The 72,089-nt window shown below is 40.8% G+C and overlaps 2 pseudogenes; both read right to left on the bottom strand.

Moving 5' to 3' along the window:
- Positions 1 to 36,698: 36,698 nt before the first annotated feature.
- On the bottom strand, positions 36,699 to 44,755 carry LOC136393825 (large ribosomal subunit protein eL31-like; annotated as a pseudogene).
- A 22,510-nt stretch (positions 44,756 to 67,265) lies between these two features.
- On the bottom strand, positions 67,266 to 68,230 carry LOC136392442 (transmembrane protein 199 pseudogene; annotated as a pseudogene).
- Between the last annotated feature and the right edge of the window lie 3,859 nt (positions 68,231 to 72,089).

Genomic DNA, 72,089 nt, shown 5'->3' with positions numbered 1-72,089 from the left:
GCTGATGTGTTAAATGAGTCAAATAATGCTTATCTCCTAGGATTATTTTAGAGTTAATTCAAAGTGCATGTACTCTCTAAACCAATGGTTCTCAACCTTTCTAATGCCGTGACCCCGCAATACAGTTCCTCATGTTGCGGTGACCCCAAACCAAAAAATAATTTTGGTGGCTACTTCATAACTGTAATTTTGCTACAGTTATGATTCGGAATGTAAATACCTGATATGCATTATGTATTCTCATAGCTACAAATCAAACATAATTTAAACATATTGATTAATCACAAAAACAATATTTAATTATATATTGAGAAATATTTATTACTAATGGATCTCCTTATCTAGTGTATTGGGGCTACCATTCCGTAAATAGCTGCTTAACTAATGGATTTGTTTTTTCCAGATTAGTGGCAAATTTTCTATATAGAACAGTGTGAACTACATCATAGGATACACTGCAGTTTCTGCACAGCATGGTATCTTTCAGGGCTCTTTCACACTATAAAGCAGCGGTTTCAGCGGTGGAATCCACATCTCATTTACTTCAATGGGAGACCCGTGGATTCCGCAGAAGAGAGATCCCCTGTACGTCAGAAATGCAGTTCCCGACACATTTCTTCCTCTCCTATTCAAGTCAATGGGAGGCCGCAGCAGATTCCGCTCAAATATAGAGCATGTTGCTTAATTTTTTCCGCGCTAGAACTTTTCCTAGAACAGAAAAATTCCAAAGGTAGAATCCGCCACCCCCAATAGACTTCTATAGGAGGCAGATCTTTTACACTGCAGAATCCGCACAGCAGATTCCTCAGTGTGAGGCCTCTTTCAGTCTATTGGGGGTGGCCGATTCTACCTTTGGAATTTTTCTGCTCTAGGAAAAGTTCTAGCGCGGAAAAAATTAAGCAACATGCTCTATATTTGAGCGGAATCTGCTGCGGCCTCCCATTGACTTGAATAGGAGAGGAAGAAATGTGTCGGGAACTGTCATTTCTCCGCCTCTTATTGAAATCAAAAGGAGGCTGCGATGGATTGTGTGGTAACCCGAGATTCTTGGGAGCTCTCTTCCACAAAATCCGCAGCACTCCCAATGAAATCAATAGGAGGCAGATTCAATGCCGGAAACCGCTGATTTCAGCAGTTTCCTCATTCAGAATATGGGAAAATAGTGGGAGATATAGGAGATAATTATACATTGGGGAACAGTGTGAACTACATCTTATAGTGGTCTCTTATAGTACAAGACGTCTGTATTCACACTGTGTAAATGTATGGTGCTTTGTGTAAGTGTAAGCTGCTTTGTGTACTGTGTAATGATTACACACAAAGCACCTTACACTTACACAGTATTGTGTGTATGGTGTGTGTACTGCTTTTACATTATTAACCTTTTTTACACCAGCAGGCTGTCTCGCAGGCTCTCTTGGCTCTCTGCCTCTTGCCTCTCCGCCTCCTAGGCTTCTGTCCTCCAGTGCTTGCTGCACCCGCCCACTGATGACGTCAGCAAGCGCCGGACACACGGATGAGCAGCCGCGCTGCTATGGACTGTCCGTCCGTCCGTCCGTCCCCCCCCCCCCCCCCCGCTTCCCCCGCCCCTTAGGGCCTGGACGGATGATGCAATCAGGTCTGCGCATGACCGCAGGCATTCAGTTTGGAACGCATGTCCATAACGGCGTTCAGTCAAGCTGAATAGCGCTGCTGCAGACAGTAGCGCGGCTTCTCAGAGGCTAAAGCCATTGGAAATATGTATTTTCCGATGGCTTTAGGCGACCCCTGTGTTTTGGTCATTTGACCCCCACCGGGGTCGTGACCCACAGGTTGAGAACCGCTGCTCTAAACCTTAAATAAATGGAAATCATTATTATAATCATAGTCGTCATTACTCCATGAATACTCATCAGTATTAACCCAAAAATACTCAGAAGGGAATTGCTCCAGTAGAAGTTATGTGTTCATCTGTAAAGAGCATTATTCTCTTTAGACAAGAGAATTGAATGAACTGAAAGAAGAAGAAGAAGAAGAAGAAGAAGAAGAAGAAGAAGAAGAAGGGAGGAGGAGGAGGAGGAGGAGGAGGAGGAGGAGGAAGAAGGAAGAAGGAAGAAGAAGGAGAAGAATCACCACAAGAAGAAGCACAAGAAGAAAGAGAAGGAGAAGGAGGAGGAGAAGAAGAAAAAAAGCTCAGTACACTAAATAATGTAAAAGACAGATTCCCATCTTAAACAGAAATGATTTGGGTAAGAATGAAAGAGGAGAAAAATGGTAAAAACTGCCTTTGTAAAATGGCCTGGAAATTTCCAACACCTAGTTTTATAAAAGGGGGGGGGAAACTATCAATAACCATTATTTTATGGGCATTTTGTATATGTCCAGCACTTTGTAAGTATTTTCTTATTTAATCACAAAGCCCTGTGAGGGAGGCACCACCCTCAGAGAACTGCTCAGAGTCCGCCAGAATCACAGCTATTACCAACCACAGAGTTCACTCTGGCTTCACAGGAGCAAACTGAGCTGGGACCCAAATCCGATAAAGGAGTTCCTGACCCCATGGTTTCCCACCCCATTTCGGAGCAGAAAACCTCCGATGGCCCACTTCCCCATTCTACCTTCTGTTACATTCCAGGAGGAGGCTTAGCAAAGGGCTTAGTGACTCATCTTTGGGTCACATTTGGCTGGGGTAAATGGCAGCTCAGCAACTTTAGCAGTGTGACCTTGGACAGGCTCCTCCATCCCTCTAAGCCCCGGTTTCCTCACAGCTAAAAAAGGATACTAATACCTTCCACGTGAGGTTTATGTTTTTATATAATGACATCAGGTTATATGGTTGGCACATAATAAGCATTAACATGCATTTCGAAGAGGGTAATTAGTGTAATCAGCGTGTCTCTAGGACTGCTTGTTCCGCGTCAGGTCCCACAGTGAACTCTCAGATCCAGTGAAGCAGCATTGCAAAATATCTTCTTGACTGCATGACTGCCACCAAAGCGTGAGTCAGGACTCATTTCCAGGTGGCTCCAGCCTAACACTGATTTCAGTTGTCTTTAGAGTAGATAACTCCCAGGTTAAAAGCGTTGCCCAAGGTCTTATACACAGTCTAAGGCCAGGTATTGTTCTGAAAGCCAGGTGGTCGATTACACAATTATTGTAAATCTTGCTCACATTCTCCTCGCACATGGCCACATTGAAGCTGGAGGTGTCAGGTGGAAGAACAGAAGATTTTAACAAGGTGTAACCCTCATGGTGACACTTCCTATTTGTTCTAAATGAGAGATTATAGAGCCATACACATTAGAAGTGAAGAAACCCCCTCAGTGGCCTGCTATGCAGTTCACTTCTCCTTGCTCCTTCACTTACCATGTTATTCCGGGAGGGGTTTCTGTGTTTGTTTTCCCAGGTGCCATCTAGATACTTAGCAGATGCACGTGATCCTTAGAGGAAAGCCGGACAAACAAAAGAGAGAAGATCGGTTGAGAGAACCAAAAAAAACAAAACAAAACAAAACAAAAAACCCCAAACAGACATATGGAGCTCATCATGGAAGAAGCAAAACTCCCCAACCCATGTAAATGTGTGTGAGTGCTGAGGGCACATCTGAAGCAACTGTTTTTCTGTGTGCCTTGTGAATTATTTTGTGGTTTCTGCAGAGTTCCTTTTGGGTGATGGCTTTTAAGCACCACCTAAGCCCATCCTAGCTCAGCTGTTGGAAAGTGATGTGTAGAGACGCTTTTGCACACTGGAAGAACATCGCTTAAACAAGCACCATCCAAGAAATGAACACAGGGACACTTCTCATGCACGAACAAATCCCTGCACATTTGGACAGGGACAAAAGTTGAATAATTGACATTGTTTGAGAAAGAGTCACTGGAATTAATTTCTCTCTTTATAACATCATGTAAACACAGATTTAATCAAAGATTTTTATTGAGTTACTTCAAGTCACATAATGCTGTGTGCTTGGCCCTGAAGGCAGAGGGCTGTGAGGAAGGAGCCGCGAGTCAAGCGCACACCGGCCTCACAGAGAGCGAGCAGTCCTACTGTAATTACAAGAGTATTGGAAGTGACTTTGGAGAATGACTGGTGGGTACCTTCTGTCTCCTTCCGTATTTAATGATCAATCCAGAGTAACAAGAAAGGGTACCCAAGCCAGCAAATGCACCAACACCCAACGCTTTTCCTTTGAAGCCAGGACTCTTGACCTCAGGAGTCACTGATTTGCGGTCAGCCCCCAGAGGTGTCATGGAAGGGTCAGCAGAGATGGCTCCAGGGGGAATGCTTTCTTGGTAAATTTATCATGACTGGAAAACTGAAACAACCCGAGATGGTCTTGTGTATTCCCCTTTCACCTGGTTCCCCTTTGAAAGTAAATCTATAACAGACGTGAACTAGGTTGGTGGATTGGGGGAAGAAAAAGGTGGGTTGGCCTGTGTTTCATTCCTTGGAACATGTTTTTAAAACTTCTTAGCTAAATGGAAGGCTAAATCAGAGCTGTTTTCAAGTGTAACTGTAAGGGGAGAGAATGTTCTTTCAGGGCAGTGATTTTCAGCTAGTGTGCCACAAGAATTTTTTTTTTTAATTTCAGTGAGAGAAGGGAAGACAGACATACTCCTGCATGTGCCCTGACCAAGATCTACCTGGAAAGCCCACTAGGGGACGATGCTCTGCCCATCTGGGGCGTTGCTCCATTGCACAGTAACTAAGCTATTCTTAGTGCCTGAAGCAGAGGCCATGGAGCCATCTTCAGCACCCAGGGCCAACTCACTCTAATCGAACCATGGCTGCTGGAGGGGAGAAGAGAGAGAGAGAGAAAGAGAGAGAAGCGAGAAGGGAAGGGGTGGAAAAGCAGATGGACCCTCTTCTGTGTGCCCTGACCAGGAATTGAATCTGGGACATACATATGCCAGGCCGGTGCTCTACCACTGAACAAACCAGTCAGGGCCCACAAGATTTTTTAAAACATGCAATACCTGACTATTTAGTCAGGGGCACTGACCTCTTTTCCCTTAGATTGTCAAATAAAAAAAAAGGCAATGACCAACACAGCAATAGCCATATGATGTGATTGCCCTGTCTTGAACCTAAGTGAAGAGTTGCATCTTATTGGTCACATCACATAATAAGGTTGTGACTGATTGATTAATTCTTGGTACCAGAAATCCTTACATACAAGTAAAAGCACCTGGTTTTTTAAAAGGTCACTTTGGAGCAGAAAGGGTAATTATTATTATTATTATTAATAATATTTTAATCAAACAAATTATACTATCTTTTTGTCAGATGAGCAAAATAATATATATTTTTGGCATCACATAGAATTTTAGTAATTAGCTTATGTGCCATGATATGAAAAAAGTTGGAAATCACTGTTTTAGGGTTTCAAAGCTACTTTAGAGGTCCAGGCTGGGCCACGGGTGAATAGAACACAGGAACATCTTGCCAGGAGGAAAACATGAGCAGTGAAGTAGAAAGTGGTCATGTTATGGAATTTCAGTAGAATAGCGCGCTTTGTGAGAATACTGAGACATGTACCAGCATAAACAGGGTCCACAAGAAGAAGTGAGAAAGAATTGAATCGGAACTCTGTGGAGGGATTGGTGCTCTAACTAAGCAATTCCTAACCTCAGATGATGTAGAAAACCTGAATGACTCAGACTAAGAAGTGCTCTGTTCCCCGACCATATATAAAACTAAGCCTTGTGAATTGCATTCAGTAGATCTCAACTCAGGTGCCTAGTGTAGGCACAAGCCTGTGTTAGCACAAGGAATAACGGAAGACAAGGTCTCCGACTCTCAGATGTTTAAAATTATATATCCACCTGGACTTTCTAAGTGGCCATCCCAGCATAACTGATCTCAATGGAAAACTGTTGAACAAGATTAACCTTCTAGTGGCATATCATGATTAAGTTATTTTTGTGGCCCTAACGTTTTTACAATCAATGTAAAAAAGGTAATACTTTTAAAAAGTTAATTCTTTAAAAATATATGTATAATTATCTTGTAATTTTTTTCATTTAAAAATTTCTATTACAATTTATTTACATTCAATATTATTTTGTATTAGTTTTAGGTGTACAAAAATTAATTCTTAAGGGCAATAGTCCCCCCATCCCACCCCATTGTTCTTAAAAATGTAAATCAAATTTCTCGTGGGCAGGAGAGGGCTGCAAACCCTGCACTGAGCCTGCGCAGACCACTCATCCATTCAAACGGGCGTGGCTGTGATCCTGGCTGTACGTAACTGGCCGGCTGGGAGGGAAGACAATGCAAATTGCAGGCGTCATGTGATGTCTTCCAGTGAAGTAGCTTTCCCTGAAATATGCTTCACAGACACTTTGCAAAATTAGCATTCTATCACCAAATACATTTGTAAACACGGGGTTAAGTTGACTTAAAACATTGTCTTTTTTTTTTTAATTAATTCTTTTTTCCATTGATTCAGAGAGAGAGAGAGGAAAGGAAAGAGAGAGTGAAGCATCAACTTGTTATTCCACTTAGTTGTTCATCTGGTTATGTACTCATTGACTGCTTCTCTTATGTACCCTGACCTAGAATTGAACCTGCGACCTTGGCATGCTGGGACGACGTTTTATCCACTGTTCCATCCTGCCAGGGCCGGTTAAAAGTTTTTTTACGTGTATGTTTTGATTTGTTAATGCAGCGATTTTCAACTTTTTAATCTCATGGCATACATAAATTACTAAAATTCTGCAGCAAATCAAAAATATATTTTTTGCCAATCTGACAAACAAACATATAATTTTGATTAATTTACAAAATAAGTAATTAAGTAAATAATAGTAATTACCCTTTTTGCTCCAAAGTCACTTTAAAAAAATCAGGCTCATATACCTGTATACAAGGATTTCTGGTACCAAGAATTAACCAATCGGAAGCATCCTTATTATGTGACCTGTCCTAAAAAATGCAACTCTACTATATGACCTATATATATATTTATGGTTCAAGACAGGACATTCACACCGAACAGCTATTGTTGTGTTGGCTGTTGTCATTTTTTATTTGACAATCTAAGAAAAAAATTCTTGCAGCACACCGGATGAAAATTGCTGTGTTAATAATGTATATTGTGAAGCTCCAAACAGAGAATATAGCATTTTTTCAATCTTCTTTGACCATGAAACTCTTTCTTAATAAAAATGATTTCCACAACCAAGTGCTCCATGGAACACATTTTAAGGAACACTGTATTAGAAGCCCATACTCCAAAATACATTCTCTGTCAGACCTCGTGCAGCCACAAGGGAAGTGGGCTTCAAAGTGACCCCGGATGAGCCAGACCTCTGGCAATCCTGTGCTACTATGAGACGTTCTCCTCCTTATGAAAATGTTTATGACTAGCATTTATTATGTTTTCTCCAAATGCTTTTTCTTCTGGTCACAAGACTTACCTTCTACCCAGATCTCTTTTTTCTAATCTTTTTTTGTTGTTGTATTTATTTATTTATTTATTTATTTATTTATTTTTGCTTCTTTTATTTTCTAGCCAGAGTTTTTATTTGGGTGTGATGAGGAGGCAGAGATTGGTCTCTTGTGTTCTATTCCCCAGTTCCACATAGGCATGCTATTTTGTCACTTTAGCTGAGGAGCCCATTGGGAACAATTTATCCTTTTTCTCTGCAAGAGATAATGGGATCTGGAATGCAGATTCAATCCTTCAAAGGGCTACTTTGCAGAGAGAAAAACATAGTTTTAAGCCCCAGATTGCTGAGCCCCTAATTCTAAAGAAGAGCCTGTGTTCCAAGAAAGACTGAGATAGAGACCACTGATGACTCAGCACCTCCTGTCACCACCCCTGAAAAACAACTGCAACAAAGAGCAGACCATGGATCAGCATCTTTCGTGACCGAGACAGCACATGAGGCTTAGTCAGCCTCCATCCCAAGTTCTCTTGCTGAGGAGGCAATGGCGACGGGAGGGAGGGAGGCACGTTTCTGGCATGGAGCTGTGGCTCCTCCCCAGCTGGCAGCTTGGGCACTTCCATCTTCAGTGAGGACTTTGCCAATGTAAGAAATGCAGAATCAGATCCCAAAGAGTCAGATGGGTTGACTCCTGGTTTCTATCATGTTCTTGGAGATGTGATGCCTGAAAACCACAACCCATCTGTTTTTAAGTTTTCTTGTTTAAAACAATACGATTACCAAACACTAACTGAGAAGAAACGACGGCAGCATGACTATTCTGTAAGCCAGATATCTGAGTGGCCCGAACTTGAACAAAGATATCCACATGGAGGCCAGGAAGAGGGATCCACAGGTAGGATGGACCTGTCCCACAGGGTCCAAGGCAGCTGCACAAACAGCCTGAGCCTCCCTCGGGGCTCAGCGAGCCTGGTGAGAGAGAGTAAATGGATGAAGTCATGCTGGCAAGCCTTGTGTCACCCTCAAGTAATTAGGATCCTTGCCCAGCCACCTCCCAGGCCCAGCCTAGCACAGCCACAGGTGTGTTGTCCTTCGCCAGCTGGCATAACAAGGCCATGCCAGCACCGAGACTGAAACAGCCCAGGGCCATCCAAAAGTAACATGGCCAGGCCACAGAAGCCAAACGGAAAGAGGAGGGAAGGCTGTCCTCTGCAAAATGAAAATAAATTGCAAAATGGCATTGTGTGTGTGGTTGCCCTGGAGAAGAAGGATCTGGAGGGGAGTAAAAATAGAAAGTTGTCAGAGCTCTTTGAGAGGTTTATTTCCGCCAAGCCAGGTGGTCCCAAGGCACAAGACTGGTGTTAATTGCCACAGTGCTGGGATCAACAGAAGAAAGAACCAGTTGCAAAAGCTAGCCCAGGTCCCCAGCCCGCCCAAGAACTTAGAGGAGGCCAGCACTTTTATACAGCATTTCCATGTACATTATCGTGTTTGTGACACAGGAGCCATGTATTGATCCACTTTACAGATGAGGAAATGCAGGACTGAGAACGTGAGGGGGGGGGCCTCCCACTTGCTCCATCAGACACCTGGGGAGCCAGGATGTAAGCCCCTACTTCTCCCATGACACCAGTTGTTTTTGTCCCTTAAAAGCCTTCAGCTGAGCAGGCTGACCTTCCCTGCTTGTGGGGGCTGTTGGGAGATGGTGGGGGTATGACACCCCAAACCTAGAAGGTAGCACCATTTGACTCATTTTTTTAATTGAATTTATTGGGGTGATACTGACTAACATAATTATACAGGTTTCAGGTGCACAATTCTACAACACATCTCTGTACACTGTATTGTGTGTTCATCCCCGTCAAATCTTTATTCATCAGCATTCAACTCTGAACTCTCCCTCACCTCCTTTTCCCCTCTCCCTCAGCAATTGCCACACTGTAGTCAGTGTTCATGAGGTTATTTTTTTCTTCTTTGTTCAATCCTCCAGCCCTCCTTATTCAGCCCCTCCTGCCCCCCACAGCTATCAGCCTGCTCTCTATGTATAAGTCTTTGACTAATCTTCTTATCCCAATTCTTAATCAGTTTAGGCTCAAAGGATATCTGATGGTGCCAGCAGCATGAGGAAAAGGCTGGAAGGTGGGTGGGGCAGATGGATTACATCATCCCGACTTGTTCCTGCCCACCCTCCCCTTCCTGCCCTGTCCCAGGGACTCTACAAGCCATGCTCCTCTCAAATACCAAGGAAGGGCTTGTGGATGCCCCCATAAGGCCAGCTAGAACCCAAGTATCTTCACAGTCAGACTTTTGTGTTCAGATCACTCTGGATAGCCAATGGATTGGTGCTAATCATCCCATGCTTGGAATATTTTTGGTGACATTTCTTGCAAGGGAAAAACTACTTGTCTTTGTTTTCCATTGTATGTTCTTGGGTATCACAAAGCTTGCCAGCATTTGTGAGCATACACACAGACATGGCATTCATTGGGTATTCTCTGCATTTAAGAGTTGTTAGTGTACAGCACAGAGATGACTTTTTGTCCCCTGGGAACACAGCTTCATTTTGCGCTCTCTGTGGCTGACGTGCCTCATCTCATGAGTTGAGTCTGCTGCTCACTGCTTGAATGATCCTTTTTTAGCTACATCTTCATTTATCTGCACCACTTCTCCCCATTGCCCTCCTTCCTTTGAACTCTTTCCTTCTACTTTGCCCTTTCCACTCCTCTCCAAGTCCGTCACTCTATTCCCATTGAGATACAAATGCTGCATTACTAATACTGAGAACTAATCACCGTTGTTTCGGACTGCTCCGAAAACCAACCAATCACGGTGCATGAACAGAAGGTGTTGGGGTCCCCAGCCTCCAATAGCAAACAACTCTATTCAGAAAAAAGTATATTGAGCACCCCTAGTCACTGAGTGCCCATGAGGGAACCAAGACAGGACTCCCAGCCGCAAAGGACGTGGGCACCTAAATGATGGAGCAGAATCTGCAGTTCCCCATGTTGCTTCCTCATCCCAAGGAGGGTTTCCTCTTGGCATGGCATGTTGGCATGTACACCATAGGTGCTCAATACATGCTTGAATGAAATTGTTGATGTAAGAAATGCCAAAACCTGTAGAGAATTTGTATAAATGTCTTTGAACTAAACTGATGACAGTTGTCAAGAAGCAAAATCTCAATGGAGTGAGAAAATGCTCTGCAGAATGAGAGTTCTGGAGCTTATGTTATACACAAGAATCAAAGGAGGAGGTGTAAGGGGGGTTTCATAAAATTCATTGGTAGTAGATTAAGGAATGTGGGAGAAAAAGTGGGAGATCTCAAGGACTGAATAAAAAATCAGAGAGACCCATACATCTTTTGCATTGGTAGGCAGAGGATAGTCAGCATTTACAGCCCAGAGATGGTATTCGGGGAACAAGATAAAATGAGGGGTCTGTGGTCTCTGCTCTGGTGCAGGTAGGTGCCTTGAAGGGTCTGGAAAAGATGATTACTCTGACGTCTCAAATGTATGTTATTTCAGATCCAAAAAGAGAGTAGGCTCACTTAAGGTAAAGACGAACCTTTGGAAAGAAAGCCACAGGCCTAGGATGTGACTACCCACCCATCATCTGCTTTTAGTTAAGAACTTTTATGTTTAGACCATCTTATGTGGTTACTTTTGGTGTTTCAGTTTATAAGGTCCCCCATGCTGGCCTCCCTTGAGTGTGTCAGGTTTAGGATGTGGCCCCTTTTATGTCCACAAAATGAATACTCTTCCCCCCACTAATTCTGACATGTTTGTTGAACATAGACAATGAGACAAAAAAGTTTTCTACAAATGATAAAGTAGTTATAAACTTTGGAGAAAAAAATAATACACTGACCAGTCATCTTCAGTTTTCTTACTTCTTTGAATACCTCAGTCCATCTGAGACTAAGTGGGAAGAGATCTTGCCAATCCTAAACCCTAACCTGTTCCCTTGGACCATGGGTATCTGCCTTTCACCCAATATCTGGACAAGATAGACTTATGTGAGGTGGATTAGGGAGAGAAAAAGTCCATTCAGTTTCTTCAGCCAAACACTCCATCCCTGTTTTACACACCGGGTGCCAGGAAGGTAGGCACTGTAGCCCATGATTGCTGTTCATGACCCTGGTTCTGAGCCCAGGACTCACACCTGATTCTGCCTGGCCTCTGACTTCATATGACCTTGCTATTTCTTTGTCACCATCTTTGATACCTCATGCACTTGACACTTGAAGTCATTCTCTTCATCCAGTGGTAGGATTCAGCCAGTTTGCACTGGTTCGGCAGAATCGATACCTAATTTTTTGTTGAGTTTGGCAAACCAGTTGTTAAAATGGCACTTGTAATCAGGGTTCTCCCCAAGGTGGGCGCCTAGACAGCCGCCCAGTGTGAAAATCACAAATTTACATTTCTTACTCTTTTTTTTTTAACATTTATCTGTACAACAGCATTGTAGGGCCAGTAGTCATGGCCACTATCACAGCCGCCTGGCCTGTGCAGGGTTCCATTTAATTCAGGCAGATGGTAATGAAACTGTGGAGCCAAGAACTGGTGGGCCATTCTTTATTCCTGCTCGGAACCAGCGGGCGAGAAATACACACAGCGGGAAAACACTTCCCTTTCCATTCAGGGCTTCCAAAACCACTGACTTTCTCTGTTTTTTTCCTAGAAACAAAGGCCCAACAGTCTCACTCAATCCCCTCTGCACACCACTATTTTGTCAGCCTCCTCCCCTGCAACCACGTGGCCTCTCTCCTCTCTGCAACAACGTGGTCTCTTCCTCCTCTCAAAATGGCCTCCTAGCTCCTCCTTTTAAAACTTTCCTGCAGGACAGCCCCTCCTCCGGCATACATTAGCATAACAAAGCCCCTTCCCAAGCATGAAGGTAACCAGCTGCCCCAAGTGAGCAGCGCCATTTTTAATAAAACTGAGCAAAACCAAATAACACAAATGTTACAAACTTATTTGCCCAACAAACATATTCTAAGCACTCTAAGTAATGTTCAATCCATCCTAGGTGAAAAAAAAATTGATGACACTATGCTTATAATACATATCTTTGATGAAATACTGTTTTAATTCCTTCACGTTTGTTACTTCAGTAAACAAACATATAACATAAAAAGAAAAAGCGCCAAGCAACCAGGGGATGATAAGCTGTCATTTGTTTCAGCTTTATGTTATGCCCAAAATTTTCCTGAGAGATTTTGAGTGCGCTGGTGCTCCCCGATCAAGAAGCAATATGAAAATATCTTCAGTAACAGTTTTATTGTATTTTGTCAGGTATTATTTAACATTTTTTTCATTAATATTTTAAAACTCTTTCTTGTAACATAATCTAGTTTTGTGTACCTCTTTTATTGCTCTTATTTAAAAGTATTAAGTACATGAAATAATAAATTACCTTCCAGTATATTGTTTTTTTCATAATACTTAAAATGGTCATTATAGCAGAAACCAGTTGTTAAATTATTTGAATCCCACCACTGCCTTCACCCCACCCACACAGTGACCTTGCCTCATTCATATCAGAAACTGTGGTTTTTCACACCCTCTTGCATTGGTCTTCACAATTCAACTGTTTCCTAAAGCCCATCTATATACTATGGTGCCTCTCTGCAAGTGATAACTTTTCTCCTCCACTGGGTCTGTGGTGACACAGACAAAACCAACCTAGGAAATACAAGTTCACATGGGGAGGGTGTTGTGCTTGCAGACAGACCACCAGACTTCAGTCAAGGTTAAGCAGAGGCACTGGGATGAACTTCCCAGGCTCTTAAACTGGGTTTGATAAGTGAACAATCTGAGAGGAAACAGCTTCCCCTATGCCTACCTGCTCTGTCTTTCCTTTGACCCCATGCTATCTGGGATCTCACTCAGACTACCCTCCTTCTAGGATTCAGAATGCAGAGAAAGATACCCAAAAGTGAGAAAGAAGAAAAAATAACTGGAGATAAGCCATAGAAATGCAAAGTAGCCATGCCTTGGGTGTAGCCAAAGACAAAAAGCTGGGAGAATGGGAAAAAAAAGAATGACATGGGAGCAATTAAGGGAAAGGAAGAGATAGCCATGGGGATGTGATAGGTATCGCCCAGTGCCACTGCCTTCCCCTCGGTATTCGTTTCAGGAACAGGAACCCTTAGAAATGTGGGTATTTTAAAAAGAAATGTGAAAGGGGCCCAGGTGACTGGAGAGAAGAGCTATTCAGAGACCTTTGTTTCAGGTCACTCGGCACAGGAGAGAGAAGAAAGGAGCCCTTCTGGGTCTCAACAAGGAACCTGGCATTGGGTGCAGCTTCGCTGGAGAATTTAAAAGCCCAGATGAAACACAGATGGACAAAAAGAAAAATAGCAATATAGCCATGGTATTATTTTTCCCTTAACAATAGCCAAAGGTCTTGCTGGATCTTAGAAAGAATTTTATTTTTATGATAAATACAGGGGGTCCTTGGGTTATGACATGGTTCTGTTCCTATGACAGTGACCTAACCCAAATTTTGGTGTAAGTCGAAACACAACCTACCCTAAGTCACTTACCTATCCTAACATAGTTGTAAAATCATAATCTAGAACATAAAAACACAACTAAACCATAGAAAAAAGGAAAAGGACATAAATATACTGTAATGTACACACTACTGTAGTAACAGAAAAAATGACAAAAGAAATGAGTGTAAAAAAATTCCTTACCTTTATTCCTGTGGTTGGCTTGCACACTGGAAGGGGCATTGCAAGGTGGCAGAGAGTGACCTATTGGGAGGAGGAAGCTGGAGAGGCAGGAGAACCTGCAGCAGGTGCTGGAGATACTGGGTCAGGGGAATCAGGATTGCCTAAGGAACATGCAGGAGACGCTGGAGATGAGTCTACCTGTATTATAGGTGTTTCATCTCGAGAAGCAGCTGATGTAGAGGGTACAGGAGGCCTCTCTACCTTCTTAAAAAAATTGTTCCAGACTACTCTGAAAGGTTGATGACTGCTTTTCCAAAATCTACCTATAGCATTGCAAGACATCCATATAGCCAAAACACTCATGTCTCATTTTTTTAAAAGTTTTTATGGGCCCTGGCCAGTTGGCTCAGCGGTAGAGCATCGGCCTGGCATGCGGGGGACCCGGGTTCGATTCCTGGCCAGGGCACATAGGAGAGGCGCCCATTTGCTTCTCCACTCCCCCCCCCTCCTTCCTCTCTGTCTCTCTCTTCCCCTCCCACAGCTGAGGCCCCATTGGAGCAAAGATGGCCCGGGCACTAGGGATGGTTCCTTGGCCTCTGCCCCAGGCGCTAGAGTGGCTCTGGTCGCGGCAGAGGGACACCCCAGAGGGGCAGAGCATCACCCCCTGGTGGGCAGAGTGTGGCCCCTGGTGGGCGTGCCGGGTGGATCCCGGTCGGGCACATGCGGGAGTCTGTCTGACTGTCTCTCCCCGTTTCCAGCTTCAGAAAAAGAAAAAAAAAGAAAAAAGAAAAAATTTTTTATGGGACTGAGCATCATAAACTTGAAACGTCATATGTCAAGACTGTCATAACCCGAAGAGCCCCTGTATATGCATTCATCAAGGGAAAAGCCTAAAGTATGGAAATGAGGAACAACCTGAGCTATCTGAGACTTAGGCTTTCATCGTAGCTCTGAACTGTGTGCCATCTGGCAGGTCCCTCTTCACATTCTCCTAAGGCACCAGTTAGGGGCTGGCTAGGATGCTCAGTGCAGGAGATCCAAGGACCTCTAGGGCCTCGCCACTTCTTTGGGCCTTCGTTTTGTCTGCAAGATAAGATACCTGGAAAAAAAGACATTCAAAATCCTTCCAAATGCCTTTTTTTTTTCCTAGCCAAGGAAAAATAGCCTTGGGGAAAAAAAAATAAATGAGATGAATTTTGCTTAAATTTCTGTTTTTACTTATTTTTAAAAAAATCAAATTTATGGCCCATGTTTTCAGTCACTTGCTTCATAGTCCTTTGGAAGTTATCGCACATATAAGTTTATGAGATGACTTCCAGGCATCTCATAAATCTTAAAGAGGATTTTATTTAATTGTATTGTCCCAACTAACATTACAGGATGTTTCCTGATTCTACAAATTTTGCCTCCTGATCAATATTGCTTTTCAATACTGTTTACATTCAGTCTTCCTCCACAGGTCAGAATAAAAGCACTGTTTTCCAAACTAAACTGTGAACCTCTATTTCAGATAGTGCCTGACTGCTAGGAGTTCATATCAAAGTCAGGCATACTGATTTAGAGACCAAAAAAAGAGCACACAAAGATCTGAATAGAAGTAAAGCAAGAAATATACGACTTAGTATATGCTTTGGAGGGCACATAGACAATTCATCTTATAGTAACCCGAAGTTAAACTAAGCTATGCATGTCGAGGAATGGAGTTGGCAAGGCAAGAACTCACAGGGATTTGTAAACCTATAGATCATAGTTCTGCAATGATTAGAAATAGTGATTTCTCATTTCAGTCTTCATAACTTAAGAACATATAGCATTGAGGACTGAGAGTGAGAGGTTAAAACAGAAATTAGGAGCACTGGCTTTGCCTTCTAAGAGACCTGGGTTTGAATCCAGCTCTGCTACATGTTTGACCTGTTAGTGTAGGCAAGTTATACATTTTCTAAGCCTTTTTTTTTCTTAGTGATACCTTACAGTATTGTTGGGATCATTTAATGAGATTATGTAAATAAAATGCTTAGCCTACCGCCTGATAGGTAGCAGAACCACCATACATGGTGGTGATTATCTACAAGACTGTTTCTTGATAAGACATTTTACAATATATGATGTACATTTATATGCACACATATATATGAAATACATTTATGTGTATTTAAAGTCTTAAAAACTTTTGACAGAGGTACCAAAACTAAACAACAAAGTCTAAAATCTGTTCATACAATAAGACTTTTTCCAATTTATAAAATTATTTTTTCTAAACAGTGAATACAACTTTTAACGATTAAAGCTGTGGCTTTCTCTTTAAGCACTTTTTCTCTATATTTTTTCATTTTTATGTGATCTTTCCCTTTCATTCAGTTTAAATATTTTCTAATTTCCCTTGTGATTTCTTCTTTGATCTGGGTTATTTAAAACTGTGTTTAATTTCCAGATATTTTTGAATTTCTCAAATTTCCATTGTTGCTTTCTAATTAAATTTTATTGTGGTTTGGAGAGCATACTTTAAATGACTTCAATCCTTTTACAATTATAAAAAGTTGTTTTAAGTCCTATCATATGGTCTGTCCTGGAAAGTGTTACACATGCACTAGAAAGAATATATTTGCTGTTGTTTGGTAAAAATTCTATAAATATCATATGATGTTGGTTAACAGTGTTTTTCAAATCTTCTATATCTTTATTAATTTTCTATCCACTTGTTCTGTCAATATCAAGAGTCTTGAAATTTTCAACTGTAATTATTAAATACCTGTAGTCTATATCTCCTTTCAATTTTCTCAGTTTTAGTGTTTTGTTTTTTAGGGTCCTGTTATCAGGTGCTTACATATTTAAAATCATTACATTTTTCTGATGCGTTGACACTTTTTTCTTTATGAACTAAATAAGAGGTGATATTTGCAAACAGCTCTGATAATAGGTTAATATCCAAAGTATACAAAGAACTCAGAAAGCTCAGCAACAAACAAACAATCTAATTTAAAAAATGGGGAAAGAACCTGAACAGACACTTCTCCCAAGAGGACATACAAATGGCCAACAGCTATAAGAAAAGATGCTCATCTTCACTAGCTATTTGAGAATGCAAATCAAAATCATAGTAAGATAACACCTCACACCTGTTTGATTGGCTGTTATCAACAAGACAGGTAATATCAAGTGTTGGAGAGGCTGTGGAGAAAAAGAAACCCTTATTCAACTGCTGGTGGGAATGCAAATTAGTATAACCATTATGGAAGAAAGTATGGTGGTTCCTCAAAAAATTAAGACTAGAACTACCATATGACCCAGCAATCCCTCTACTGAGTATCTATCCCCAAAACTCAAAAACACTGGTACATGAAGACACATGCACCCCCATGTGCATCACAGGATTATTCATAGTGGCTAAGACGGAGAAACAACCAAAGTATCCCTCAATAGAGGATTGGATAAAGAAGATGTGGTATATATATACAATGGAATACTACTCAGTCATAAGAAATAATAACATAGTGACATTTACAACAACATGGATGGACATTGAGAACATTATATTGAGTGAAATAAGTAAATCAGAAAAAGCTAAGAACTGTATGATTTCACATATAAGTGGGATATAAAACTGAAACTCATGGACCATAGATAAAAGTAAAGTGGTTACCAGGGAAAAGGGTATGTAGGGAAGGGGTGGGGTAAAGGGTGTAAAGAGGGAAATGATTTGATTTGACTTTGTGTGACAGGTATACAACATAATCAACAGTTCAAATGCTATAGAAAGGTTTACCTAAAACCTATGTACTCTTACTGATGAATGTCACCCTGTTAAATTTAATTTTCTAAACAAAATTAAAAAAAAATGTCCCTGCTTATTTTTACTAATACATACTTTCTAAAAGTCGATTGTGTTTGCTCTTAATATAGCCACTTCATCTCTCTTTTGCTTACTGTTTATATCATAGGCATGTCTTTTCCATTCTTTTACTTTCAATCTAGTTGTAGATTTAAATTTAAAGTACATCAACACATAATCTTTCTTTTGTATCCAACATAATAAGCTGTTTTACTGAAGTGTTTAGTCTACTTAGCAGACTACTTAATGTGATTATTGATATGCTTTGATTTGTATCTGATATTTGCTATTTGTTTTCAATATGGCTTGGTTTTTTTCCCTTTACTGCTATCTTTTGGGTAAAACAAAGATAGTTTGGCATATCATTTATTTATTTATTTTTACATACCTTTTTGGTGTATCTCTATATCAGAACCAAATTATGTCCTATAAGGCTGGTCTGTTAACAATAAATTCTCAGTCTTTGTTTATCTAAGAATGTCTTTATTTCACTTTAATTTTCAAAGGATACTTTTGCTAGATATAAAGTATGGTTGACTATTTTTTTTTTATCATTTGTATTGTGTCATTCCACTGCTCTGGACTCCATTATTTCACATAATAATTGAGCTATTAATTGCATTATAATTAATGTAATTCATCCTAGTTGGGATGAATTGTTTTTCTCTTGCTGCTTTCAAGATTTTTTATTTATGTTTAGTTTTCAGTAATTTTACTATGATGTACATAAATAGAGATTTTTATGTTTATCTTCTTAGGATTTGTTAAGCTTTGTGTATGAGTATATTAATGTTTTACATTAAATTTGTGAAATTTTCAGTAATTATTTCTTTAAGTATTTTTCCTGTCATTTTTCTCTCTCTTTTTCTGAGGCTTTAATTACATTAGTGTGTTTAATATTGCTTCATAGGTCTCTGAGGCTCTGTTGAGTTTTTTTCTATCTATTTTGCTCTCCACTTTTCAGATTGGATAGTTTCTATTGATCTACCTTTGAGTTCATTGATTCTTCCTTCTGCCATTTTTTAAACATGTATTTCTTTTTTAATATTTCATTTATTAATTTTTTTAGAGAGGGGAGAGGGGTAAGGGGAAGAGCAGGAAGCATCAGCTCTCCCATATGTGCCTTGGCTGGGAAAGCCTGGAGTTTCAATTCAGTGACCTCAGAATTTCAGGTTGATGCTTTATCCACTGCACCACTACAGTTTAGGCTCTGCTACCATCTTAAATTTATCCATTTAATTAATTTTTATATGTTATTGTGTTTTTAAGTGTTAAAATTTCCATTGGCGCCTTTTTATTGAGAATTTTTTTTTTTTGGTTCATACATTTATTTTTATGTGTCTGTATATAAACAATCATATCACTGGGAATAAAGACAATTTGATTCTTTTAATTCTATTGTCATCAGGGAACATATTTTGGAAAATTTAAATATTTTTTTGAAATTTCATGAGACTTATTTTATGGCTTAACATATGACCATATTGGTGATTACCCTGATACACTTTTTTTTTCTTTTTTTTTATAAATAAATTTTTATTAATGTTAATGGAGTGACATCAATAAATCAGGGTACATATATTCAAAGGAAACATGTCCAGGTTATCTTGTCATTCAATTATGTTGCATACCCATCACCCAAAGTCAGATTGTCCTCCGTCACCCTCTATCTAATTTTCTTTGTGCCCCTCCTCCTCCCCCTTCCCCTCTCCCGCCTTCCCTCCCCCCCCACCAGAATCACCACACCCTTGTCCATGTCTTCTCTTAGTCTCGTTTTTATGTCCCACCAATGTATGGAATCATGTAGTTCTTGGTTTTTTTCTGATTTACTTATTTCACTCTGTATAATGTTATCAAAATCCCACCATTTTGTTGTAAATGATCTGATGTCGTCATTTCTTATGGCTGAGTAGTATACCATAGTGTATATGTGCCACATCTTCTTTATCCAGTCTTCTATTGAAGGGCTTTTTGGTTGTTTCCATGTCTTGGCCACTGTGAACAATGCTGCACTGAACATGGGGCTACATGTGTCTTTACATATCAATGTTTCTGAGTTTTGGGGGTATATACCCAGTAGAGGGATTGCTGGGTCATAAGGTAGTTCTAGTTTCAGTTTTTTGAGGAACCACCATACTTTCTTGCATAATGGTTGTACTATTTTACATTCCCACCAACAGTGAATGAGGGTTCCTTTTTCTCCACAGCCTATCCAACATTTGCTATTACCTATCTTGTTGATAATAGCTAATCTAACAGGTGTGAGGTGGTATCTCATTGTAGTTTTGATTTGCATTTCTCTAATAACTAATGAAGATGAGCATCTTTTCATATATCTGTTGGCCATTTGTATTTCTTCCTGGCAGAAGTGTCTGTTCATGTCCTCCTCCCATTTTTTTTATTGGATTGTTTGTTTGTTTGTTGTTGAGTTTTATGAGTTCTTTGTATATTTTGGATATTAGGCCCTTATCTGAGCTGTTGTTTGAAAATATCATTTCCCATTTAGTTGGCTGTCTGTTTATTTTGTTGTCAGTTTGTCTTGCTGAGCAAAAACTTCTTAGTCTGATGTAGTCTCATTCATTTACCTTTGCCTTCACTTCTCTTGCCTTTGGAGTCAAATTCATAAAATGCTCTTTAAAACCAAGGTCCATGAGTTTAGTACCTATGTCTTCTTCTATGTACATTATTGTTTCAGGTCTTATATTTAGGTCTTTGATCCATTTTGAATTAATTTTAGTACAAGGGGACAATCTGTAGTCAAGTTTCATTGTTTTGCATGTGGCTTTCCAGTTTTCCCAGCACCATTTGTTGAAGAGGCTTTCTTTTCTCCATTGTGTGTAGTTGGCCCCTTTATCGAAAATTATTTGACCATATTTATGTGGTTTTATTTCTGGACTTTCTATTCTATTCCATTGGTCTAAGTGTCTATTTTTCTGCCAATACCATGCTGTTTTGATTGTCATGGCCCTATAATATAGTTTGAAGTCAGGTATTGTAATACCCCCAGCTTCATTCTTTTTCCTTATGATTGCTTTGGCTATTCAGGGTTTTTTATAGTCCTGTATAAATCTGATGATTTTTTCTTCCATTTCTTTAAAAAATGTCATTGGAATTTTGATGGGAATTGCATTAAATTTATAAATTGCTTTGGGTAATATGGCCATTTTGATTATATTTATTCTTCCTATCCAAGAACAAGAAATATTTTTCCATCTCATTGTATCTTTTTTGATTTCCCTTAACAATGCTTTGTAGTTTTTGTTATATAGGACCTTTACATTCTTTGTTATGTTTATTCTTAGGTGTTTTATTTTTTTTGTTGCAATCATGAAGATTATTTTTTTGAGTTCATTTTCAATATTTCATTGTTGGCATATAGAAAGGCTATGGACTTTTGTATATTAATTTTGTACCCTGCGACCTTATTGTATTGGTTTATTGTTTCTAGTAATCTTTTTGTGGAGTTTTTGGGGTTTTTGATATATAGGATCATATTATGTGCAAAAAGTGATACCTTTATTTCTTCTTTTCTGATATGGATGCCTTTTATTTCTTTCTCTTCTCTGATTGCTCTGGCTAGAACTTCTAGCACTATGTTAAATAAGAGTGGAGAGAGTGGACAACCCTGTCTTGTTCCTGATTTAAGGAGGAAAGTCCTCAGTTTTATGCCATTTAATATGATGTTAGCTGATGGCTTATCATATATGGCCATTATCATGTTGAGATATTTTCCTCTATACCCATTTTGTTGAGTGTCTTAAACATAAAGTTGTGTTGTATTTTATCGAATGCCTTTTCTGCATTTATTGATAAGATCATGTAGCTTTTGTTCTTTGTTTTGTTGATATGGTGTATTACGTTAACCGTTTTACGTATGTTGAACCATCCTTGAGATTCTGGGATGAATCCCACTTGATCTTGATGTATTATTTTTTTAATATGTTGTTGTATTCAATTTGCTAGTATTTTGTTTAGTATTTTAGTATCTGTATTCATTAGAGATATTGGTTTGTAGTTTTCTTTTTTTTGTGTGCCATTCTTGCCAGGTTTCGGTATGAGGGTTATGTTGGTCTCATAAAATGTGTTTAGAAGTATTGCTTCTTCTTCAACTTTTTGGAACACTTTGAGTAGAATAAGAACCAAGTCTTCTTTTAATGTTTGATAGAATTCACTAGCATAACCTTGGAGCAAAATGACAGAGAATTTAAAATAGAAATCCTAAAAATACTCAGAGATATACAAGAAAACACAGAAAGGCAATTTAGGGAGCTCAGAAAACAACTCAATGAACACAAAGAATATATTACCAAGGAAATTGAAACTATAAAAACAAATCAAATAGAGATGAAAAACTCAATTCATGAACTGAAAAACGAGGTAACAAGCTTAGCTAATAAAACAGGCCAGATAGAAGGTAGGATTAGTGACATAGAAGATAAGCAACTTCAGGCACAACAGAGAGAAGAAGAGAGAGACTGAAATATTTTTTAAAAAAATGAGAAAGCCCTACAGGAATTGTCTGACTCCATCAAAAAGAATAACATAAGAATAATAGGTATATCAGAGGGAGAAGAGAGAGAAAATGGAATGGAGAACATATTCAAACAAATAATAAACGAGAACTTCCCAAGCCTGTGGAAAGAACTAAAGCCTCAAATTCAAGAAGCAAACAGAACACTGAGTTTTCTTAACCACAACAAACCTACTCCAAGGCACATCATAATGAAATTGGCACAAACCAACGATGAAGAAAAAATTCTCAAGGCAGCCAGGGAAAAGAAGAATACAACGTATAAAAGAAAGCCTATTAGATTATCATCAGATTTCTCAGCAGAAACTCTACAACCTAGAAGACAGTGGACCCCAATATTTAAAGCCCTGAAAGAGAGGAACTTTCAGCCAAGAATACTATACCCATCAAAGCTATCCTTCAAATATGAATGAGAAATAAAGACATTCACAAATACAATAAAGATGAGGGAATTTATCATCAGAAAACACCCACTCCAGAAATTACTAAAGGGGGTTTTCCAACCAGATACAAGAACAAAACAAAACAAAACCACAAGTAAAAGCTCCACCAAGAACACAATAAAACCAAAATTAAACTGTTACAACAAAAAGCAAAAAAAGGGGAGAGGACAGAGATTAACAGTAGCAAAGGACAATGGAGTGCAGAAACACTCATAAGATAGGGTACTATAATGAATATGGTAGGTACCCTTTTCATTACTTAATGGTAACCACCCTTGAAAAAACCACCACAGAAGCACATGACTTTAAAAAGGTAGCAACAGAAGAAAGAAGTATGGAATACAAACAAACAAAAACAAATGATAGAAAAACAAAAGAGAAGAATCAAACAAGATACAAAACTAACAGGAAGCAATTTATAAAATGGCAATAGGGAACCCACAAGTGTCAATAATTACACTAAATGTAAATAGATTAAACTCACCAATAAAAAGACACAGAGTAGCAGAATGGATTAAAAAAGAAAATCCAGGCCCTGGCCGGTTGGCTCAGTGGTAGAGCATCGGCCTGGCGTGCAGGAGTCCCAGGTTCGATTCCTGGCCAGGGCACACAGGAGAAGCACTCATCTGCTTCTCCATGCCTCCCCCTCTCCTTCCTCTCTGTCTTTCTCTTCCCCTCCCGCAGCCAAGGCTCCATTGCATCAAAGATGGCCTGGGCACTGAGGATGGCTCTGTGGCCTCTGCCTCAGGCGCTAGAATGGCTCTGGTTGCAACAGAGTAGTGCCCCAGATGGGCGGAACATTGCCCCCTGGTGAGCATGCAGGGTGGATCCCGGTCGGGCGCATGCAGGAGTCTCTCTGACTGCCTCCCCATTTCCAACTTCAGAAAAATACAAAAATAATAAATAAATAAAAAGAAAATCCTACTGTATGCTGCCTACAAGAAACACATCTAAGCAACAAGGATAAAAACAAATTCAAAGTGAAAGGCTGGAAAACAATACTCCAAGCAAATATCCAAAAAAAAGCAGGTGTAGCAATACTCATATCTAATAATGCCGAGTACAAGACAGCAAAAATACTCAGAGACAAAAATGGTCATTTCATAATGATTAAGGGGACACTGAATCAAGAAGACATAACAATCCTTAATATATATGCACCAAACTAAGGAGCACCAAAATATATAAGACAGCTACTTATTGAACTAAAAACAAAAACTGACAAAAATACAATCTTACTTGGAGACCTCAATACACCGCTGATGGCTCTAGATCATTCATCCAAACAGAAAATCAATAAAGATATATTAGCCTTAAACAAAACACTAGAGCATCTGGATATGATAGGCATCTGGACACTTCATCCCAAAATGACAGAGTATACATTTTTCTCTAGTGTACATGGAATATTCTCAAGAATTGACCATATGTTGGGCCACAAAAATAACATCAGCAAATTCAGAAAAATTGAAATTATACCAAGCATATTTTCTGATCATAAAGCCTTGAAACTAGAATTCAACTGAAAAAAAGAAAAAACAAACTCACAAAAATGTGGAAACTAAACAACATACTTTTAAAAAATGAATGGGTCAAAGAAGAAATAAGTGCAGAAATCAAAAGATATAAACAGACAAATGAAAATGCCAATACGACATATCAGAATCTCTGGGATGCAGCAAAAGCAGTAATAAGAAGGAAGTTCATATCACTTCAGGCCTATATGGACAAACAAGAGAGAGCCCCAGTGAACCACTTAACTTCACACCTTAAGGAACTAGAAGAAGAAGAAAAAAGACAACCCAAAACCAGCCAAAGAAAGGAAATAATAAAAACCAGAGCAGAAATAAATGAAATAGAGAACAGAAAAACTATAGAAAAAATTAATAAAACAAGGAGCTGGTTCTTTGAAAAGATCAACAAAATTGAGAAACCCTTGGCAAGACTCACCAAGGACAAAAGAGAAAGGACTCATATAAACAAAATCCAAAATGAAAGAGGAGAAATCATCACAGACATCATAGATATACAAAGAATTATTGTAGAATACTACGAAAAACTATATGCCACCAAATTCAACAATCTAGAAGAAATGGATAAATTCCTAGAACAATACAACCTTCCTAGACTGAGTCATGAAGAAGCAGAAAGCCTAAACAGACCAATTCGCAGGGAGGAAATAGAAAAAACTATTAAAAACCTCCTCCAAAATATTGAGAATTCTTATTTGAGAGTAATTGACACCATCCTTCATTTAATTTTTAAAATATACTATAAGAACTGCTTTGAAGTCCTTGTGAGTAAAATATAACATCTAGGCTCACTCAGAGTTATTTCTATGAACTTGTTTTCCGGAGTATTGGTCATATTTTTCTGTTTCTTTCAATATCTCATGATGTTTTCTTTAAAACTGACATTTTAGACCATACATTGTAGACCAAATGTTGTAACACCTCTAAATTATATTTTTTTTCATGGGTTAGTTATTGTTTTTAGTAACTTACTTGAACATGCTCTAAAAAATATCTTTATGAATGTGTAGCTACTGTCTCTGCTCAGTTTTTAAAAATTCTCATTTAATTTTTATGCCGAGCTTTCCAAGGGCCATCCTGAGTCTGCATGGCTTACTGTTAAGTCAGAGATTTATAAGTTGTGCTCAAAAACCTTGAGCCTGTAAGGCTTCTACCCTCTGCTGATAGATCTGGTGTATGTTAAGGAAAGTAGTCAAAGTTCAGGTACATTTCTAGTCTACTTAGGCTTCCATTTCCCCTGGACTTTTTTGGGTCTCCTGTAAACATGAGCATAGTTTTCCATTCAGCCAGAGAGGCAAAAAGAGCTTATTTAGCCTACCAATGATTTTTTCATTTTCAGGATCTCCTTGTTAACTTTTTGACTGGTCTGTCTTTTGCCAGAATTGGGATTGTAAACTCAGGTTAGCAAAGCTATAGGAATTTCCCATTCACTTCTTATTACATATGCTATTTTATTGATAATGCTGCCAGGAATGAGTTTTGGCCCTCCTGTCCAAATCAAGGCAGCCTCCTCTAACAGTAGAGCTGCTGGCTTTCATGGAAAGTCTTGTGTTGGTAAAACTACTTTACCAACCAAGTTTTTGGAGAGCGTACAAGGTAGGAATCATTCTAGGCAAAAAGGTCATGGACTCTTGGTAGAATCCCATTTTTCTCATACAAAGTCCCAGCAGGTTTTCATAATAAATGCTTCTCAATTTTTAGTTTGTCTCTGGTTGATCTACAGAGCTCTGGAACAGTTTTTTTTTTTTAAATCATTTTCCAGTTTTATACTTTTGTTTTTAAAAAGATTTGTTAAACTCCTACTATAACAGAGTTCTGTGTCTAAAAAAAAAAAACATTTAAATTAATTGCTTCAACACCTATCAACAGTGTTTTTTAATGTACATGTTTAATAGTCCTCAAAATTTTTACACATTTTCTGCCAAAAATCTATCTTTTTATGCTTATTTTGCAGTTTCATGGCTTCTTTAATGATGAAAAGAGCTTTTGAGGTTATTATGAAAGCATCTTAACATTTTCTTTGTCTCTTTCTGATACTTTTCCTTACATATCTACATCCATATAAAATATATGATGGTGCCATGTTGTCTGGAACTCATGGATGTTAACCATTTGTTGTTTACCTCTTTTGTCTCAAAAGAAATCATGATATAAATGATGATTGCATGCCAAGTTTCAGCTGCACACTTTGACATGTGATGTCTTCATTATTGTAAAATATTTCATTAAATAAGGAACTATGCATATTAAAATAAATTTCACATATTTTGAAAAGAAATTTAGGTTCTGGGGAAGAGGAAATAAAGGAATGGTGAAAGAGAAGTTTTAATTTTTGCTTTCTATATATTTGTGTTATTTAAAAATGTTTTTAAATGAACTTGTATAATATTTTTAAATAGCCTTATTACATATAATTGACTTAGAGTAGAATGCACATATCATAAGTGTATATTTTGGTGAATTTTGTGACAACTACACACCAATGTAACCAATGCCTCAATCTTATCACCACCCACCCAAAGGTAACCACTGTCTAATTGAATGACAGAACAAAGTCCAACATGATTAAATGAAATATAAGAAAACCCAGCACTCAATAACATTAAATTTTGCAATGTGTAGGAGAAATTAAAAAATTATCAGGCATGCAAAAATTAGAAATGCACAGTCTGTAGCCAGAAGAAAGTAAATAAATATGTGCTGAATCATAAATGACAGAAAAGGGAAAACATGGACATGATAAGGAGCAGAATGGAAGTCTTTTTTTAAAAAAGACTAAAATGAAACTTCTAGAGGTTAAAATTATATTATATATAATTATATATATATAATTTAATCTATCCAGTATATATATATATATATATATATATATATACTGGATAGATTAAAAGCTAAGTAGATGTTTTAGAAGAACAGATCAGTGACCTTGAGACATAGTTATAAAAAAATATCCAAAATTAAGTACAAAGATAAAAGACTGAAAAACTAAAATAATATATATGCTGCTCACAAAAATTAGGGGATATTTCAAAATGAATATGAAGCTCTAAAATATCTCTTAATTTTTGTGAGCAGTAGTACCTGTGGAACAATATCAAAGCAGTATAACATGCATAATTAAAATTCAAGAAAGGGAAAGGGGAGATATATGAAGAAATAATAGCTAATAGCTTATCCAAATTGACAGCCCAAAAAAATAAATCTCATTGGAACCCAAACAGAATAAATATAAAAAAAAATCATGTCAAAACATATGAAAATCAACTTCTAAAAATCCAAAGACAAAAATAACATCTTCAAATCATTTAGTGATAAAAAGTTATGTCACATATAGAACACTAAGACAAGGATTACAGCAGACTTTATATGGTAAAATATGAAACCAAAGGAAAATAGAGCAACACATTAAAATTCTGAAAGAAATGAGTATCATAAAACTGTGTTTTCAGGAAAATTTTATTTCAAAAATGAAGAAAAATAGAGAATAAATTAAAAATAAGGGAGATATTTTACACAAATAAAAACTGAAGAGAATGATCAGGAGCAGACTTGCATTACAAGAAATACTAAAGAAATTAGTCACACTAGCTAAAAATCAAAAGATTGTCAGATTGGATTTTAAAAATCACAGCATACTTATATTCTGCCTTGAAGAAACCCTCCTTATAAAATAGAAAAAGTTAAAACTAAGAGGATGGAACAAAAATACCATGCCAAAATTAATCAAAAGAAATCTAGAGTGGCTATCATTAATATAAGGCAAAGTTTACTTCAGAATAGGGACTATAATATATAATAAAGATGAACATAATGATTTCATAATGATAATGTGATTGATTCATCATGAAGGCATAACAATCAAATGTATATGTACCTAATAATACCTAACAACTTCAAAATGAATAAAACAAAAACTGATAGAACCAAAAGAAGAAACAGACCAAGACACAATGATAGCAATTTAAAATTTTTTTCTTAATAACTTAAACAAGTAGACAGAAAATAAGTAAAGATATAGAACACTTGATCAAAATTCTTGGCCAACTTTACCTAATTAATAGTTATGAAATACTTCATTTAGCAACAGCAGGATACAAATATTTTTCAAATGTATTTACAATATTCATAAAGAAAGGCCATATTCTATGTCATAAAACAAGTCTCAGTAAATTAAGGAAACTTAAATCATGCAAAGTATGTTCTCTGATTATAAAAGAATTAAAATAGAAATCAACACCATAAAAATTTCTATAATATCTCCAAACTTTTTATTTTTCTTAAATTTTTCAGGACAACATTTGTTAATAAAATTACTTAGATTTTAAGTGTGCAATTCTATAATACATCATCCATATATATTGCATTGTGTGTTTACCACTCACAGTCAAGTCTCTTTTTGTCACTATGTATTTGACCCCCTTTACCCTTTACTACTTTCTACATTTTTCTCTGGTAACCACAATACTGTTATCTGTGTCAATGAGTTTTTGTTAATTTTTGTTTGTTTGTTCACTTATTGCTTTCAGTTTTATATCCCACATATGAGTGAAATCATATGGTTCTTGACTATTTCCATCTGACTTATTTCACTTAGTATAATATTCTTATTATCCATCTATGTTGTTGCAAATGGCAGTATTTTACCTTTTTTATGGCTGAGTAGTATTCCACTATATATATGTGCAATTTTATCCAATCATCTATTGAAGGACACTTCAGTTGTTCCCATGTCTTGATGACTGTGAATAACCTTGCAATTAACATAAGAGTGCATATATCTTTACAATTATATGTTTTCAAATGGAGGGGTAGATACCCAAAAGAGGGGTGGTGAGTTATATGGTAACTCTTTTCTTAGTTTTTTATGAACCTCCATATTGTTTTTCATAGTGGCTGTACCAGTTTGCTTTTCTACCAGCAGTGAATGAGGTTTCTTTTTTCTCCACAACTTCTTCAATACCTATTACTTGTGTTGTTGATAACAGCCAATCTAACAGATGTGAAATGGCATCATATTGCAGTTTTGACTTGCACTTCCCTAATAGCTAGTGAAGTTGACTATTCTTTTATATATCTGTTGGCCATTTGTATGTTTTTTTGGAAGAAGCATCTGTTTGAGTCCTCTGCCCATTTTTTAATTAAATTGTTTGTTATTTTGTTGTTGAGTTGTATGAGTTCTTTATATATTTGGGGTATTAACCCCTTATCAAAGGTGTTGTTTGCAAACATCTTCTCCTGTACAGGATTTTTTGTTTTGTTGGTTGTTTCGTTTGCTGTGCAAAAGCTTTTTAATTTGATATAGTCCAATTCATTTGTATTTGCTTTGACCTCCCTTGCCTTTGAAGTCAAATTCATAAAATCTTCTATAAGACCAAGGTCCATAAGTTTAGTACCTATGTTTTCTTTTATATAATTTATTGTTTCAGGTATATACTTAGGTCTTTGATCCATTTTGAGTTAATTTTTGTATATGGTGACAAACAGCAGTCTAGTTTCACTATTTTGCATGTAGCCTTCCAATTTTCCCAGCACCACTTATCGAAGAGGCTTTCTTTTCTCTGTCATATGTTCTTGGCCCCTTTGTCAAAACTTATTTGGTCAGATACATGTGGGTTTATTTCTGGGCTCTCAAATCTATTCCATTGGTCTCTATCTATTTTTCTGCCAATACCATGCTTTTTCAATTATTGTTGCTTTGTAGTATAATTTAAAGTCAATGTGTATGATACCACAGACTTTGTTTTTTGTTCTTATCATTTTTGTTTTGTCTATTCAGAGTCTTCTATGGTTCCATAGAAATCTGGTGATTTTTTGTTCTATTTCTTTAAAAACTACCAGTGGGATTTTGATGGGGATGTGAAGGACCTATACAATAAAAACTACAAGAGATTGTTAAAGGAAATTGAAGAATACACAAGAAAATGAAAAAATATTCCACGTTCATACATTGGAAAAATCAACATAGTTAAAATATCCATATTACCCAAAGTCATGTATAGATTTAATGCAGTCCTCATTAAACATTTAGAAAATAAATAACATATGAATCAATATTTAATCATAGGAAAAATTAATTCCAATTTTTTATTTCTAATAGGAAAACAAAAATTAAAATATAGCATATCAAAATGTGTGGAATGCAGCCAGAGCAATATTTAGAGTGAAATTTGTAACTTTAAATGTTTATATTTGAAATGAAAGTTCTCAAATTAATAATCTAAGTTTCCAACCTTAAGAAACTAAAAAGGAAATGGCATATTAAACACAAAGTTTATCAGAAAATTGTATCTCAATAAGTCTGATAAAAGTTATTCTTTGTCTGTTTTGGCCTGATGGTTTATCTTAAATTATTCTTTGCTGATGCTTTTCTTCATAGCTATAAATTTTTATTATAAATAACAATCTATTGAGAAAAGTATCTATACAAGAGCATTTATAAAATATTTCTGAATTTTATGTTACAAATTGTGTTAATGAATAACAACATCTTAATCCATTACCATTTGCTCATCCTTAAATATACGTTGTTTTATTTAATACTAAGGCTACAGTGGATTCTTAGGGGATTTTGATGGCTTAATTTATGATCACCAGAAGCTCCCATTTAAACATCCTACTCCTGCAGAATTGTTGGATTTGGTTTATTTTCTCTGTAATGTGTGAATATTTGCTTTCATCACACAAGAAACCATCATGGAAAAGCCTGTCATAACTCTTGGGATATATGAGATCAACCGGTTTTAATGAATTACAAGATCAAGCAGAATTGGTTTGGAAAATAGCAAACATGTTTACAGCAGGGATGAAATTTATGTCGATCTATTACTTCCCATAAAATTCAAGCTCAGCCACTTCAGGCTATCACACAAGTGAAAAAAGATGAGAGGAAAAGTGTGAAAATTACTTTTCTTGCCACCACAACCCCATTGTTTTTCTTGCCACCCCCATCCCCACCTCCATTGTCAGGAGTCACTTCTTCTCTCCACCCCTAGGTATCTCCTCACCTTGTGCACATTTATGTTCATCTGTGGTGGCCTTTCTAACTATAGGGCTCCAGTATGCCTCTTTTCAGTTCTGTTTGGGGCACTGCTGCCTTGTTTCAGGAAAAACCTCCCAGAGAGCAGTCAGGATATTCACCTTAACATAATAAATGTCACATTAATACAGAGGAATTATTTGTTTACTGATGAACGGATTATAAGATATTACTATAGTCTGGCCTCTTTCTTGGAATTAAAGCTAGGTTTAAGAATTATTTTTTCAAAGGTCTCTTTTGAGTTATGAGGCTGTAATTCCATCGGAAGGCTATTTATAGGTCACGCTTCACTTCTTGTGGTTTATGACTTCAACCCCAGCCCTCAATGGAATTATAACCCGACAGTCACAGAGACTGCCATTTATCATCTGTTTATTTTACAACTGAGAGGCTAGTATATTTTGGTTTTATGCTTATGGAGAACACAAGAAGGGAGGAGGAGGTGGAAGAAGAAGAGAAAGAGATAAAATAGTTGAACCAAAGCTACAGCCAGGTCTACCCAGCTCCAAACACTTGAGATAAAAACTGAGTGTCAGACAAGAGTCCAGACTGTTATCTCCGTGTTAGCAAACACCTGGGAGTATCTTGTATTTGTTACTGTGAGGGAAAAAATGTCCAAATGATCATTCTGTGTTTTTTCTCAGCTGAGCACGACTGCAACAGAGCAGAGAGCTGGACTGAGGGGCGGCCCTCATTTTCTTCCTCCCCTCCTTTTGTCCACTCAGTGCCAAGAACAAGCTCTCTGGCAGGAGGCTGCGAACAGCTGGGTCAGAGATCAGGCAGGGTCATTGCGCACTCGGGCCTTGGGCTTCTCTGGCCGGTCCCTGCAGTGTGCTGGGCAGGACTCTCCTTGATCTCCCCGTGCTGTTCAGGCTCCGCAGCACAGCTGGCTCTGGGCCTTTGCAAACATTCTAATTTAATGCATAATTAATATAACAGTGGTTCAAGGCAGAGAGGCTTCTGGGACTAATTAGTGACTTGACTCTCCATGGTAGCTTGAATTCCATTCTTATCAGTGCCGGGAAGAACTGCACTCTTAGAAATAATCAGTCTCCCACTTATTACTCTGACACAGCCAAAAGTCAAAGATCACCTTTCCATTCAGTGTGCAAAAATTCCATCAGTGTGCAATCACTTCCCACAGGGACTGAACTTCCTTTGGAAGAGTCTCACTGAATTAGTCCCTCCTGAACTTTTAGGTTTCCATATGGGCCTGGCGTGATCTTACTGCAGGTGAAGAAATAGAGAGTCAGCAAGGGATCACTGACCATCCACAGAATGGACAGCATTGTTCTGGGCTTTAGAGCTGGTTTGAAGGAAAATAAAAACCTCAACTCTCTTCCCAAAGACCTCGCAATACAATAATAGAACATGTAATGATGAGAATAAATGACTTGCGTACTCTCATCCCCAACATGGTCCCCCTCTGTGTCTGTGGATGCGTGGCACTAAGTGTTCAAGTCACACACAGAGGACCTGTTCAACCTCAGAGTGAGTTTGCCCCAGGAAGAGAGGTGGCATGGTCGTGGTACTATTCTGCTTTGCCTCCTCTTCCAATGCTTTTTGCTCTTCAGCCTTGTCTAAAAACACTTTATTTCCAGTTTGCTCAGGCCCAGCAAAGCATGATCTAGACTAGAATCAGCAAGCTATAAATATGGACCATGAGCCAAATTCAGTCCAACCATTCATTTAATTCATGTATGCATGGTCTATGGCTGCCTTTGTGCTGCAATGGCAGATTTGAATAGTTGCAACAAAGGTCACATGAGCTACAAACCTAAAGATACTTACTATTCTGCCCTTTGCAGAATAGGTTTGCTGACCTCTAGTCTAGACTATCAAAAACCACCCAGCAGGTGTGTGGCCTCAGATTCTCTCAGTTTTGTAAAATTCCTTCTGGAAGTATGGGCTCTGACCCATTCTATAGTGATTCCTTAAACAAAATGCATGAGTTCCAGACCCTGCTCATGATCATGCAGTGACAAAGTGCCTGTTCATTATCTTCCAAAGGAGGCTCTTCATACTCCTCACACTTTTATTCAATAAATACTTAGGTGGTACTTTATGGTGGGCACTGCTCTAAGTACTATTATTAAATATATACTTAAGTATATAATTCATTTTGTCTTTGCAATCATCCAACAAGGTAGGTATTACCCCCAGTTCACAGATGAGCAAACTAGAGTACAGAGAGGTTAAGTTGCCCAGGGTTACATAACTAGTAACAGAGCCAGGACTTGAACCCAGGCATCCCTGCTCTTCAGTCTGTGCCCTGAGCTATGTCAGTCAATCTTTTCTACATGTTATCCCCAGGGAAATGGAGTTGGGGATCTGCTAGGGGCGTGGTCACTCTGATTAACTATCTGCAACTGGGAAATTTTCTTAGAGTTTTTAATTTAAAATACATATGAATATTGTACTAGTATATTTATCTTATATTTTTCAGGATCCACTAGCACAATACCTGTACCCCCTGGGATATGGGAACTCCTATTTGAGAGGCATAGGCCTAGGGTATAGTTTATATTAGACAAAATGTGACTATACCAAATTTTGCCACTGTAACACTCATTTATTTGATCAAGTCTAATGGTTTAAAAACTTTCTAATTTTTAATCAAAAGATACATTTTAAGAGAAAGCTGGATGTAGGATATGTAACAGAGGTAATGAGCCCAGGAACCCTCTGAGCTTCATCACTGGGATACTCAGAGTCCTGTAGTCATCCCCCCTTCTGGAACAGTCCCAGTGGTCGGCAAACTCATTAGTCAACAGAGCCAAATATCAACAGTACAACGATTGAAATTTCTTTTGAGAGCCAAATTTTTTAAACTTAAACTATATAGGGAGGTACATTCCTTATCGAGGTAGCGCCCGCACATGGTATTTTGTGGAAGAGCCACACTCAAGGGGCCAAAGAGCCGCATGTGGTTTGTGAGCCGCAGTTTGCCGACCGCTGCTCTAGACTAAGCCTATTCCCTTTTCCACCTGACAGTCCTTCAAATGTGTTAAAATAGTGATTGCATCTCCTCTCACATATCTTATCCAGAACAAAGAAAATTAGTTCCTATGATCATTCCTCAGGGGATGAGCTTTCACATTCTCTCTTGCTCCTGATTAAAATAGGTGCTCAGAACTGCACACATTTTAGAATTGGGACTGTCCATGGAGATTTAGTGGGAAACACTCATTTCTCAAGTCTGGATATCCTATAACAGGGCTTGTGGAGGACTGTATGAAGACAAAGATGAATGCATCAATAACTCTCATCCCATGTGTTCTTCTGGAACCTTGTCATCCTCCCATTAATGGTAGAGTCTAATTCTTTTTCCCTTGAATCTGGGTGGGCTTGTGCCTCATTTGTAACCAATAAAATGTCAAGGAAGTGGCATTGCATGACATCAGAGGCTAAGTCATAGACAAGGATGCAACTTTCACCTTGTGAGCAATAATGCTGCACTACAGCACTGAGCCTCATATGAGTAATCTGACTGCCTGGAGGCCAGCATGCTATGAGGAAGCTCACACTAGCCCATCGAGAAACCACACAGAGAAGTTCTGAGACTATCTTCAGGGAAAGGGATACCCAGCCAGCCTCCAGCTGCTCTAATCATTCCCTGTCCACTGCTCTAGCTTCAACTACCATCTGATTACAACCACAGGAAAGACCCAAAACCAGAATCACCCAGTCAAGCCCTTCCCTAATTCCTGACCCATAGAAACCATGACAGATTATTGTTGTTGTTTTCAGCCACTCTATTGTAAGATGATTGTCACACAGCAGTAAATAACCACAATAGGGTGTTGGCATTGATCCTTGGTCTGTGGGGACAAGGTCTGCTATAAAGTCCTCAGAGAACTCTGGCACTGTTTCTATCTTTGTTTGGAGCAGAAATATTCCATCTTACCCACAGACACTTCTCAAGGGGTCACAGAGTCTTGAGACCAAAGCTTGAGACAAAATCAATTCAATGGCTTGTAATTTTAAAAAATATATTTTAATATTGTTCAAATAGTATCCCAATAGTACATTTTTATTAAACATACCTATGGCTATAGATTAAACTGTGCCCCATCCCTCAAATTTATATGTTGAAGCCCTAACCCCCATATGACTATATCTGATAATAGGGTCTTTAGGAGGTAATTAAGATTAAATAAGATTATAATCCAATAAAACTGTGTGGCTTTATAAGAAAAGAAATCTCTCTCTCTCTCTCTCTCTCTCTCTCTCTGCCATGTGAGGACACAGTGAGAAGGCAGCCATCTGCAATCCAAGAAGAGAGCTCTCACCAGAATCCTACTATGTTACCACTCTGATCTCAGACTTTTATTCCCCAGAACTGTGAGAAATTCATGTCTGTTGTTTAAGCCACCCAGTCTATATATTTTGTTATGGTAGCCTGAGCTAATATATAGAGATAGATATAGACATACATTCAAATGTGTAACTAAACAATGAAGATGATTTGCATTGTAAGTGAATTAATTTGCAAGCATGACCACTGTGGCCTCCAAAAATCCTGAAAAACAGATTATACCATCTGTCATATGTTAGCTATGCCATTTAGACATTTCCTGTATATTTTTAGTAATGTTTTGAGAAAAAATGATTGCTTTAATTAAAAAACCAATCATGGTATCACTAACTATATCATAATTAAATCAATTGTAAATATAACCCTAGAAGCTTAGATGGTATCGTAAAGTTCATTCAGTTAAACCAACCAATCATAGCCTATTTTATAACATTTTCCAAAGCTAGTATGGTGATTTCCAGCTTGGATCTTTGTGGACTACACCAATGTTGAGTGGTTTAGTGTCACTCAGTGTTGGTAAGGATGCAGTGAAATGGGCACTCTGACATTTTTATAAGTTTGTAAATTGATACAACCTTTTTGGAACAGGATTCTACTATGTTGTTTAAGGGTATTAAAAAGGTATATGCCTAAAAAAAAAAGGTATATGCCTCTCAATCTATGCTTAGGTAATACCTCAACATATAGAGAGAGCTTCCTGTGCTTTTACTGCAACAATATCTGTCATATGAAAAAATTAGAAACACTATAAATGTGCAGCAGTAGGACAATGGTTAAGTAAATTATTATTCATAAAGCATAACTATTTTGATGTGTAAAAGGAGACTATAAAATACACAACTATATGTTTGTTGAATGAACTGAATAATAACAATCTCCTGACTATTATCTCTAAGTATTATCATTTTATTTGTTTGGTTTTTTTGCATTTTTATAACTTTATTTGACAATCAGTGGTTAATTCTCATCTACATTCACCCTTTGTAGATTTTTGAAAGTGGCAACAGGTATGTAGATAACGAACATGTAGAGCTTATTTGGTGACTCTTCAACCTCATGACATTTTCTGGACAACCTCACCCGGATACTGGGTGGGACAGTCTCAGGCCAATGTGCACATCTGGAGTTCCCATCTCCTTTATGGCAAATTTCCAGATCTCCTTGAGTGCCCAAGGGGCACACTGTTTGAAAGCCACTCTGTGGATGCACTTGTGAATGTGGATGGTGTATTCCCGAGTCACTACCTCATTGATGACAGAAGGACTCTTCTTCTTTGGGCCACCCTTCTTTGGGGAAGCCATTCTGAGGGCGGGCCCAGGTTGAAAAGAGAGCTATCAGGGTTTGACAAGGCAGAAATATGACTTCAATTTGTTTGGATAATATGGTCATTGGAGAGTCATGCAGTCATGAAGTCATGAAATTATGAAATCTGGAAGTATCTAGCAATAACCCATTTTATTGTTACACAGCTATAATGGTTTATAAAAATCTGCCTTCATGTAACTTCTAGCCATTTTTCTAGGTCTGGCAAATAAGGTGTCCAGAATAAAATCTTTAAAACCATGACACATGTGTAAGATGTTATGATCTTAAACAGTTTTCAAGTAATAAAAGACAGCCATCATGTCCTGACCAATGTCATGGTTAATATCACAGATATACAAAATTCTTTTTGACAATATTTTCTATTTTGGTACTTTAGGCAAGAGATTTCTATTTGCCTTTCTCCAAACCTGCTTTCTTCATCTGGAACATGAGTTTGTGGTTTAGAATTTGAAACACTGTCCAATATTTCTCACTGCTTGAGTCTAAAACATCCTTTCTCATAATTGAAGGCAAATGACAATTTTCTTTCTTTTTTGCTGAGTGTTTTTCTGGATTTTGTTTTGGTTCTTTTTTTTGCTGTTGACTGATATTTTTCCTTGAGTTATGACAGGTGAGAGCCAAATGCATATATTGCCAAGTGAAGTGTGGTCAGACTCAGACAGGGGTGGGAGGTGGGGAAAGCTTGTTCTTTGGAAGGACAACGATGTCATGGGACTATTATAAGAATGACTCACATGTAGTTAGTGTGGGTAATGGACCTGAAGGGAATCTAAAGGGACGAGATGTAAAGTTGTTTGCTTGTCCTGGGGACTTGAACTTGGTCAGTTTTGATAGCTGTGATGCCCTTTGACTTTGGAGACTGAAGTTCTCAGGCTTTATGGGGAATGTATTTTCAAAGTTATGAACAGCAAATTTTCTCTCATTCATCCTGGTGAGTGTAAAGTGGAACCAATATAAAGATGAATATTTAGGTGAAATGATCATTTGATTGAGTATTAGAAAGAGTCCTGGTTGAGTGGCAGTGAATGTCAAAAAAAGCTGAAAGTTTCAGTTGGCCAAGCATTGAGGGACATTTCTATGGTCCATGTACTATTCTGCATCTTGATAGGGGCTGTATTACACAGGTTTACAACAAAATCCAGCAAATATACAATTAAGACTGAGCATACACTTCACATAAAAATACTTTAAATAAATATTAAACTTCAGTTAATATGTATGCTGAAGTAGTTCAAAGGAATTATACTTGTATCTGAAATGTACAAAAAATAAGATATATTAATGGTGGAAAGAGGAGTGGACACACATGGTAAAGCAGGTATGTTGAAATGTTAGTGGCAGAATCTAGGTGATGCTCCTGTGCAGTGGTGTGTGTGCCTGAGCTGGCTTGCAGAAGTTGATTTTGCTCAAATCTTCCCCAAGACACATTTGTAGCTTAAAATTGGCGATGGTAGGGAATACCTACACCATAAAAGTCAGCAACAGACAAAGGAGTGCATTTTTATTTTTCCCTTGGAGAACAAGCTGACCAACACACCACAGGGTATGTGGATTGTTCATTGTAACTTTCTTTCAACTTTGTGGTATGTTTGAAAACTTTTAAAATAAAATGTTGGCAAAACAATATGACTCAGTGTGCCTTGCACTGATGAAAAATAGATGAGTAGCTTTTAGACTTGTGCCTCTGAGTAGGATTTAGTAGGCAGAGACAAGGCGTTCCTCCTGCTGCAACAGCTAGAGAAGTAAGGACATATCACAAAATCTTGTTTTTAAAAGCAGTGTGGAGAACCACAGGGGCAAAGAAGAGTAGAAGAATAAGAATTCCAGAATGGAAGAGCATGTGCAAAGTGAGGTGAGGTTACTGGAAGTTTCCTCCCTAGGGGCAGTGGTTGAGGCCTCGAGGGCTGAGCTGCCATAGGCAGAGGGCAGAGAAATCAGGGGAAGCTGTCACAGCCTTGCAGCCTTGTGTAAAAGTGGAATCTAGATGAGCCCCGGGAACGGGGCTGGCTTTCCCAAAGAGCAGTTATTGCACATGGTATGACCCAGGAGACTCAAGGAAGAGTGAACTCATGCAGAGCCTCAAAATCCCTAGGAGTCATACTAGTGGGAGGGGCTTGCACCCATAGCCGACAGGGTGCCTATCAGAGCTTTGACAGACTTTGAATCTGTGTGATGTGGAGGGGAAAGCTCTAAACTTTTGGGTTAGAGGTGACAGAAACACAAGATCTCGATTTGAACTCTGGAGAATTTTGCCCAGAATGGAGCTGGACCAGGAAGGCAGAGCCAAACCTCCCTCAATCTCACATTTCAGAAAAGACAAAATCCCACTAGTGGAAGAGGCTTGAAGCAAACAAGCATCAGCTCTTACCCCCGAGACATTTGAAAGCAGAGAGAACTGAGTCTGACTGCAGCCCAGCCACAACCCAGTTTACTTTCTCAGGGCATTGAGATGGTCGGCCCCTTACACTGTCTGTCCAGCTGAGGAAAGGATAAGCCCTTCCCAGGGGAAATTAACATTAATTTCAATCTCTATAGTTCTTTCATATATAACGTGGTAAACAACTATAAGTTGTTAGGCATAGGGAGGAAGGACAATGTGACCAATACTCAAGAAATAAAAAAGAGAATAAAAGAAAGCAGACCCACAAAATATCCAGCAGTTAGGGTTGGCAGATAAGGACGTTGAAAAGAATTTCAACAAATATTTAAAAGAAAATAAAGAAATAATGGACAAAAATATGAATGAAAAGATAAAGAATTTTAACAGAGAACTGAAATCTATTTAAAAAGAAGCAAATGAATATTCTAGAACTGCAGTATCTGAAAGAAAGAGCTCATTGGGTATGATTAATATCAGATAAAACATAGCAGAAGTCAAGAAGGTGAACCTGAAGATATGTGAATAGAAAAAAAAAGGGTAGATAGAAGAAAAAATAGACTGACAATACAGAATACAGACAAAGAGTCTAACATACGCACAACTGGTGTCTCAGAAAGCAAGGAATGAAGAATAAGATAAAATAAATATTTAAAGTCAAAGTTCTTACAAAGACCAATGGAAGATGTATTATTACACTTGGATTTTCATATCCTGGTGGTCATATTTACTGATTATGGGTGACATTGGGGACAATCCAATGATTTCTTTGATCTTTCTTTTTTCTCATTGTGAAATTGAACCAATAATATTAATTCCATAGAACTTTCATAATATCATCTATAAATGCTATATAAGGTAAGGTGAAAATTTTAAAAATTATCATCATTGTGTCATTGTCCTCATCATTATTGTTGTTTTGCTAAGTTACTCTTGTGACCCAGTATATAATTTCTATCCCTAGCACACACCAGGATGAAATTAGAAGTTGGCTAAAATGAAATTGGATTGCACCAGGTTGTACCTCCCTTCATTCTAAAATAATTCTATTTTTATTCATATATCCCCATATTTTTTCATTTGTGTAATGAGCAGTGTTAGTCCAGAGATTACAGAAATAGTCAAGTTATAGGCACTGCAAAAGGTTTTCAGTCTGAGATTATCTCCTGGACTCGAAGTCCTTGGGTAGAATGAGGATATAAGAGACATATATTCATGAAAAATATACCTCTAATTTGAGATATGGAGGCTCAGATTTACTTAAATCATGTAATTATTTAGTTTCCAGTCACATTAAAACTAAGTGAAAGCCCAGATTATATCAGGATATGTGGACCCATAAGACTCACCAAAATGACATGTAATTATGAATATGTGTGTGTGTGTGTGTAATATTCATATTTTTGGCTTGAGAATAGCCTTCTCCCTCTGTGTGTGTGCATTCTTGGCTTCTCTTTCTCTTCTAATAAGGACACTACTCTTATTGGATTAGGGCTCCTTCCTTAAGATGTCATTTTAGCTTAATTACCTCCTTAAAATCCTGATCTCCAAATGAAATCATGTAATGCCAGGAGCTGCCATCATGGCCATTCACATTGGATTCAGACAGTTGGTAAAGAAACAACAGAGCCAAAAACTGGTGGGCTATCATCTTTAATCCTAGCTTGCACCCAGCGGGCAAGTAAAAACACACCCTAGGCTCCAAAACCACTCACATTCAGTGCTCACAAAGCTACTGACTTACCTGAGTTTCCTAGAATCAAAGGTTTCTAGCTCACCAGACTTATTCACCTCTGTTCCCCATCTCCTTCCTTTTCCCTGCACAAACTCTGCACAAACTGGCTTCTCATTCAGCACTCCGCTATCTTGGCTGCTTCTCCTGGCCTCCTGCTAATGGCCTCTCTTTGCTCTCCTCTCTGCTCTCTCCTCTAATGCTAATCACAGGAACTGAGAGAGCAAGCTCCTGGTCTGCCTCCATTTTATAGTGTAGAAATCAAAACATTTAATCCAATATACAAAATAGGGAAGTCTCTAATACAAAGTCACTTATCTGGGGCATGATGGGATTGCACCACCCCACATCAAAAAGGGTGGGAAAGGTTTAGTCCTAAAACCAAGCCTCAGGCTACAAGGATCCTGCCTGCCCACAGCCCACCCCCAACACACATTAATATCACCTGGGCGACGGCTTCCACGTGGGCAGTGCCATCTTTAACAAAGTGAGCATAATATATTTTATCTGCCCAACAAATCACATTTTGAATTAGGACTTCAACATATGGCTTTTGAGGGATACAACTGAGTCCGTAACAAGCAGAGAAAAATAAAGGCAAAAAAGTGTCACATGTTGGTTAATGACCTTATAACTAAAAATGCTTGTCATATCCACCTCAGTACCACATAAGCCAACCCATCAGATCAGAAAGCTACAGACCTTCATATCTTTTCTTTATCGAGAGTGTCTTTGTTTTGTTTGTTTCATTTTTGTGGGGGAGTGGGGATCATCTTTGCTTGCTTTGTTAGTATGTGGGCTTGGAGTCCTGAGTCTTTCTTAGCATTGCTTTTCTAATGAGTTGCCCTCTGTTCTGTTCTCTTCAAATATTTCATCTTTTGAGAAATCAAGGGTGTAGCCATTTCAGGGATGTCTTCAAAATTAAGCTACCCAACTTTGGGTGAGCCAGTTGCGGAGAAGGAGACACAGGTCACCTCACTTGGGACATCCAGTTTCATGAAGGAGTGTATGATACATGTTCTCTGGCCTGATTCTTTATCCAAGACAAGCCTCACACTTTCCTGCCAAGGTATATTAAATAGCACATTGACCCAAGTGAATTCAGAAAATGCTTATTATATGGAAGGCTGTGAAGACAAACAATTAACAAGGCAAAAGCAGACACATCTCCATAGTTTAGGGGGGCAGCACCAGTGATTCACTCCAGCTGGGAGGACCGGGGGACACTCCATGAAAGAGGAATGCAGCACCTGTAATAAGGAACAAGAATTTGACAGGTGAGGAAAGCATGGAGTGTGAGATCTAGGGGGTGGTGTGCGAAGCAGGCAAATCATTCCACGCAGATCGAAAAGCACAAGCAAATTCATGGAGGCACAAAAGTAATTACAATCTTCAAAGATAAATGAGACCTCTCTAAAACAGTGCTTCTCAAACTTCAGCATGCATCAGGGAGACCCAGAGGGCTGGTTAAAACACAGCTTGCTACCTCCCCTACCCCATCAAGAGTTTCTGATTCATCAGTCTGGGGTGAGGCCCAGGAAGTTACATTTCTAATAAGCTCCCAGGTGATGCTGCTCTTCTTGACCCAGGGGCCACACTTTGGGGACAATAGGACTAAAAATAGTAAAGGATGTAGTGATAGATCTATAGTTCAATAGATCGGAGCCATTATCATTTAACTATTCTTTTGAAGGGTGAATTGTAAGGTCAAGGGAAAGCTTGGCCACTGCCTAGGGGTGGAAGCATTTCTGAGGTTGTTCTAATTGTCCAACTGAGAAACAATTAGAGCCTGCCCTGGAGTTCTGTCCTCAGAATGCATAGGGAATTAGAAAGGCAAGTGTCACTCCAGAAGCAGAACTAACTTCTCTTCCCTTGGTGAGAAGTTGAACACAGAAGAGAAGGATAAGGTGATAATCGCGTTATAGTTTCATTTTAGGAGACTGGACAAGTTTTGAAACATTTCAGAGACAAAGCGCAGGAAGAGGAGCAGAAGAGGAAAAAATGGCTCTGGTCCTTGAGACAGGTTCCCCGTGCCCAGGGAAATGAGAAATGTAGCAGTGAGTAATGGATCATGGGAAACTTTGGATAGGAGCTCTACAGAGGCAGGGCTGAAGAGAAAACTTAGCAGGGGAAAGAAATACAGTGACAGCCGGGAGCTAATGGATGCCTACTAAGAGGCAAGGAGAGGAAGGAGGGCCTGGTGGGTGGAGAGAGGAGATGCCTAGAGTAAAAGGTCCTGAGATGCCCAGGAGAGGTTTGAGAAGACAGTCAAGAAGAAGAGGCTGCAGATGTGGGTGGAGAGGCCATTTGGTAACCGGTGGCTTGGATGCTCCTGTTTACTTTTTCACAAATATTTCCTTTTTCTTTTTCCAAGTGATAGGGAGACAGACTCCCACATGCTTCTGACCAGGATCCAACTGGCAACACCTGTATGGGGCTGATGCTTTGTCCATCTGTGGCCATGCTCACAACCAAGCCATTTTTAGTGCCTGAGGGCAGAGGCTCCACAGAGCCATCCTCAGCAACTGGAGCCAATGCACTCAATCAATAGAGCCATGGCTGCAGGAAGGAAAGAGAAGAGGAAGACAGAGAGAAAGGGGGGAGGAGAGAGGAAGGGATGAAGAAGCCGATAGTCACTTCTCTTGTGTGCCCTGACCGACAATTGAACCTGAGACATCCACACCTGGGCTGATGCTCTACCACTGAGCCAACCAGCCAGGGTCCACCAATATTTCGTAAGTGCCAAAAATACGCCATACATTTTGCTGAATGCTGAGGACACAGTGGTGAGCAAAACAGGACAGTCTGGGTGGTGGTGGAGTCAAGGGACACTGCCAGTAAAAATTACCTGGAATCTATTGTTACAACTGGGAAGGAAAGATGAGGGAGCCATGGAGGGAGTTTCAGGTGAGAAGGTCACACTGTGAAAATGGCATTCAAACTTGGGCTTGACTGATGAACTGGGTACGATGAGGCCAAGAAAATAATGCATATTAGGCCCGAGACAGGTAATATGTACTTTGTCCCAAGGAAGCCGGGGACAGGGACATGGAGAGTGAGTGGAAAAGCAGTTTGCGGTGCAGCTGGCGAGGTAGGCAGGAACCTAAAAATGCAGGGCTTCTGCTAAAAACCTTGTTAAAATCCTCTAGCATAGAAATGTCTCGGTCAGTTTCTGAGCTACTCAAGATCATTAGCCATGTTGCTTTCCACTAACACTAGCTTGTTTTTAAACAAAACTGAAATTTTGAAATTGATAATTCACCTCCTTGACCGGATTTGGCTCTCAGTTGCCTTTGGGTTTCTATAACATTCAAAGCTAGCCTCCAAGGACTAAGGCTTGCCATGATCGAGAATATATATAAAAAATATATTTATGTGCCTGGGGCTCAGAAAGCAATTTCCAAAGAGATTTTCTAAAGCTGTTTTGAGCATTATATAGCCTCCTGAGATGATGGATTTTTTCCAAAAACATAAGAGAACTTTCTGCATCCTAATGAAAGTTCACAGCAGTAATATCACTCTGTGTTCTCTCCCTGCATGCCTCGCACTTCTGGGGTCTGAGGGCACAGAAAGCAGCATACGGCCTGAGCCTGAGCTCCCATTAAGCTCAGTCTTACCAAAAAACCCATCCTGCCAGAGAAAAGAGCTTGGCAGTTCCTTTATCCTACTATTAATATTTCTGCACAACTGGGATCACAGTCTTACCTGGAGCAGTGAGTGTAACACAACAATAAAGTGCTTGGGATCCAAACAGACCACAGTTTGAGTTCCGTCTCTGCCCCTTACCAGCTGTGTGACCTTGGGGAAATTGCTTAACCTCTCTGAGGCTCCGTGTTCTTTTCTGTGTTGATAATAGTACTTACTGGATAAAGTTGTGAAGAATAAGTGAGCTGTATATGAAGCACTTACTACTTTCTCCAGGCAAAGGTTGAGCTATCATGACTACCCTGACAGAGCAAACCAAGGCAACGGCAAAGGCGCCAGAGGGGACCCAGACCCTGGTAATGGGGTAGATTCCACCTGATCCCGGCCCCCAGCCTGCAGAAGAATGTGGCTCCTGCACCTTCTAAGCCACCTCTGCCTTCACTCTGTTCGTGGCTCTGCCAGTGTGGGTGGCTTCTGTCCCCCAGCCCGCTGCTGCCTTCGTAGCCGCTGCTTCTCTGTGCCACTTCACAGGGCCATCATGCAGGCACGCTGCCCTCGGTCAGTCAACTGCTAACACGTAATTACACTCTCGGCTCCTTTCCTGACTTGCTGGAGACGTTTACTGCTTCACCTCAACCTGGCTGTTCCCTCAAACCTTTTCACACCCCAGCGTGTCAGGATTTAAGACCAGCTCCTGGGGCTTCAAGAGCCACCTTTGTTTGCCTTGTGTCCCACCTGCAACTTTGCAAGGTCTGAATGGGTCATGTTTTAGGAAACCCCCAAGGAGGTAACCTCCAGGTTCCCACTAACACATTAAAAGGGGCAAAGGCAAGTGCAGAGTGGTAAGGCCCTGCAGCGCGGGCAGGGGACAGGAGCTGTGCTGTGTGTACAAGTGTTTCCATTCAGAATGAGTCACCGGCTCAAGCTGGCAGCCCTGGACCCTGGAACAACTTGGCAAATGGAAAACTAAAGGAATTGTTCCTGATGTATGTTTGTGTCCCCAGCGCCATGTTTTAAATACTCCCTCCCTCCATGCACTTCCCCAACACACAGCAAACAGGCACGCACATTGTCTCCACGGACCATGCCTTGCCCAGGAGTTTGACCCTGAGGCAGATGGGGGACCCTAAGGATACCAGCCCCTTGAGCTACCTGAGCCCTGGAGAAGAGGTATCTGGGAGAGGGCCATTTCCAAAGAGGTACTATTGTGATTTTCATTCAAATATAGCATGAATACAAGTCACAAAGTTGATCCAATTCATCAATGAAGGAGAAAAAACAGTAAGACATTACAACTGCTCAAGTGACAAAGTTTGATTTTGATAGGCAATTAATTTTAAAAGTTGGGATCACTAGGTTAAAATCTAAATTGGTTAATGCCTCACAGGGTCATAAACCATAATCCCCCAGAACAGAAAATATTTGCATCTCTACCAAACAAAACCCTATCAGCTCACCCCTGCTCCGGCAGGACCTGGAGGGAGCCAAGTCAACGGAGAGCCAAGGAAGGCGCGGCCAAGCCCTGCTCTGAGAGGACACCCAGGCACCACCCTGCCGACTGCCAAGTTTCGAGTAGTTTTTCTCCAGTGTGGTTCAAGGCCTCTCTTGTTCCTTTGCTCCGCCTAGATCTCTGCTCTACTCAGACAGTGTGAGACCCTCTTTAGCCTTTTTCTCTTCCAGAAACCTTCAGTCCAAACTGAATTACTAGTTAATTCAGCACCTTCTATGGCTTCATCTCTTCACGCATGGTTCCATGCCCTCAAGGCAGGAACCTGGAGCTGCCGCAGCCTCCACTGTGCACCACGATGCTCTCTGGCAGAGGATTCTAGAAGCTCCACGCCATGAGTTCCTCCACTTCCTGGGGCTGTGTTGGGGCGCCCCTCCACCAAGACGTATAGGTCATATTTTAGTCTGGGTCATGGGCTGAGGGCAGAAACAGCTTAAAACATAAAGCCAAAGAACTAGCTAAAATAACCATAGAAAACCACGGTGAAACTCAACAAAGAGAGCACTGAAGATATGTGCAGTTCAGGTTGTGCTAATCATCCTGTGTTAATTTAACCTCAATTTAAAAATTAAATGTAATAGAGGAAGGAACCATCATCTCTCTCATATACTCACTCAGCAGCTGCCTACCATGCATGTCTTTGGTGCATCTCTTTGTAACGTGCCCTGCACACCGCAGTGCATACAGTAGACGGGACTCCGGGAAAAACCAATCTTCTCTTACATGTCTGACATAGAGTGGTTTCCTATGAATATTTGTGGAATGAGGAAGTAAAGGAATTGAGTTATTCTTTATCAAAAATTCATGCATCAAAATTTTCTTGCAAGGGAGAAAGCAGACAGTTAAAAACACAAACAATTTCATATGTTTAGAATTAGATAGTAAGCTCTGGGAAAGAATGGGGAACTCCCATTCTTGATGTGAATGCTACTGAGGCCCAAAGTAGAGCTTGTGACATAACTGTCACTCTGTGTCTACTGAACATGTCCCACCACAAGCAAGTCGGGGTGGCACATTCCTGAGTGGAAGCGCCCATTCAAGCAGGTGGGGCCAGGTGAGCTGTCCCCTCTGAGTGACAGCGAAGCTGGGGAGGGGGGACAGGGCATTTCGCCATTGCTGGAAATGGGAGATCATCTCTGCCCAGGCAACAGCTGAATCTGGGGAGAATAATTTTGTTCCTAGTTGATTGCTCTCTTCCTACGTCTCTCTCTCCATGAAGTTCCTTGAATGCAGATTCAAAAATTAATAATGGTAGCCTTTTTATTTTTTACTAGTTCTAACCTGTAACTCCTCATTTATAAAAATGGGAACTCAGAAATAGATCTCTAAATTCCCTTTGGAGCCAATATTTGATGGTTTTAAGTGAAAATGTGTGCCAACTGGAACCAAGAGGTGTCAGGTCAAGTCTTTAAATGGAACAATTGCAGCTTAACGAGAAGGACATCTAGAGCTGGTTACGAAGCTCCCTCCAGCAGGTGTCTGGAGTAATGAGGCCCTCGCTGACCTGACCTGAACGGAGCCCCAGGCAGCACGAGACGGTTATGAAGCCCATACCCTGTCCCGTCCAGGGCTTGGCATTTAGGTTCCTGGAACTTCTCCACTCTAATCAGAGATACTATTAAAGAATGTTTGAAATTGAGGAATGAAAAACATTCTCCACATGATTTTTTAAAGTCCACATGTGAGATGGGTGTTTCTTAAGCTCGGAGTCATTTAGGAGTGCTTGTTAAACCTGCCGACTTCGGCTTGCATCCAGCGCGCTTTCAGGTGACTCTGGTGCAGATTTGGGATGGAAAATCACCGTGTCCAGTGAGACCTGGTGTGCAGAGGCCTGTGATCTGCAGGGACATGCAGTTAGATTGGCTTGGGCCTTTCCTCACCAGCTTCCCGTGGCCCTGTGAGGAGCAGGGCATCCCAGCAGCCTCTTCCCAGGGCAGCCTCAGGCCAAGGAGCTTGGCTATCCTGTCACTCATCTGAAGACACTTAGAGAGGACAAGACCACTCATGTACAGACCATCAGGGTGAGTAAACCCAACCTCTAGTATGAATGAGTTCTGTGTCTTTAGATCAGTGAACACACAAGTGGATTATCTTAAGGCTATCAAAATTGTAGAAAATGTAATGTGATTTTTGGCTGTCTCTTGCTCTCCTGTCAATTTGTTGATGGAACTTAAATAGCAAGCTTGTTTCTGCACAAAATGGTATTTTCTTTGGGCTCTCTAAAAATGCTCTGTTGCTTCAACCCCACTTCCTGGAGATGATGGCAGGAATACCAAAGCTCTTTAACCCAGTCTCTCAGTCATTACACACTAACCTAAAAAACTAAAAATTCATGGAACATTTGTCCCCAAAGTTGGAGAATTTGGCAAATAGAAAGTCACAGAATTACATTCCCAATGGCAGCCACCCACTCTTCCTTACTGTTCAGACTACCAACAATCACAGTAATACTGCTGGGTAGGGAGGAGGCCAGACCTCATCCAGGGCTATTTGCTAAATGTAGGGAAAACAGCTGTGTTAAGCTTGCTTGCTTGCATTGGCATGAGTCGTGCATGAGCATGTGACAGAGCCACATGTGTGTAGCCTATGTAAGGCTACAGATGCTGCCCTGAGGGCAGATGGCAGATTGCTTGCCCACTACTGCAAGGGGCTGTTTTGCTGTTTGTTTGCCTACTTCCAGGAAAAGAGGTTTTCCCCTGCCTGTTTTCTTGTCTGCTATTCTGAGAATCTATTAAATGGGAATGGCCTAACGCTTTCTAGCTCTGCCGTTGCTCTACCATCTGTCCAAATTCAGTGTGGACCTGCCTCGCCTTGGCCACTAGCATTACATCTGGCGTAGTGGGCAGGATTCAGATCAGATTGCTATGGAGCTACCAACACCCTTGAAGGGTGAGCTAGAGGAATGGCTGTGGTTCTCCAGCATATGGTTCCCTGTGGCTATACTGTTGGGGGCCATGGGCTGGGTGTTTTTTATAGCCCCACAAGAAGAAACTGAAATCTCTGTGAGAGAGGCCACCCAAGTTTGAGAACTCCAGTTTTCCCTAGAAGCAGAATGCTGAAATAAGCAGTTGTTAGAGAAACTGTGGGTTCAAGAACTTGAGTTTCAGTTTCAGGCCAAGAGCTGGCAGCCGCAAAAGCTGAAGCAGTTGTTGAACAAAGAGCTGCATTCGTGCCAGTGGAGTGGCTCTGAATGGGTGGTTACAGGAATTCCCAACTTCTCATTCTCTGAGGAAGAGATTCAGGCTAAAATTGCCATTGGCAGACTCAGAGCCTGGCTGGTGATCACCCAGAAGGTAAAAACCCAGCAGCAAAAAGTGCCTCAGGGGCAGGCACAACCCCTCCTCCAGTAGTGGAGCACTCTGTGGTCTGGCCCTATACCCAGACAGAGTTGATGGAGTTAGGAGTGAAATTTAAGTGAAATTCACTGAGTCCCTGGCATCTTGGTTGCTGTGGTTGTAGGACATAGAGGTGGATGGCATCATGCTCTCTGGAACAGAGATGGAGAAATTAGCTGCCATTACCAAGCACTACTCCTTGAGGCAGTGTCTTCAGGACTGCCATGACAACCCAGGAAACCATACACTATTAGAATGGGTGATGGCTGCCATTCATATGGTCTGGCAGAATGCTGGAGATTTTCCAGGGCCAGTGATTCAGTAGAAGTCATATATTGAGCTGCAGCAGGTCCTCTGGAAACTAGACATGAAGAAGGCTGCTTTTAACCTGTGACCCTGTGAGCCAGATGAGGAAGTATTTACAGCAGGGATAAAGGACCTTATTCTCTGTAGAGCCCCTTCATCCCTTTTTGGGCCACTAATGGCTATTTTGAGCCCTTATGTGGAGCAGCCCATCAACACTGTTACACAGACAGTGGCAGGTTTGTGGGAGGTGGAGGCAGGATGGGATCATAAAGCTGTGTGAGCTGCTGCCTATGCTGCACCTGCCCCCTCCAACTAACAAGAGAAATGGGCCTATAAAGGTTACCTGAACACAGATGTGGGTAGTATTGATTACAGCTGAGGAAGATAAAAAGAAATTGGATGGCAGGTCTAACAGAGTCCTGTCAGAACTTTGGTTACCCAGAAGGTAAAAACCCAGCAGCAAAAAGTGCCTCAGGGTCAGGCACAACCCCTCCTCCAGTAGTGGAGCACTCTGTGGTCTGGCCCTATACCCAGACAGAGTTGATGGAGTTAGGAGTGAAATTTAAGTGAAATTCACTGAGTCCCTGGCATCTTGGTTGCTGTGGTTGTAGGACATAGAGGTGGATGGCATCATGCTCTCTGGAATGATGCCCATGGGGTAAGGGGCAAGAAGCTTAATCCAGAGCAGAGGCTCCAGCTGCTGAAAAAGTGGGGGAAGCGGGCAGCCCTAGCAACTGCCAAGAAAATGGCTGGCATTCGGGTTGCACAACTGCAGGATTATATGATGGAGAAAGCTGTGGGGGAGGTGGATCCCCAAGACCTGTTGTTCCAGTCTAAATAGGAGGAAGGTTGAGGGACCTGTCTAACTAGGGTGGGTGGGAGGCCAAAGGTCCCATGTGAAATTGGCAGTCCACTGATCACCTTCTAATGTGCAGCAGGTGTTGGCCTTAGAAGATAATAAGTGCTTTTTTTTTTTTTTTTTTTTTTTAGCAGCAGCAGCAGCTAAGAGAATTACCAAGGTGGCACAAGCCTTGAATGTGTTTGACCTTGCCACACCCTGAGCTTGCTGAGGAGTTTGGATAGGGCTTGTGGCAATGGACAGAGTGCTTATGGAAAGGTGTTGAGGTCTGTTATCAAAGAGCTCTATGGCTGGTTTCCTGTAATGGACCTTCACCTTTGGTGATTTGTACAGACAGCTATGCTATCGTGGACTGATCATTGAACAGTATGATGGCTCTTAAAGAAGGGACTATGACAAGAGGGGGGCTACTGGCTCCCTTGCTGGATGGAAACTCCACTTGTGGACAGTAACAAGAGACCCTGGCAGGGGTCCCGGCACCTGTGGATGCCCTCCTGCACTGCGCAGCTGCTCCCATCCAGTTGCAGATTTGTACCAAGAACATTTTCTTTAATGGATATGACCCTGAACTGTACAGGCCTCCCATCTATCATGGGGTAAGGGGCAAGAAGTAGGCCTCCTGTTAACTCTCTGGGCAGAGTGCTCAGGGAGATATTGTGAGGGGTACCTTTGTAATTAATGTCATTTTTGGTATAGCTTGTGCCTTTCTTATTCATTTGCTGTGGTCTGTACTGTTTCTGTGATGTAATGTGCCTCACTCCTCACACAAGGACCATTGCAGAAGATTGTGTCATATAGATTGTGAGGTAAGCAACCCAAAGGAGTGGAATGTAGGGAAACAGCTGTGTTAGGCTTGCTCACTTACACTTTGCATGACTAGTACATGGGCATGTGGCAGAACCACATGTGTGTATCCTATGTAAGGCTACAGGTGCTTGCCCTCAGGGCAAATTGCAGGTCATTTGCTGCCACTGTGAGGGGCCATTTTGCTGTTTGTTTGCCTGCTGCAAGGAGAAGAGGCTTTTCCTTGCCTGTTTGCTCTCCGTTGCAAGAATCTATTAAACAGGAATGGCCCAATGCTTTCCGGCTCCACAGTTCCTCTACTGTCTGCCTGAACCCAATGTGAACCTTCCTGGCCTCTGCCACCAGCATTACACTAAGGGTCAGAGAAACCTATCCACCCACAGAAACTGTCAAGTCCCTCCCAGACCTCAATCCCATGCTCAGACCCAGCACCTCCCCAGAGCTCAACAACCTCATGGGATGTGTCTGAGGCAGAAGGGAGAAGTTGACTCCCACAGAACTTTCATGAAGTTGTGGCTCTACAGAAGAACCTCTGAAGAAAAGAAGGAGGCTCAGGGCTTCTTCCAAGCCTTCACCTCCTCTATGCTGTTGTGGTTCTACCTCCATCCCATACAAAAGAAGAAGCTGGGAGGCGCAGAGAGAGAAAGAAAGGCTTCTTCCCATCATGGTTTTTCCCAAGCACCAGAAGTACTTCTGAGCAAGAGCCAGTAGCATAGTCTAGCACTGTCATTAACTCAATGAGCAAAGTTCTTGAGCACTAGGACCAGGCAGCTCTAGAGACTCAAAATAATCAAGAGTCAAGAAAAGAGTAAATTATGCCCAAATGCCACCCAGACATCAGCATCAAAGCAAGAGAAGCAACTTCCTAAACCGCAAGGCCAAAGTCATGAGCATTTTAGACTTTGGTATGAGAGCAAGGAAGACATGCTACTGAGATGACCCAATGGTCAGTGATCAAAGAGGGAGACTTTTTAGATCAGCAGGTTCTGGCCCCCAGGCATTGCTGAGAGCAATAAAATCAACTACTCTTTTGGATGGCAAAGAAGATGCTACCAGATTTCTCTCATTTAAGCAGAGAAGCATTATTGGCAAGGTTAACTTTAACTTGATTTGCTGGGTTCCAGGAGCCCTTACACATCAGTGAGCCAAAAGAGCTAGAATTCCAGAGTCAGCAGGGACCCTATAGGTGTGGGGACCCAAGGGCATGTGCCCATAGGGAGGAGGTAACACAAGCAAGAGGACTGAGCTGCTGGTGAACTGGAGGTGTAGACCCCATGCAAAGTCACCAGTCCTGCTCAGCCCACCACTGCCTGTTACCACACAAGAAACAGGAGCCAGGCTTGTCAGAGCTAATGATTTTTCAACATAAGCCTCAAATTCCAAATTTTATGTGAAATTTCCCAATTTTAAGATGTTGGCAACTAAGTCAATGTTATTTAAAATACTGCACTGGCCAAACATCTGGGTCTGGGGGAAGGACACATTTAGCCTGGGGGCTTCTAGCTCATAAGTTCTAACATATATCAATTATTGCATAACCAATAATGGTAATAAGTAATATAATTGGGAGATTCAAACACATTATTACATTTAGTCCTAACAGTTGAGGAAACTAAGTTTATAGAGAACAGGTAGCTTCATAGCTATATAAGTGAGATCCAGGATTCAAATCTAGGTCTGTCTTATGTCAAGCGCTGAACTCTTAGCCATTAAGTGATAGTATCATTCCAGAAACAAACTATGGTTGCCCTCAAACTAATTCATTCCAAGGGGCGACACACTGAAATTGAAAACTGGTGTTTAAAACACTTAGTGTTTACGGAAGGACATGACCAGGAAAGACAGGCTCACGAAAGAGAAACCACCATCCTGCCAGCGAACCATGGCGAAAACATTCCATTGAGAATGTTTGTCTATTCTTTATAGAATGAGTATTCCCGCCTGGGCTACTTAAATGGTAGCCAATGGGTCTGCCGCATGGACATCACCTCATTAGAAAGGCAGAGCCTCAGTCACAAGCACACACATTCAATGAATGAGCCTCTTATTCAGATGACCAGGTGGTCCTTTGGTGCTGGAGGGATAGAAGTGGCACCTGCCTCAAAAAAAGTGTATATATTCTATAGATAGAAAAAGATGGTGCAGGTTCATTGAGTCTAAAAGTTGTCTGCCAGCCCATTAGAGAAAACAGATTCCTGGCTGGGTGGGGGCCTCTGCACTCCTGAACAGCTATTCTTGGCAGAAACCCTCACAGAATGCTATGGCATAGATGTGAGCCCAGAACTGGGGTGCCAGTGTTCATCTGCCTGCTCTGACTGCGGCTGGCAGATTATGCGGCAGGACCCCTGGACCTCTAATCATTTGTACGTTGAACTACTGCAAACCCCCTTTGCTCCACAGCACAAGTCCATAGGACAGAGCACACTCCTATCCTGACTCTTCTGCCAAAGCTGCTAAATTTTCAACCACCCCGATGTGCTGGTATACTCTGGGAAGATAAACATCATGGTAGTGAAGAGGACAGACTGTCCAGCCCATTCATGAGCCTGCTTGTGCCAACATACCTTCCCTTTTTGCTCAAGATGCAAGGCCTCCCCAGTGATCATGCCTTGCAGGAACATTCTCACTGTCCCTAAGGCAAACCAAATTCTTCAAGCACATGTCACCTCCAACCCCTTCCACAGTCCTCACCTGCCTCAGAGACCATACCACTCAAGGAAAAATAAAGTAAAATTTCCCAACACTCTCCTCCTCCCCGTGGACCCACTTTGTGCACACGTGCAGCTGGAAAGCCACTCCTGGCTCTGACCCACAGAGCTTTCCATTCCAGTTAAACTGTGATGTTGCTATGGAAACAACCAGTGAGGTGTTTTTCTGGCCAAGTCCCAGGCTGAGGACCAGAGGCCCCCATTGCAGACACCCTCAGCACTGGCATCCCGGGGGCCCTGTGCCACCTTCACCAGCCCGGGGCCACCCTGGGCTCGGGGTGCTCACAGCCCCGTAGGTGTGTTATCGGCACCCACGTCTGCTTTCTCTTCTCTCCAGCGCAGCCCCTCCCAGCACACAAAAGGCACATTCTTGGGAGGAAAAAAAAAAGGATAAGAAAAAGAAAAAATGTATTTTTTTTCTGCATTCCAGCTGCCTGAGCTAAGCGAAGGAATGAATGGTTTGGGAAAAATCTCACACAGGAATAAATTTACAAGGGACAGCTGAGCGGATAAATTCAGTCCCCAAAGAGGGGCATTACGAGGCCTTTTGGCAGGAGCCTTGCCCCTTGTGCAAAGCTGTCTAAAAAGAAAAACAGAACAGGAGAGGGGAGCTTTCAAACCTACCCCAAAATAAACCTTTCAGAAATCCTTTTAACTCTCTCTAGCTGTTAGCATTTAAAGACAGGAGGAGGCCCATTAGCAAAGGCAAGTCAGTCCTTTCCAGGTGGACGACGGCCTGTGTCCCTGAGCTTACCTAAGACGTGCCCTTCCCCCTCCTTTGCTCAGTTAAATCATTCAAGGTCGCTCAAGTTTCTAGTTTGACCTGTTATCCACATACTCAATAACAAAATGAAATTTGGCCTAGGTAGTGAGAATCTGGCGAACAGCAAATGACGCCTCCTTAGGGGCCTCCAGCTGAAGAGTGGACTAAACTGCATAGGGGCCCACGGGACAGGGCTCAGTGCTGGACCTTAGTGTGCCTCTTGGGGTGAAGGAAGCACGGCAGAGAGCTGACGGTGATTGGAACCGGGGGAAGGCGGCTGCCCCCAGTGCTGGAGGATGTTGGGTCCAAACATGCAGCGTTGCTCCGGTAGGTTCCCATGGCTGTTTTCACAAAGCCCGCGATGAAACCAGAACCATTTGGGGATGTCAAATCCTTGCCCTGCCTTGCTGCTTTACCACTTTCTTTACTCACCACAACTATGACTGGTTGCTAGAATCAGGAAAGTCCCAATGGTTACTTTGTGGTCTGAAAACTCAGTTAACCCATATCCTATCCCTTTTCTTTGGAAAAGTCCTTGAACTTTTATAGCTGGCAACAATGACCTTCTTGTTCCTTTCTGCAGCTTTTCCCAGGCTCTGTCAACCCCAGGAGAGCCGGAGACTCTCAGCCCAGCCGGCCTGTCTCCTCTGGGAAAGCCAAGCCATTGACCGTCACCAATCGTGTCCACATTGCACGCCTTAAGCCAGTGCTGCACTCAAGTTACATTGCTCTTCTCCACGGATGTTCTACTTCTGAAGTCACCATCGGTCAGTGAGAATTAAGCATTTATATCCTGTCCTGCACTGTGCACTTGGAGTCATAGAAAGATACATACACAATGCCCACAATGAGCTCACACTGTTGATTACAGTAATTGCCATACTGAGTACTTGCTATGTTCCGGGCTCTGAGCTTTTTACTAAGCATTTCATTATGATAACTGCTTTATTTGCATTGAATACAGTAGTTACAGGCTGGGTAGAATCTGGCTAACTGGGGCAAATTGCAGGTCTACCACTATCAGCTGTGTGTCCTCAGGCATTAACCTGTCAGAGCCTCATTTTCCTCATTTATAAAACAGGAATAATGTCTACCTTGCAAAAATGTTTTGACAATTCAGTTAAGCAGTGTTTGTAAAAGCTCACTCAGTGATAAGCACATAGTGCTCAGAGTAGCATCAATCAAGCTGAGATCAAATGGCATTGTTGAGTTCCCAGGTTGGTGAACACACAGAGGTGTCAGGAGAGTGGTGGGCCCAGAGAGCGAGGAAGCTTCTGCCCTCCTCACACAGCCTGGCACTCTCCCATCTGGCTGTCCCTGAGCTGCAGGACCAGCTCCTTTGCCCTGGATGGAAGAAATCAACTACCTCCTATGTGGAAACCCTGCAAAATGCTCAGCCAAAGGAGCGGCAATCCATGTCCATTGCTTCATTTCACATGTTAAGCATGAAACAGAATGTGGTTTACTATGGGGAAGGAGGCACCGGGAGAGCTGGAGGTGGCCCTGGACCTCTTCACAGGAAGAATGTTTGACCAGTATCTTGCTTTTGCCTATGTCCTTTGAATGAGTCTTAAATGGGAACTGGGTAGATCTATAATCTATGTTAAGTCTGATTTAACAATTAAACATTTCATGTTATCTTAATAAGGAACAGAAAAATGAAAATATTTTCTTTTAAATATATGGGTGTCTGTGCAAAAAACACTTATAGACATACACACATATGTTTACAAAATAAATTAGAAAAACTCAGACACTAACGAAAGTGGTTCCTGAAAGAAAGTAGATTAGAGAAGTTTTGATGAGAGTGAAGTCTTCTGAGCGTATGTTTTTAATGTTTTGTATTTCAAGTCAGTAAATATTGTATGTACAAAAATATAATTAAAGCAAATAGGAAAAGAAAAAAGTCATAAAGTTGAACATAAGAATACAAAATAACCCAACAGCAGAGCACATTAAAATGATAAAAGAAATATTAACTATGACTCAGTAATGTTTATCTTACTAGTAATATTGATAATAAAATTTGAAATTTTTTTATAGAAATTGTAGGAAAAAGCATATGTATTGATGTTTAAGAATATTACTATAAGAGATACAATTATAGAATGAAAGAGGCCAAGGAGAACTGTAATATTAAATATGAAACAGGAAAAAATGACATTATTGTTATTACTATTATGAACATTTCCTGCTTCCCTCTGACATAACTTCCACACGTGTCAGTGGTACTGAGCTTTAGGCTGTCCTATCTAAAGACAACAATTCTCTCTCTCCAGCCTTCCTAGCCAGTGGCCCTCAGAAACACCTGCTGCCTTCACTAGAAGGGAGATTAGGAGAAGGCAAGAGAGTGTATGGCTTCTGTGCTGTCTAGAGCCCGTAAGATCACCATTCAGCTATGGTTCTAAAATGTTTCCTTCTAGGTAGCATTTTTATGGCCCAAGTCTTTCCTCTTCTTTCTTCTACTTGGCTCCTGATGGAGCAAGAAATTATAGTGGAATCAGAATAATGCATGAGTCCCAAGTTTACCTCTTTTGAGAGTTGCCACTTTCGAGCTTGTATTTTTGGATAGGTCATCTGTACTCTCTGGGCCTGTTTACCGATCTGTAAAACTAGTATACAGTAATGCTCATTATGCTAGACAGTAAAATTTAGAGAGAATGTGTATGAAATACTTCTTATATATGCAATAAATGTTGGTATTACCCTTGTTATTTTTATTGACATACAAAAATGCTTCATAAATTGTAAAATTCTGCCTAAATGAATCCTTGAATTTTTTCTGAAATCACACTTGACATTTCTGGTGCTGTGTAAAGGAAACAACAGCCTGGCCTTGCTCAGGCCGGCAGTAGGCACAGCCTGGACCCACCGCCTGCAGAACAAAGCTGCCCAGCAGACAGTCAAGTTGGCCTATGCCTTGTGTTTTAGGGGCACAAGCCAGGGTGTGTTCCTCAATTGGGATGGAGATGGAAAGAGTACCCTTAGGCATGCTTTTTCCCTGCAGTGATTGGCAATTAATAAAATCCTTTTGGAGAAGCATAGACATTGGCTGACTGTTAGGCAGCAGGTGGAAGAAGGCAAAATTGGGGGCTGGAGCCACTTTGGGTATTCTGTGACTGCACCACAGGTAGCAGGTATGTTTTCAATAATCAGTTATTGATAAGTAGACAATAAGTGCTTTATTAAGCCTAATTTATGCACGTTTGAGAGCACTAAGCACTAACTAGAGAGAGAACTTACTGATCTTTTCCTCTTACAAGCTATTATTATAAAAATGCTAGGACTCTATTCTGTCCAGGAGATCTTGGCTTTTGGAAGAATTCAAAATCTGAGCAAGAGGCTAAGCTCTCTAAAGAGAAAACAACAGCCTTTTTGAAGGGTGTGGGTAACGGTCACAAGAATGATGGTGACCAGCTAGAAATCTCATTTCCAGTTGGGTCAAAGGAAAAGGACATCCTTAGGGATGTTCTGCATCCAAAACAAACATTGTAATCATTAAGGCTTATTATAAGCTTCCAACTGTTTGCCAGGAAGGACACTAGGCAAGTTACAAACATCACCTCGTTTGATTCTGGTAATTCTCTAGAGAAGTTATTCTTAATGTTACAGAAGAGAAGACTGGTGCTCAGAGAGATTTAGAAAGTCTAATCAGGTCTGGCTGCCTGACTCCAGAGCCACTTTTAAGGCTAATTGTGGCTGTCCTTATAACATTACTCTGCAGTGTCCATTCTTGTTTTCAGGGTGTGGCAGAGACTACTGATTGTGTTCTGATGCCTGTACTCAACATTTTCCTCAGTGATAGAACCCCGCAAAAGTTAGAAAGGCATGTGTCTATTCAGAACAAGAATACATTTCCCAGTCTCTCTGTAGCTACATGTAGCCATGTGACTAAATATTGGCCATTGGGATATAAGTTGAAGCAACGAGTTTAATTTCTAGGAAATGTGCTTAAAGAGAAGGTATGGAACCTTCCCTTCCCTTCCCCTTTTCTCTCCTCTTTCCAGTTGCCTAGAATGCAGGTATGATGACCAACATTGGAGCAACCATCTTGAACCGCAATATGGAAACTGCATATTGAAGCCATAGTAACAACCCCAGTCTGCCTCCCTAGCATTTAATGTCTGAGACAAATAAGCCTTAATCTTGTTTAAACCACTAATAATTTTGGATTTCTGTCACTCAGCTGGATATAATACTATCTTTTGCCCAGAGATTCCTCTCTTCTGTGCCCCCAACTCTCCCTATTTAAAGCCATTGTCCTCCGCGTTCTCTTTTCCTCCCACACGTTTCACCCAAATGTATCAGATTAATGGCAGACCACCAAAGGGGCAGAAGGACAGCCCGGGTCTTCTGGAGAAGGAAAGTATGAGTTGGAACCAAGAACCATACAGGCGATGTTCTTGGGCCCAGCCAGCAAAGAGGGAGTGGTTCAAACCCAGTTCTTCCTGCTCAGTTAGCCTCCCTGCCCATTTATGAGGCAAAGCAAAAGTCTTGCCAACAAAATCTTCTTTCCAAGAAAATAAATTTAAGTCATCTTGCTTCTCTGGTTTCTCTTCTGCCATTATTCCCAGGAAAAAAAATGTACATGATGTGGCTGTCATGAAACATCTGCCTCTAGCCCCACCCAAAAGTACCAGATTCCAGGTAGGATTGTGCCAGACTGGACTGGACTTCCCTCCTGTGTGTGTCATTCTTGCTTATCTTCCAGCACAAGTCTAAATGAGTGTGGATGCAAAGAGAAAGGATTTTACCCCTCCCATAGGAGTGTTATTTAAAGAGTTCCAGAATAGATGAGACTTAAATGTTACCTCATTCATTGACTTTTTTAAGGGGGGAGAATATAGAGGTCACCTCATCAAAGAAAAGAAAGAAAGAAAGAAAGAAAGAAAGAAAGAAAGAAAGAAAGAAAGAAAGAAAGAAAGAAAGAAAGAAAGAAAGAAAGAAAGGGGGAGAGAGAGAGAGAGAGAGAGAGAGAGAGAGAGAAAGAAAGAAAGAAAGAAAGAAAGAAAGAAAGAAAGAAAGAAGAAAGAGAAAGAAAGAAAGATGATGATCTTACAGCTGGAGAAAGCAACCTAGCCAAGGTCAAATAGTTTTTTATTACAGAATTGGTACTATTAATAATAACAATAATGGTGACATTTAGTCAGCTTCTGCTATGTGCCAAATGCTAAACTGAGCACTTGTAGATTACATCATTTAATCCTCACAATCCAATGAGATAGGTGACTATGGAGGCTTAGAAATTCAATAACTTGCCTGATTTTATAAGATAATAGGCTGTTGAGTTGGGATTCAAACCCTAATTTAGTGGTTGCTTGAGCCCAGACTCCTTTTACAGCATCATGCTACCAATTCATTATTTGTCAAAGCAAGACAGTGTCATAGTCTCCCTCTTCACAACTGAATCAATCTGGACACCCTGTAGTCTCACAGGTTTGTTGTTATCAAGCTTATTCAGACACACAGTGCTGTCCTCGGGGACACCCAAAGGCCTTGACATAGACAGTCCCCTCTGTGGAAGTCAAAAATCTATATCTGGAAGAAAGCTGGATGTCACATCTATCCATAGGCACCAACCTCAGCAACCACTTTCAAGGTTCGGGCAAAAGCCCTATACCAGAATTGTCCCATGCCTTTACCCCTCACTGGTTTATTCAGTCCCTTGAGAAGTATTTGTTGAATCAAGTAAACCTGCTCAGTATTAGGGATAAATTATTAAAAGAGAAATAATGCCTGATTTTAAAGAGCATTTCAGTGGTAGAGATGAACAAGAAACAAAAAATTTCATCAACATTTAGTGGCAATCGTGATACGTGCTGCAAAAGAAAAGTCCATGTCACCACACAAGTGTGTAAAAGGGACATACCTGACAAGGGTCTGAGATGTGAGAAGGCCCTGAAATGGATAGAAACCTTGGATATTCAGAAACCAAAAAGAAAACCAGAGTGCTGAAAATACACTCTGAGTAAGATCATTCAATATCTACCCTAGGAATAATGATGAACCACTGAAGAGTTTAACACAGACTAGGGACAGAGTCTGATCACGTTAGTTGCTAAGACATCAGAATGAATGCAAAGGTGGTCACAGTTTTCCAAGTGAGGGACAGTGAATATAGAAAAAGAAGGGGCAGAGGAGAGAATGAAGTGCATAGAACTAGGGTCATAGGTAGAATTGGCAGGAGCTGCATATATGAGTATAGAGCTCAGAAGAGCAGTCTTACTTAGAGATAGAAGATGGGAGATTGTATTTGGAGCCATGGAAGTGGGTGAGATCTTCCAGAAGGAAGCAGAGTGAGAAGAAAAGGTGATCTAGGATCAAAACCTAAGGAATTCTATCTAGCCTAACCAGATGGAGCAGTGGATAGAGTGTTGGCCTGGAACACTGAGGACCCAGGTTTGAAACCCCGAGGTCACCATCTTGAGCATGGGACCATAGCCATGACCCATTGTCACTGGCTTGAACCCAAAGGTCACTGGCTTGAATCCAAGGTTGCTTGCTTGAGCCCAAGGTCACTGGCTTGAGCAAGGGGTTGTTGGCTTGGCTGGAGGCCCCCAGTCAAGGCACATATGAAAAAGCAATCAATGAGCAACTAAGATACTGCAACTATGAGTTGATGCTTCTCATCTCTCTCCCTTCCTATCTGTCTGTTCCTGTCTATCCTTTCCTCCCTCTCCCCCCCCCCCTCTCTCACACACACACACAACACAACACAAAAAAAAAAAAAAACCCTGAGGAATTCTAAACTTAAAGCCTGGACAGAAGAAGATCCATCAAAAGAAACAGAATGATGGCCAGAGAAGCTTGAAGCCAACCAGGAGTGTGTAGTAGTGTCAGATAGCAGCAGAGTGTGCCAAGAAGGAAGGAATGTGTGAAAACCCTTTGGTGGACAAGAAAGATAAAGAAATAAGAGGTGTGAAAGTTCCAGGTTGTGCATATGTGGAAATGCTGGGAGGCTGATGTCACCCTGCTCAATGGTTCTCCTTCATTTCATTTGGCTGTTTCCCAAGCAGTATTCTTTATAATAAACTGATCATCCAGGCCCTGATCTAAAAAGACTTCTATCCAAAGCAGAAGTTCAGACACTATTTCAACAACATCTAGAAATGTGTCGATTATAGATGCCTTTAAGTCTATAAGTCAGCAATCCTCCTGAAATGTTACTCAGGAGGTGACTGAGGAGGAGGAATCGGAAGTAGAAGAAGACATTTTTCCTACAAAGATGATTAAGCACATCATCCAGCCAACTTTTGTCCCAGAGCCAAGTAGCTAAAGGGGTTGGTTGAATCAGCTGAGGACTATGATAATTATCCCCATAGGAGTATTAAGTAAAGGGAACCAAATATATGGTGACACAGATGATTTGACTTTGGGTGGTGGACACACAATGCAATATACAGATGATGTATCATAGAATTACACACTTGAAACCTATACAAATTTATTAATCAATGTCACCCCAATAAGTGTAATTTAAAAAGAAACAGAAGATAATAAATTTAATGGCACTTAAAAATTTTCAAGATTCAGTAAAAATCAAATCATTGCAACTATGACTTTACAGTTAAAGATTTTTAAGTATTGCTACCAACTAAAGAATTTGAAAGAGACTTAACAAAGAAATCACTGTATAAGAATTTATATTTTTAAGTATTATTTCCTGAACATGACTCCATTACTTGAGAAACTGTCCAGCTCAAGTACATATATAATAGCATTGGTTCTCTTTATTTTTTAATCTGGTTAATGTTACCTGGGAATGTGCTATAAAATGTAGAATGTTATTTTTCTAACATATAGTGTGTATGTTACTGAATGAGAGCTTTGATTTAATATCATTTTTGAGTAAGAAATCTACCATTATATATATATTTCTGCTTCATGATCAAAGACTATGTCACTATTTTTAATGTGGCTACATTTAGCCAAAGTTGAGGAGGGAAAGCTTATAAAAATTATCCTCTTCAAATTTTTAATAATTTCTAAGCATTCTGGATTTCCTGAAGGTAAAAACAATCTATGTGAAACTGACTAAACTCCCTGTTTGTTACTAAGCACGTGTTCTCTTCCTAATCCCTGTGATAGTATCATACTCTGGGACTTTGAATAATTAAATATACTTTATAACTTGAATAACTAAAAGTTCATATGAAAATATAAAACTGTCCAAAATATGAATGATGTCCATTGAGTAGAGCATATATTACTGACTTTAGCAAAAGTCATTTCAATAAAGTGGTGAGGCTAGAAGCCAAATTGGAGGGAAACGCAGAGTGAATTGTGGGTAAGAATATAGGGGTTACCATTTCTATAGACTCTTTTCCATTTCAGATTTATCCTGGATTAGTTTAGGCTCACAATTCATTCTGAGTCACCTTAATCTCATCTCAATTCTATAGGAGGAAAATGTTAGAAGATCTGAACCAAAATACCCTGGCTCTAATCCAGCCCCAAGACTCAGATAATGACTGAAGAAGTAATTAAGCTTATATGAGTCGGGTTAATATTTTTTAAATCTTGTAATATTATGTTATCTATAAACGTTATATGTGGGCTTGGGGGATGATAATTTTCCAACAAGCTAGGAGTTGACCACAGGGCTAGAACCATAGCTATTAATTGATGCCAAGAGAGCTGGAGCAAGGAGGTGTGAAGGATGTCAAGGGATAAGCAGTGGGAGCAAAGATGGTGACTTACGGACCTGCCGAAAGACCAGAAGTGATGAAGTAGGAGTAAACAGTCAAGACTTGAGTCTGTCTGGGGAGCAGGAGAATTGATGAAACTAGACCAGATAAAAGCACTTTGGGTGAACTGGCTCTCGAATGCAGGGGTATAAAAAACTCACACAAATGTTAGATGGTTAGAGTGAGAGAGTTTGCTGCTGGCTTCAGGGTCTGGGCTTTGAACCACATACATACAGCCTCTTGAGTCTCACACCTACCCTGTGGAGTACCACTAGTCTCATTTCACATCAGAGGCCTTGCCTTGGGTCACACAGCCAGTGAGAGAACTCAGGACCTGGACTCAGCTCCAGGCAACCTGACTCTGGGTGAGCCCAGCCAACCTCACTCTCCTCCTGATGATGAACTGTCACTCACAGGTGAGACTTCCTCTCTCCAGACCTGCATTCTATCTTTTATCATACCACCTTCCACATTTGGAGGCTTGGGGAACAAAGCAACTCTCGTGGAGTCGCTGCATTATTCCATCTGCCTTTCTCCTGCTTCTTATTTAGCAATCGGGCAGAAAATTCTTCAGCATAGCTGTCCTGCTAAAAAAAGATACAAATTAGTTTCTCAACGCTCACTCCCTTTCCCACCTTGTGTGGCTGGCAGCAGCATATTGTCCACTACGTGTTGAACTTTCCCACCATACAGTTTGTGCAATGGAGAAGGACCGGGAAGTGGAGCAGGCATCCATCACACAAGGTTGCACAACATCTCTGATCCAAACAACTTTTGTCCTCATTCCAATCCAGACACACAGAATGGCTGAACGCCTCTGAAGTACAAACAACTCCCCTGACTCAGTGCAGACTGATAAGACAGGAAGTCAGCCCAAAGTGTGTGTGTGTATGTGTGTGTGTGTGTACGTGAATTTGTACATTGTTGTGCATATGTGTGTGAATCTCTGTGTGCATCTTCTGAGAGAGGGCTTAGAGAGGCTCCAACCCTGATTGCTTATTTCTCTTCTCTGACCCTTTTAGGTACACATTGGAGTTTGAGAAGGTGGTTAAGCAGGACACAAATAAGACCGTTCCCCTGAGTGTCAGGCGCATACGGCGGTGTTTGGGGACCAATTCAGTTTGTTTGTATCTTTATTGCAGTGAAGCTCTTCCGTTCCCACATGCCCAAGGGATGAGGTTCTCTAGCCCCTGTGGGGCCTGCTGGAGATATTTTCCCAGTTACTAGGCAATGTCAGTCCTGCTTCACGCCTGATGAGCTCATGCCTGTGCCGGGGCAGTGACTGTGGGTGATCTGGGATTAGCTTCATAAAGACCAGGAAGAGGGGAAAAGGTGACTGTGTAAACAGCACACATGAGCAGTGACAAAGTGTTGAAGGATGACTCTAATGGGAGACCTAGAGCCATGAGGGGGCAGTGAAAACAATAGGTGCCATTTTTAGCACCTACTCTATGCCAGGTATTAGGCTAGGCCCTTTGGCACATGAGTTCACTGAAATAGGATGACACTAATAGAAGGGAGGCGGCCACATGAGAACACATGCCTGGCATGCACTGATGTATTTGCCTCACACGATGCCTGCGTGTGGTACATACCAAGGAATTATTATCAAAGCTGTACTGGTATCTAATCCAACGTTCTCATCTACTATGCGGAACAGTCATGTAGAGAGTGTCCCCTAGATAAACACCCTCGGTCTCTCGCTCCTCCACAGCTGACTGCACACGGAAAAGTTGCAAACAGAGGAGGTGGAAGTGCTCTGACCTGACCTCCCCACCGCAGAGCACCAGACAACCACTGGGCACCAGGACCAGGAGGAGGAGGTGGGATCATGTCTGACTGCAGAGAACTTGCAGGTCCCTTTTTTCCCAGCACCGCCACACCCCTAGCCCAGACACCAGGCCTGGGGCCCGGCTTCAGCAGGATCCCGGCCACTCCCCACCTCCTCTGCCCACTGTTTCTCTCCCAGACCTGGTAAAATAGCAGCAAGGGTCCCTCTTCTTGGCACGTGGCTCCTGCCCAGCCACCACTAAGCAGCCCTCCTCCTCCTGCGCACTCACATGCTGCCCACTTGCATCCAGCCCCATCTCCCACAGAGCCCCCGCCCCGCCTGCTGCTCCTGCCAGGCCTCCATGCAGCTTCCACACCAGACCCCTGTGTCCGTGTGTCCGTGTGTGTGTGTGTGTGTGTGTGTGTGTGTGTGTGTGTGTGTGTGTGTCGGAGACAGAAAGAGACGGAGAGAGGGACAGATAGGGACAAACAGACAGGAAGAGAGAGATGAAAAGCATCAATTCTTTGTTGCGGCATCTTAGTTTCTCATTGATTGCTTTCTTATTTGTGCCTTGACCAGGGGGCTACAGTAGACCAAGTGATCCCTTGCTCAAGCCTTGGTGAGCTTTGCTCAAGCCAGATGAGCCCGTGCTCAACCTGGTGACCTTGGGGTCTTGAGCCTGGATCCTTAGCATCCCAGTCCGATGCTCTATCCACTGTGCCACTGCCTGGTCAGGTCAGACCCCACTTTCTTTTTTCAATTTTATTGAGATATATATAATAAACCAGCTTAGGTTGGACAACATACCATATTTCCCCATGTATAAGATGCTCCCATGTATAAGATACATCTTACTTTGGGGGCCTGAAATTTGAAAAAAAATTGTATTACAGAAAGTTATTGAACTCAAGTTTTATACATCATAAAATTCATACGACTCATCCCCGTGAAAAAGCGGGAAATGCAAGTAAAAAAATCTACAACCACTGTATAAGACATACCCAGTTTTTAGACCCCAGATTTTTTAAAAAAGGATGTCTTATACATGGGAAAGTATGGTAATGATTTGACTTCTATATATCATGCACCGAATACCACAATAAGTTTAGTTAACATCCATCACCTCATATCAATATCTAGCTATCTATCTAATGTAATGAGAACTAAGGATTAACTTTCTTAACAGCTTTCATATATATCAGACAGCAGTCTTTTTAAAATACATATTCATGTGTATGTTTATTCCTATTTCTAGAGAGAGTTAAATCTGAAAATAGTCCCTGTCCACAAAGAACGTCATTTTTTACTAGTATCCACAGTAGGCAGACCCGTCCCAAAGACAAGGGCAAGGGATTTTGTAATAAAAAGCAGAGACAGTGTTTTTTTGCCTTCTGAATTGTTTTTCTTTTGGGAGGCAGAGCAAAGGGTGACAGGAAGGTGGGAAGTTTAATGAGTACTGATGATATCCAGGGATGGGAAGAAGCATACAGAAAACCTGAGAAAGGCAAGCAGAAAGAAGAGGGTGAAGATAGAAACTAAGATTCCAAAAAAAGGTAGCTGCCTCACTTCCAATTCCACCACCCTGTACCAACCCATCCTTCTCTTATTTGATGTCCTCTGATCAGTTCCTTGTTGAGCACAAGCTGGAGAAAGGGAATTCTTTCTGTTTTTGTGGAGGCTTCAGAACTAAGTTGCCAGTCTGCATTAAGGATACATGGAGCAAAGATGACGGTTGATCCGTGCACCTGGCAAGTTCAGGCTGTATGGTCTACTTCTGGGGCGGTCTGGATTCTCTTCACTCCCGACGGAAAACAGCAGTCCCAGCAGGCCCAGGTGGACTGGAGAAGGCAGGTGGGCACCGGGATTAGGAGAAAGTACTGACAGATTAGTTTTCAGCTGTTCTCTGAGTCTCCCCTGTTGACCACGGATGGGGTTTCCCACAGGAGGAGCAGGCAGCGCTGGCCGGGCTCCAACTAACCAGAGCTGAGTACAGAGAGCCTGATGGGTTGATTGCCCTCTCCAGACTTTAATGGAGGACCAGTTATATCTCTCCCGCTCACTTATCATCACCCATACCAGGGTGCATGGCACAGCCAGACCCACCACAGAGGTGACGGTAAGTGTAGCCAGTACCTACAAGGCAATTTCTGTGAAGATACACTGGCTTCCAACATAAGCGCAGACAAAGGCAGCTGAAGTTGCGCCATGACAATGAAGTTGAAGGTGCTGACGACCAAAGCCTTCAATGAACCTCACCTGCTTCCCCAGATCACTGAAAATCCCACTATGCCTTGAATCCTGACAGGGGACATTGCAGGTGTCCACTTATATTCCTCATTGGCCAGCTGTTACCCATGTCAATTTTCTCCAGAGGGCAGCCAACTCTGGGTTCCTAGGAGGCATCACCACCTCCAGGAGGTAGATTTCACTGCCTTCTAGGAACTCGTGAAGATAGACTGCGGAATTCCTTTCTCTCAGCAACTGGTACAGATCCCAATCAGGTGGAAGGAAACAGGCATGGACCACTGGGAGGATCCCGCCCTTATGCTTCTTCCCCAACGCGGCCTCCAGCTCGGCCCACAGCTCCTGGGGCAGCTGCTCTGGCTCCAGCTTCCGCTAGGTCCCAAAGTGTGCACCAGCTCCCTTCCAGCAAGCAAGAAAGATGCCATCTCTAGCTGACTTTCATAGAGCAGTCTTAAATACGGTCATCATATTGTACATTATGACATCCTGAGTACTTATTTATAATATAACTGGAACTTTATGCCTTTATATCACCTTCATCCAATTCCCCTTCCCCCTAACTCCCACCTCAAGTAACCACAAATCTGATTTCTTTTTCTATGAATTTGGTTGTTGTCTTGTTGCTGTTATTGTTGTTTTAGATTCCATGTGTGAATCATACAGTATTTGTCTTTATCTGATTTATTTCACTTAACATAATGCCCTCAAGGTTCATCCATGTTGTCACAAGTGACAGGATTTCCTCATTTTTCATGACTGAATAATATTCACACGTGCGTGCATGTTGTATGTGGTTGTGTGTGATATCACAACTTCTTAATCTATTCATTCATTGATGGAAGCTTAGGTTGCTTCCATGTCTTGGCTATAAATAATGGTGCTAGAAACAAGGGGGTGTGGATGTCCTTTGACATAAAGTTTTAGTTTTCTGTGGATCTATTCTCAGAAGCAGAAATGCTGGATCATATGATAGTTATGTTTTTAATTTTTTGAGAGACTTTAATGCTATTTTCCAAACTAGCTGCACTAGTTTACAATCTCACCAACAGTGAGATTCTCCACATCAGCAGTTGTTATCTCTTGTCTTTTTGATGATGGCCACTTTAAGGCATGCTGTGATAGCTCATTGTGGTTTCGATATGCATTTTCCTAATGATTAGTGATGTTGAGCATCTATCTTTACATGTACCTGCTGGGCATTCATATATCCTCCTTGGAAAGATATCTATTCAGGTCCTTTGCCCATTTTAAAAATTGGGTAATTTATTTGTCTGCTACTGAGCTGTATGACTTACCTTAAACCCTTATGATATTTATAGTCGCAAATACATTTTCCTACAACCAAACCCAATCTAGGTTCTGCTGGGGGCCACCGGCATGAAATACAAAGCGATCTGCAGATGGCTGCTACTTGTATAGAGATTGGAGGTGTCCAGGAGAGGCCAAGCTGCAAACCATCCCAGATGTCACTAGTGCCTGAACAGGGGTCACTTAGTGAGAGGTACAGGGCACACTGAAGCAAGACGCTGCTTGTTTGACAGATTTTAGGAAAGTCTGAAGCATGAGTCAATACAGATCATTCTTATGGAAAAGCCATTGGAAACAGCTTGGTGAGTCCCTACATTGGTTGGGGTGAGCTCCCAAGGAATCACCAGGGCAGGGATAACAATAATAGCCAGATTGATAAAGACTCAAATATGGTATCCATCTGCTGGCTCTGCTCAACATAGGATTGATGGTCTCTGTCAGCACTTCAGTCACTCCAACTGTCACTCTGATGCCAGATAATTCAGTTTCCCATTTGTTCCTGGTGCCTTTTGAGTTGCTGCCCAAGTGCTGAAGCTCAGAGCAAGTAAGTCTGCGTAAGTCCGTGTGTGAGCCCTTTAAGAGGAATGTCTGAGACTCCAGCAGCCCCTATCTCCCTCAGCCAAAAATCCCCACTGCTTTTTACAGCAAGAAGTTATGGGCACTTTTATTCCTGGGACTGGAACCCTGGGTTTGGGGGCCTGATGTGGAGTTGGGACCCCTTGCTTCTTAAAGAGGACCTACAGAGCCAAGATATGCTTCTTGGTTTTTATTCACCATGCATGGGTGTGGGACCAGCTCATTCCGTGGTCCCCTCCAACCAGGCTCATGTGGCTTCTTCTTCAGATCCTGAATTGTAGGACTTACATTTAGCTAGGTTTCAGGTAGTTCTGAATTATGATTGTTCTGCAGTCTAGTTGTAGTTTTGATATGGTTGAGTGAGGATGTGCGTATTGCATTTACCTAGGCTGTCATCTTGACTGGAAGCTCCCCCATACTGTTTTAATTACTCTAGCTTTGTGGTAAGGTTTGTAATCAGGAAGAGTGAGAACTTCAACTTATTTCATTTCCAAGATTTTATTTGGCTATTTTTGGTCCCTTGAAATTACATGCAAATGTTGAGATATATTTTTCTATTTCTACAAAAACATCATTGGTTTTTGGATAGAAATTGTATTAAATCTGGAAATTGCTCTGGGTCATATCAGAAAAGTTTTGAAAATATTTTTCTAAGGTTATTTATTATTGTTTTCATGTATGAATGTTCTTCAAACAACTGCATGACAAATTTCTAATAAAAAATTATGTCTCTGTTTTTCTCTCTCATTGTGTCTAGAGCAATATTGAAAACACTAAGCCATAGACAAGAAGATGATTATTTCTCTAATCTATTTTTTAATGGAAAAAACTAGGAATGATCAACTACTATCCCCAAATTTCTTCTAGGTCTGGCCTTTCTACTGAATATCATATAGCAGACAAAGAAAATAAAAAGGCCCACCAATCCCTGTCATATCTGGAAGGCATACACTCCCTTCCTGGATCACCACTTAGAGCTGATACCATATGTTGGCCACACCAGAAAAGCCAACACCTCTTCCTTCCCTGATAACTCCAGTCAGTGTTGCCATTTGGGTATGACTGTTTATAACAGTGGTTTTTAGTCTTTTTACTTTTGGGAACCCGTGAAAATAGGAAAATTATTTCAGGGACACTAAGGCAGAAATCACCCTGAGCATAAGCTAATTCAACTAAGATCATTGAATCTATAATCTTTATACAATACCCAGGTGGTTAACTCTTTCATGGACTGGCACAAAATTCCCGGCAGACTGGCAGGTGAAAAACACTGGTTTATAAGAAACCCAGACAAAAGGGGATTTTTAGACTGGAAGAGTCTATGTTGATGCTACAATAGGCATGTTGTGGAAATGATTGCATTTGCTGTTGTTTTAAATACAATAGGCATGTATTTAAAGTTTATAATATATCAGGTGCCAAGTAATAAGTGTGTTTTACCTGCATTATCTCAGTGCTGGGTGGGGTCATCAATGCCAAGGATCACTGTAGAAAGTAAACAGATTTGATATCCAGTTCTCAAGTAAGTGGAAGACCTTAGGGAAAAGAGCCCAGGTGCAGAAAATAATCCAGTACATTTTAACATACAGTGAGTAACATGCTAGGTACATACAAAATCTGAGTACTTATGCATTAAATGGGTGTAATCAGCTTGCATTTGCTTTCAGTTTGCATTTTCTCTGTAATAGGACCATAATACTGGCTTTTAAAGGACCAGCAATAAAGTCCTTCTAAGCAGAATTCTATAGAACTGAAAGGACAGAGACATGCAGAAGAAAAGGACTTGATCTTAGCAAACTCATCCACCAGAGGTACCAGGCTTGGTGCCAAGAGTCAAGACGAAAAAAAAAAACCTTCCCACATTATGGCTCATACCCTGAGCTAAGCCCTTCAGGACCGGTGGAAATATCCAGCCACCCGTGGGGAGTGTTGACAAGTTAATTATAAAACCTATATAGTGTGCAGTGACTGTGGGGTTGCCCACAGAACTGCATGGTGCCAGATGTTGCTGTTGCCGTGAGTGATGGGACGAATGTGTCAGACATGAGGACTATGCCGATTTGCTGCCACAGCAACCAACAATTGAAATTAAACAGTAGTGTCCCTTGAAATTAGTTGGCATCCTATAGACCAAATGAATGATTGGTGGAGTACGTTTTTACTTTTCCATGATGTTTTGGTTCTGGTGTGACCTAGGTGCTGAGATCCTAATGGAGCAAGGAGGCACAGCCGTGGCAGTGAGCTGTGGTAAACCTGTGAACCTCACGTCCCATTCTTGAGACCATTTAGTGGGCCACCTGTTCCTCTCAGAGCTCCCAGTGGCTCACCAGCATTTCCTGATTAACACAGTCTACCAGATCTCCGTTATTTATCCTCCCTTCAGTCCTGAGAACTCTATGT

The sequence above is a fragment of the Saccopteryx leptura genome, chromosome 2 (assembly GCF_036850995.1).
Source record: "Saccopteryx leptura isolate mSacLep1 chromosome 2, mSacLep1_pri_phased_curated, whole genome shotgun sequence".
Classification (NCBI taxonomy): Eukaryota; Metazoa; Chordata; class Mammalia; order Chiroptera; family Emballonuridae; genus Saccopteryx; species Saccopteryx leptura.
The sequence above is the reverse complement of the archived record's forward strand: the minus strand, read 5'-3'. Positions and strand labels throughout refer to the sequence as shown.